The sequence below is a fragment of the Malaclemys terrapin genome, chromosome 6 (genome assembly GCF_027887155.1).
Source record: "Malaclemys terrapin pileata isolate rMalTer1 chromosome 6, rMalTer1.hap1, whole genome shotgun sequence".
Taxonomy (NCBI): domain Eukaryota; kingdom Metazoa; phylum Chordata; order Testudines; family Emydidae; genus Malaclemys; species Malaclemys terrapin.
This window is the reverse complement of record NC_071510.1, coordinates 55,365,187-55,415,769: the sequence shown is the minus strand read 5'-3', so window position 1 is coordinate 55,415,769 and position 50,583 is coordinate 55,365,187. Positions and strand designations below refer to the sequence as shown.

At 42.4% G+C, this 50,583-nt stretch overlaps 1 protein-coding gene and 1 long non-coding RNA gene across 2 annotated transcripts; one reads left to right on the top strand and one right to left on the bottom strand.

Annotated features, from left to right (window-relative positions):
* Positions 1 to 15,320: 15,320 nt before the first annotated feature.
* Positions 15,321 to 40,764, bottom strand: ALDH7A1 (aldehyde dehydrogenase 7 family member A1). The gene is made up of 18 exons (XM_054032987.1): positions 40,508 to 40,764; positions 39,826 to 39,879; positions 38,168 to 38,233; positions 35,937 to 36,017; positions 32,773 to 32,896; positions 31,544 to 31,676; positions 30,852 to 30,896; positions 29,287 to 29,364; positions 27,918 to 28,015; positions 26,463 to 26,504; positions 24,107 to 24,201; positions 22,427 to 22,511; positions 22,058 to 22,164; positions 20,682 to 20,798; positions 20,043 to 20,140; positions 19,793 to 19,866; positions 17,007 to 17,082; positions 15,321 to 15,842 (listed from the first exon to the last, which is right to left on the bottom strand). Exons 1-18 carry the CDS (start codon positions 40,697 to 40,699, stop codon positions 15,788 to 15,790), a joined length of 1,620 nt encoding a protein of 539 aa, XP_053888962.1. The 5' UTR covers positions 40,700 to 40,764; the 3' UTR covers positions 15,321 to 15,787.
* LOC128839743 (uncharacterized) lies at positions 37,025 to 41,254 on the top strand. Its single transcript, XR_008445516.1, has 2 exons — positions 37,025 to 37,743; positions 40,929 to 41,254. It is a non-coding gene; the product is annotated as an uncharacterized LOC128839743 (long non-coding RNA).
* The last annotated feature ends 9,329 nt before the right edge of the window (positions 41,255 to 50,583 follow it).

Genomic DNA, 50,583 nt, shown 5'->3' with positions numbered 1-50,583 from the left:
GGCAAGGTTACAGATTGTGACACGAAGGGTTGAATTGTCACTGTAGCCTCTGGGTTGATGAGTTTGGGGTCCACTAGGGATTGGTGGATAGTTGACACTTGAGCCCCAGTGTCCCTCCAAGCGGTAACCTTCTTTCCGCCCACTCTCAAGGTTTCCCTTCGCTCCGAGGGTATGAGAGAGGCATCTGGGTTTGGGGATCTTTGGTGTGATTGGGGTGTAATGAACTGTAATCGGTTGGGGTTCTTGGGGCAGTGAGCCTTTATATGTCCCAGTTCATTACATTTAAAACATCGCCCTGCTAAGGTATCACTGGGACAAGGTTGGTTGGTGGAGACTGGTGTGGTGGGGTGAGAAGGCGTCTGGGGTTTCCCTTGGGATGTGGGTGGGGCCTTGGGTTGTCCCCGGTGGTAAGGTTTTGTTTCGGCTTGCCCCTTCTGATATTCGCTCCAACTGCTACTAGTTTTTTTCTTTTCTGCCACCTCCACCCATTGGGCTCCAATCTCCCCCGCCTCAGTTACAGTTTTGGGCTTCCTATCTAGGATGTACCTTTCTATTTCCTCAGGAACACCCTCTAAAAACTGCTCCATTTTTACTAGGGAAAGCAGATCTTCCAGAGATTTAACATTTGCTCCTGATACCCAGGCATCACAATTTTTGTCAATGTGGTAGGCATGACGGGTAAATGACACATCCGGTTTCCACTTTAGGGCTCTGAACCGCCGACGGGCATGCTCGGGTGTTAGCCCCATTCTGAGTCTGGCCTTGTTTTTAAAAAGTTCATAACTGTTCATGTGTTCCTTAGGCATTTCAGCCGCCACCTCTGCTAAGGGTCCACTGAGCTGCGGCCTCAGCTCTACCATGTACTGGTCTGCAGTGATGCTGTATCCAAGGCAGGCCCTTTCAAAATTTTCTAAGAAGGCCTCAGTATCATCGCCTGCCTTGTAGATGGGGAATTTTCTGGGATGGGAAGTGGTACCTGGAGGGGGGTTGTTAGCATTGGCTGGTGCATCCTGCTTAGCCTTTGCTACTTCCAGTTCATGCTTCCTTTCTTTTTCTCTCTCCTCCATCTCTTTTTCTTTCAGCTCCATAGTTCTCTTGTGAGCCTCCTCTTTGGCTTTTTCCAGCTCCATCTCTCTTTCATGGGCCTCCTTTTTGGCTTTTTCTTCTCTTTCTTTTAGCTCCATCTCTCTCTTGTGGGCCTCCTCTTTGGCTTTCTCCTCTCGGTCTCTCAGCTCTATCTCTCTCTTGTGGGCCTCCTCTTTGGCTTTTTCTTCTTTGGTAGTCATTTTCCTGTTTTCTTGTGCTGGGTCACCCCCTTTGCCGTTGACAAACTGGGAAGCTCTCAGCTCTGGCTGCTGCAGAGTTAACAGTAACTTTCTAACTAGCTACTCCCGAGGATGTAAAAAGAAAAAAAAAAAACAATTCAGCTTGTAAATACCTTTTACCAGTCATTTGCTAATTGAACCCTTCTCTTAACAAAGGACCTGTAAAAAAAACTTAACACCTCTGCCTTCAGGCAAGGAGAGATAAGATATGCATCTATCTACTTCCAGCTCGGCTTTCCAAGCAGCTAGAAGGAAAAAAAAATCTCACTGGCTTTTGGGTTTAAAATGATCCCACCGCTGCCACCATGTCAGGACTGAGATCCCCACTTTGAACTTTAGGGTACAAATGTAGGGGCCTGCGTGAAAAACTTCTAAGCTTAACTACCAGCTTAGCTCTGGTTCGGCTGCCACCATCAATGGATTCCCTCCCTGGGAAGCCTTGAAAAACCCTCACCAAATCCCTGGTGAAAACAAATCCAAAACCCCTTGGATCTTAAAACAAGGAGAAATTAACCATTCCCCTCCTTCCTCCCACCAACTCCTGGTGAATCAGTTCCAACCCCCCCCCTGGGATCTACAACAGGGAGAAATTAACCATCCCCCCTCCTTCCTCCCACCAACTCCTGGTGAATCAAGATCCAAAACCCCTTTGGATCTAAAACAAGGAAAAATCAATCAGGTTCTTAAAAAGAAGGTTTTTAATTAAAGAAAAAGGTAAAAATCATCTCTGTAAAATCAGTATGGAAATTAACCTTACAGGGTAATCAAACTTAAAGAGCTCAGAGGACTCCCCTCTAGTCTCAGGTTCAAAGTACAGCAAACAAAGATAAACACTCTAGTAAAAGGTACATTTACAAGTTGAGAAAAACAAAGGAAAACTAACACGCCTTGCCTGGCTATTTACTTACAAGTTTGAAATAGGAGAGGCTTGTTTAGAAAGATGTGGAGAACCTGGATTGATGTCTGGTCCCTCTCATTCCCGGAGAACGAACACACTCCCAAACAAAGAACACAAACAAAAGCCTTCCCCCCCCAAGATTTGAAAGTATCTTGCCCCCTTATTGGTCCTTTAGGTCAGATGCCAGCCAGGTTACCTGAGCTTCTTAACCCTTTACAGGGAAAAGGATTTTGGAGTCTCTGGCCAGGAGGGATTTATAGTACTGTACATAGGACAGCTATTACCCTTCCCTTTATAGTTATGACAACTTCTTTTCCCATTTGCAATCCCATAACATCTCTTTGGAACTATAGGATGGTTATGTTAGCTAAAAACACATTCAATGCATTCTGATCTTTTAATGTCATGCAATAAATGAAAACAAGACATTCAGCATAATTTGGCCAGCCACTTTTTACAGACCTCTTATAGTAACTGCTGTATTAGACTGTTCTCGCCTATCCTCTGTTATTTGTATTAACTGTGGAACTATTCAAACACAGCCTCTAGCAAGTGGAAACTATTCGGAAAGTTTTGGCACAGCAAATTTAAAAAAAACACTGCTCCAATTATTCTTTTTTGTTCCCTATTAATTATATAACTTCATTCCATGTAGAAAAAATGGAGATATTTAATCATTTCAGACTGATTTCTGGTAGTACTGAGCTCTAAAATCATGCTGCCGACACAACTCTGCTCATTACTCTTCTATTGTTCATAGTCCAGGAATCAGACCCTCATAATATGTCATACTGAGGATCACACCGAATAATGTTTTTGTTTTTGTTTTTCCACAAGAGGGAAGACCTTGCGTTATTGCCTCTTACCAACAGAAACCAGATTAAAACACTGACCACAGCCCTTTAATATCTAAATCTGAAGAATGTCTGCCATAACAAGTATAATATTAGCATCGTTTTATGAATATGTGAGGTTAAGAACAGTATTGTGTTCTTCCATATGAAACCATGATCACATTCTCAACACTCCCTAGTTGATGGCTTTGGCCAATGTGAGTGACTAGTGATTAATTTGTCCATTTAACACTAAGCAGAGTACATCAATCATTCTCTCATCTTTGACTGACTGACTCTATTTACCTGTTGTCTCTTTTTTTTTTTTTTTTTTTTTTTCTCCCCTTCAGTTTTTCATCACTCAGTTCCTATTTCTTGAATTAGCTATTAGCATATCCTGAATTTTCTTTGGTGAGGAGGAGAGATTTGCTTCTGGGTTCCTTGGTATAATTTTTTTGTTTTGTTTTTGTTAGCAGTAGAGGAGTTTTGTTTCCATCCCCCAAATGTACTTTTAAAACGTATCTTGAACGTAAAAAGGTTAAAACACAGAATATAAAGTTCACTACTATAAAAACAGACTTCCGTCAGCTCCCTCTATAATAAAACAACTTAAATATACATTACACTCTTTTCACTTTATATGGATTTTGTTGTGGTTCATACCTGTGCCTGCTTGACTTTGCATGTGGACAGACACATGGAGGGTGTGAAATGTGCATGTTATTCTGCAGATTCAGTTGCACTGCTTATGCCCCAGGACTAGCTCACTATTAGGTGTTTCTCTTTGGGCTTCCACAGCCACAAGTGCAAACTACATGAGAACAAGAGGGACCTGTCTGTCTTTCACTCATTTGAACTTAAAGCCTAACAACTTCAGTTCCTTTTTAAGGAATAAACTTGTACACAAGTTAACAACCATGCTGGAGTTACATGTCATTAGGCTAATGTTCTGTTTAACTATGGTTATCAATCATACTGTGATTAAAACCCTTTTGTGCTTAGTAAAGCATGTGAGGCAAAAGCATTGGCATATTTTAAAATGTGCTCTTTGGGAGTGGAGGGGGGGAGAAGAAGAGGGAAAAGAAAATGGATCTTGGTAAATTACTAACAGAACCACTGTGTTTGTCCACTGCAGCCACAGCTGTGATCAGTCCAGTCCAAACATCAAATCTGATCCACAAAACAATTAGAAAGCTCACTATGGGGGGGGGGGAGAAGTGATAGTGTAACTGTGACAAGTCCTTGCCCACCCCTCTTCCTGGGGCCCACTGGCTGCCCCAACAAAGCTCAGAGAGGCTTCTAGTTATGCAACACCCATGACTTTATTTACACATCGTTCTCCCACCACCAGTGTTATGTATAGAGTTTGCAAGCCTGATAATCTCCTCTCCTAAACAGAACAGGAGTACTTGTGGCACCTTAGAGACTAACAAATTTATTAGAGCATAAGCTTTCGTGGACTACAGCCCACTTCTTCACCTCATCTCCATCTTGTCTTCAATCCTGCTTCTTACCTCTGGAGGAACTTTGCTACAAACTCTCCTAAACAGAGTCTGCCCTCAGCCTGGAGACTAACCTTCCCTTGGCTATTTCCCCCCTCTGCTGGCTGCCAGACAGCTTTTATAGCCCTTGAATCCTCAGGCCCGCAGGTGCAGCCAATTCTAAAGGCCAGGCACCAGGCTTCTCCCAGGCCCAATCTATTTCCCTGATTGGGGCTGGCTGAGCAGGGGCTAATTAGGTGTCTTTGCACCAGCACCCTGCTACAGTAACACAGACAGACCCCGCTCATCGACGGGCAGGATCAAACAGGGGACCTCTGGAGCTTAGTGCATGAGCCTCTACCGCATGAGCTAAAAACCAGCTGGCTGTTAGCTAAGGCTGTAGAGCAAACTCATTAATCTCTCACTCTAAGTGGTGTTGGTGCCACTACATGGGACAGAATACCACACCCAGGAGGTGTGTGGATTACAATAACAAGCTGGATTCACTAACCAATCTATGACCTGGATGTAGTCAGCTAGACCAGACTTCCTGTACTGTGATGGAGGAAAAGAAAGCCTCTTCACTTCATGCCTGCTATAGGACAAAATGTGTGCAAAGTATTGTTAAAAATACACAACAAGACAAAAGACCCTACTGTGCCAAAGGTCTCCAACTGCATAAAGCCTGATACCCCACTACCTGGTGCCCAGGGCCATAACTAGGGCAGAGCGGGGCAAGGGAGGCAGCTGCCCAGGGCACAGAGGCAGCAGGGGCAGGGGGTGCAAAACTGGGACTGTGCAGGATCTGGCCCAGTAGCATGGGGCCAGAGACCATGGGCGTAGTTTTGAGGGCATTGGCCCCCTGCCCCCGAACAGAGACCCTGGCCAGGACTGGAGGGGCTGGTCCAGAGCTGCTTCTCAATGCCTCTGCAGCTGGACACCGCCTCCTGGGTCCTAGTGCCGCTCGTCTTCCCCTTCTACATGTGTTGAGCACCCTATATGGTCTACGTCCTGTTTTCTGTACAAAGGTGAGTGTCGGGGAGGAGGGGGACAGAGCAAGGGGGAAGGGAGGTGATGTGGGAGGAAGAGGAAGTAGGGAAAGAAGGGGGATGGGATAGGGCAAGGGAAGACAAGGGGATAGGGGAATGGGGCAGGGGCATGTGGGAGTGGAGGGAGCAGAGAATAGTGGGGAGAGGAAAGGGGGTGGGGAGAGGGAAGGGATGGGGCAGGGCGAAAGGGGAATGGGATGGGGAAGTACCCCCCAAATTCCCCCTCCAGCTCCCTCTCCCCCTGGCAGTGTCCTCTATTTGGGAACTTAAATATAGTAACCCTAGGGATCTCTCAATTCTCATGGCCTTGGTTTCCAGAACAAGTCCTGGGCTGGGCACTGTGCTGGTGTGGCTGAGGTCAGAGCTTGGGCTCTGTGTGACTGCGAGCCCGGCAGCCATGGGGTGGGGCAGGGCAGCCAACAGGAGCAAGGGCGATTCCGCTCTGCATACAGCAAGTGTGGGGAGAGTGACCCAGCTGCAATGGCAGGTCCCCAGGAGGCGAGGGGGTCTGACCAGGCTGCTGAGAGGCAGGTGGGATGAGTACTGCATGGAGCACCTTTAGGAGCATCCCATGGCAGCCACGGATAGGGGACGGCTCCCAGGGGCATCACTGGCCAGCACTGAGCTCCTTCGGGGCACAGACAAGAGTGTGTCAGGGGCACAGCTTGGAGCTATGCCACATGCCATGCCTGGGGAGCATCCGGCTGTGCAGAGGTGGCCTGGCTTGGGAAGCAGGGCAGGGAGGGCTGCCAGGCAGGCAGCCAGCCAGCACCCCGGCTTCCACAGCGTGGAAAGCCAGGGGCCCCAGCAGACCAGGTGGCTCCCACCAGCTTCCAGTCTGCCAGCTCCTGGCAGATGACTATTTTCAAACTGTGGGGTGCAGCCCACTAGGAAGGCGCACCCCACACTTTGAAAACCTCTGTGCTAAATGGAAAGCAGAAATCACATCGCTTCTAGTGGTGTAAATACGATAGCTCACCTTAGGCATTAAAATGCTTAGTTGCAGCTCTGGCTGTGCCGCAAAATCACATACACCTGGGCAAAGTGGGTATAAAATGCTATTATGAGTTGATGTGAGTGGAGAATTCTGGCTCAGGAACATATACCCTTTGCAATTGTTTAAGTGACTGCACGAGATAAGGCATAGTGAGAAAATCCGGCACACTGCACATGGCGATTCCTTGGGAAAAATGAAATTAATACTTTTGCAGCCAAATTCTACAAGGGTCATTGATGGAAAGGTTAAATGCTGCTGGGCACTAAGGTTCCTAATGCTATCAGCAAGGAAGAAATTCATTCATGATTGTGAAGGTGATTTCAGAGGAAAAAGAACAAGAGCATTTCATTTTGCACAACAGTCTGAACAACACTGGGCAATTCAAGGGCTAGTAAATTAGAACAGAGTGGCTGATCCAGGAATTTAGTAGGAATAAGACATACCAAGTAGTATATTTATTGGGGATCATTGCACTTTTCAGATGGCTAAAGCCACTTGCCTGTGTCTTATAACACCACCTAAACTGAGCAATACTTGCCTGGAAACCAGACATGTTAATATCTATTATTGCTTCACTGTCCTAAGTGTCCATGGCTTCTGGTGTTTGGCTGCTCTCTGTGTATGGGTTGCATAGCCAGGCCATAGGCCCCTAAGTAAGTAGCTGAGACAGATCCATTTGTTGGTCCCTTGGTAAAGGATGTGAGGCTCTAATCCTTGGAGCTTCGATCAATTCCACTCTTTGAAGTCTCTGAATGCCTAGTCACTCCCTGGTACTGAGCTGAACTGAGCTGAGCTAAGCATGGTATAAAAGTTATTTGCTAGGCAAACTAGAGAGTTGTGAACAGAGGCAGCTAACAGGAGAGTTTCAGAGGGAGTGAGAGAGGATCTCCTAGGCTCAGCTGTATGGGTGATTTCAAGATGGCCAGCAATGGAACAATCAAGAAGAATTGGAATTGTTCATTTGTGTGCATAAATTTGCTCTAGTTGGTATTTCTGAAACCTGGTGGGATGAGTCCCATGACTGGAATGTTAAAATAAATGGCTATATAACCTATTTAAGAAGGCTGGAGTGGGCAAAAGGGGAGGTGAAGTGGTACTGTGTGTCAAAAATGGCATTACCTGTTTCAAAGTCACAGCTAACTCAGAAGAAAATGAACTTGAAAGTTTATGGATCAGTGTCCTAACAGATAAAGCACACAATGGTGTAGTGTTCTGGGGTGCAGTCCAGACTAGTGAGAGGCTGTGTCACCACCCGCCCTATAACCCTGGGTGCCTTAAATGCTCTGCTGCTGTGGCTCACAGCCTGGATACCAACAGTCAGCAGACAAGCATGAAAGCCCCTGAGTGTGTGCTGTGCAGCCCGGGTTCAGCACTCTGACCCCAGTAACCTGCCTACAATACAAACAGTCCCACTCTAGTCTCTATCACCCACTTATTTTATGCAAGGTGACCCCAAACACACTCCCCATCCTGAATGTCCCCGAAACTATCTGCCTGGAAGTGTTCTGCCCTCTCCTGGTACACCTACAGAAGTTATTAAGTTTGCTGTTCCCTTTTAAGAAACAATACATAAGCAACTTACCACTTTACTGGAGTGAACAAACACTCTGTTCTAATCACAAACATTTGATAATGGGCACTTCAGTCTAGCAGAGCAAGGTATAAACACAGTCTAATGATTGGAAGTTGAAGCTAGACAAATTCAGACCGGAAAGAAGGTATAAACTTTTAAAAGTAAGAGTAATTAACTTTTTAGGAAAGGTCATGGTAGATTCTCCATCACTGACAATTTTTAAATCAAGATTGGATGTTTTTCTAAAAGAGGTGCTCGAAGAATCATTTTGGGGGAATTGCATGGTCAGCATTATACAGGAGGTCAGACTAGATGATCAAAATGGTCCCTTCTGGTGCCTTGGATTCTATGAGCGTTTAAAACAAAGGTAGGTATAACAGTCGCTGTCAACAAGGTATTTCAGTCTATAGGACTTCTGAAAAATGTGCTGATGGAATTGAGGCCTGGTCCTATGTAAGGACTTGTCTACTGGGTGTGCTAGTGTGCACTAGTTGGGGCACAAATTATAATGTGCACAAGCATATTGTGCACTAACTGTACACATAGACCCTGCTGGTGTAACGCCGACAGACCCTGGTTGTCGGTGGGCAGGATCAAACCTGGGGCCTTTGGAGCTTAGTGCATGAATCTCTACCACATGAGCTAAAAGCCAACCGGCAGACTCATTTTATCTCTCTCTCTCTCTCTAAGTGGTCTCAGTGCCACTAGATGGGACAGAACACCCACAGCCCAGAGGTATGTGGGTTACACTGGCACACACTAGAAGCTCCCCAGTAAGCACTGATATAATGCAGTTTTATAATGAGACTATGTCAAGGTGTGCTAGGGAACTTTTAGTATGCGCCAGCTGGGTGCAAATCACCCAGTGCCTGCCCAGTGTGTTGCACACTAACGCACGCATGGTGTAGACAAGGCCTGAATCTACACCAGAATTCCCCTTAACTATAGTAGAAGCTGCCTCAGGTCCGTTGTCGTCAGGGATAAAAAGGAGTACTGTGACTTCCTGGTGGTTTAACCTGACATTCTGATGAAGCAGTTGCTTCTCTAGTGGTTAAATCATACAGCTTGAAGGCAGGAAATGTATGTTCTATTTCCTGTTCAACTCATACTTTAAGGGCAAGTTGCTTAAGATTTGCAAAATTATTAGGGCCCCACTTGCCAATTTCATAACCCAGCTACAAAAAATGGAGAAATAAGTTAATGTTCAGGTGTAAGCATGAATCTTTCACCATAGGTAACAGATAATTGTGCAATTTAAAAAAGAAGAGACTTTTGCAAAACAAATACACGTAACTCATGTACCAGTCCTTTTGTTGGAACAGTCCATATCGAATAGACAGAGCTAAGCCCTCAGTTTAATCTATTTGTTTTTCTTTAAGGAGCTGGTGATGAGCAACTGGAATAGCAAATAACATAATCAGCATGCAAACTGAAGTATTTTAGGCAAATATTGGCTAGTATAAGGTTAGCAAATGTACAGCTGTAGCCAGGTTTGAAATACATGGATTATTACATCAGAGTTGACAAAAAACACAGAGCAAACTTGCACAAGCCATGGGCTAAGAGATATTGCAGTCATTTTTCTTGTAAAGGTCAGAACACATCTCAAAAAAGGAATGATTCACTCTGTCCCAAGTCCTCCCATTCTTTCACCATCACAGTAAATAGTTCCACAATCTTGCCCACTCCCCAGAGTTGCAACCTACTTGTCATGCTTGATGTCTGTCTTGTACCATCATTTTCAAGCATTTGCTAAATCTTGTCATTTCTTCCTTTTCAACAGACCCAAAATCCATCCCATCCTTTCCCTTCCTGCTGCCATGTCCACATCTTGATAATCTCCCACCTGCCCTACTGTAACCTCCTCCACTGTAGCCTTCCTAACATAACCTTCGATTTATCTAAAATACTGCTGCCAAACTCATCTTTCTCGTATACCACTATGACCACATCCTCCCTTTATCATTTCCTCCCTATCAGTTTCAGTTTTCTCATCCTCACTTTCAAGGCTCTGCCCTTGCCTGTATCTCTTCACTCTTGTGTTTGGACCCCAAACTTTACCAATCCACCTCCTTTCATGTCACCTTTTCCGCTTCTCCCGTAATTCGCTCCTGCCTTCTTTTATGCTGCTTCCTGTGCTGGAATGGCCTCCCTGATCGTGTATGCCATGCACCTTCCTTCTTCACATAACCTTAATCTACATATTTCTTCCTCTATCCTACTGCCTGTTATCTGCCTTAGAGCCCTCACATGTTGTGATCACTTTCAGAGGAGGGATCATGAGTTTACTCATTCAGAGTTGGCATTGTGAACCCTTTTTTCACGCTAGCAACAGAGCTGGCTCTAGCGTTTTTGCCACCCCAAGCGCACACACACACACACACACAAGCCGCGATCGGTGGCAATTCAGCAGCAGGTCCTTCGCTCCCAGAGGGAGTGACGGCCCCACCGCCAAATTGCTGCTGAACGGCCGGACATGCCGCCCTCCTCTTCATTGGCCGCCCCAGGCACCTGCTTGCTACGCTGGTGCCTGGAGCTGGCCCTGGCTAGCGAGTACTTCCATGAGTAGTCCCACAGGGTCCAATGAAATTATTTGAGTAAGCAAGGGGTTCACAATCTGGGCCTATGTTAACTGCTATGCACACTTATGGCACTACATATAAATATTGTTTAATAATAAAAGATAGTGCTGGGAACCTGGAAGTGTTCACTCTTTGGAAGCAAGATTGCAATATTTAATCAATGGTCCATGAAAAATAAGTGTTGCAGCAGTAAGGAGGAAGCCTGCTCTAAATTAGAACTAAAGTTCAAGACAATGCAATGCAATGATATCCTCAGACACTTTCAATTTACATTTGACACCTATTGTGCTCAGAACATTGTATCATTATAGCCTAGTCTAAATCACATGTTGACAATAGGTCTATTAGCGGCTTGGGGGTTTTGTTTTTTAAACCTCAAGGTGAAAACCTGAAAACTCAAGAATGGTTTGGGAATTAAACATAGGCCATAGAGGCAAGAGAGCTTTATTCTTGACTCTCTGAGTGTGATCTTGGCAAGTTACTTAACCTTTTTGCCTTCATTTCACCATCTGTAAAACTGGGATAATAATGCTTCCCTACCTCAATTAAATGGCAAAGCTAAATTCATTACAGTTCACAAAGGAATTTGAGATCCCTGGATAGATGATATTATGGGAGTGTAAATTATTATTACCAACTTACAGAGGTGGTATAAAACTTGCATTCCTGGAAAAGTATTCCTTCCTTTATGGTACAGGAGTGGAACTTTCTCAGTTTCCATTCCACACAGAAGAGCGCTCAACCCAATTTGGGGAATTCTTGCACTGAAAAAGGGACAAAAAAACCCCCAAATAAATAGAAGTCAAGCATTGAATAAGGTATTTAATTTGGTTTGCCCTTTTCCATGGAAGATGGGTGCTTGAGTGCAATTAAACTGAAACAGTATTTTCATCTTTGACTTTTTTTTTTTTTGAGCTAATGTTTTATATAAGAATGGTATTAATCAACTGAGGCTTAAGCAGAGTGAAGTAGCTGTAATTATCAACTAAAGAAGTAATGTTCCCAGCTGTGCAGAATGTAAAAGGCACTCATAAAAGTAGAGGCTGGTGTTTTTACCCATCTGCCTAATGAATGCAAAGGCTGTTCCACAGTGTGACCTCATGAGTCAGAAGGAGAACTTAAAAACCAAATGCACTCTGCTGCTATTTAGCAGGTCTTGTTCTGACCAACAGTGCCACCTAGAGGACAATGAAGTGAAGATTAAGTCCACACAGCTCACTGTACAAGTGTTTTTCCCCTTACTCCAAAAGATTGGAAATTGTCCATGTTACATGGTGGGGGGGCGAGTTCACTCTCTTCCTCCCACTACCACCTCGACCCCCCCAAAATATTTAATGTAAAAATTATGTTATGGACAACTCAGTGTAAATTGTTTATATGGGTATCCATTACTGATCACTTCCAAATTGAGGCCAGATGCCCAACACTGGAAAAAATATATTAGCAGCAGCTGGGAGTGGCAAACTAACTCAATTATTCAAAGATTGCATGCACCTGGAAGTTGAAAAAACTAAGTTCAGCACAATTTTGCTGGTCAATACAGAAACGTAGTCTCCTTTTCACTTCAAAAAATAATTTGCACGTTCACAGCTTCATTTATGCAAGATTTCATTGATACATGAATACTAGCCAAGCAGACCTCACTAGACTTCGAGAACTATGTAAAGGATACTGCAAAAGTACTTGCAACCCATCTGCCTTATGTAGAAATAACCTCTTGAACAACATCCTTTCCAACATATACATCTTTAATAATTCATATCTCCCTTCTACCCCTTCCCTGGCACCCAGTCTATTTTTGACATTAGCAGTACACATTTATGTAGTGTGTATCTAGTGAGCTACATTATGCAGGAGGAATGTGACATATGTTTCACAAGACAAGCTGGGCAAAGAGCTTTTGAGCATGACCATCAATTTAGGGATAGCTTCCATTGAAACTAATGCAAAGACTTCCACTGATTTCAATACAAGTTGATTGGTTTCTCATACAGTAGAGACAGTGGCATCAAATTAGAGTTCTGGTAACCACAAGGTTTTGAATCCCTATGATGTTCAGCAGCAAACACACAGATTTGCAAGAGGGAGATCACAGAAAGAGCAGCATGATGTCATAATATATGCAGTAGGCAATTCTGAATTTGCTGTTGTATTAGTACTAGACGATGACTGCGAAGACTTTCAAGGTTGTTAATTTAGCATCGCAGGGCAGCTATTTGCAAAAATCTAACCTGAGACTCACTGTAAGCTAGTAGCATCCACTAGTTATTGAGCCTGAAAGCAATTCCGATGCCATCAGGCTGATAGTTTACTCTCTTATTACAAACTGTGCTAGGATACAATGGAACATAATAGGAACAGCAATTCTTTCCCATGGATTTGTAGGTGATTTTTCATGATTAGTTAGTGACAGAAGCCACTGCTACACTGCTTATAAAAGAAAAGGCACTAGTAGAATGTATGTGTTTCATTGGCTACAAATAAAAATGCCCCCCCCCACAAGGAAGGCGTTTGCAAGTGTCTTCTCTTCAAGGTCATTTCATAGTAAATGATACTGTACTAAGAAATTAATTATTGACCACGTAACATTTGCAATTAACTGATGTTTCACATTCAATAGTAAAGTTTATGAACCAGCAGAAGCCACCAAGAGCAGTTGCATTATATGCCAAACTGCATTATGTAGCTCACTAGCAGCTCTAGAACATATATTTCATAAATATTCAAACAATCAAATGACAGTTAATACAGTTTAGTCTGAACTTATCTGACTTTTATTAATTCACCATATAGATTCATAGATTCCAGGACTGGAAGGGACCTCGAGAGGTCATAGAGTCCAGTCCCCTGCCCGCATGGCAGGACCAAATACTGTCTAGACCATCCCTGATAGACATTTATCTAACCTACTCTTAAATATCTCCAGAGATGGAGATTCCACAACCTCCCTAGGCAATATATACTGCTGCTATAGGCATCTAATCTATGGTACAAGTATCCATGCCAAAAACTTCCCCACCATCATTTACACCCTCCCCAGACCAGCTTCAATGAAAACCACTCTGGTGACCAAATCAGAGATGTCTAGTTACCCATTTTTACAGAGCTGCTAGAATCACCGAAGGGTAGCAGGAGTAGTCTAAGAATCTGATGAATGTGTTAAAATACAACCAGTCACACGGTGAAGGATTGAACTGTAATTCCAGATCAAATTTTAGCGACTACACTAACAACATAAGCTTTGATCTCATGATTTGTGAGATGAGCAAACCTCTAGATGGAATTATAGTCCCAATAATATGCAGGTGCTTGTTACTTATTCTCTATAAAGTAGATAAATGATGGCAATAGTCAGCAGTAAACAAGGGTAGCCGCAGAGGTGCTTGAAACGGAGAATTTCCCTGAAGTCTCTGCAAGAACTGAGGAGCATCAAGAAGGGGAAACAGTTTAATCATGTAATGACTAGTGATCCATCTGCTGCTGGGGGACTGGGTGTTCTAGTTTTGAATGTCTCAAGCGATGCACTTCTGTGTCTCTACGAAGACCATGTCCTATTTGAAATACCAGTCAGTTTACAATCAAAGGCTGGGACATTCAAAAATGTTCAGCATTGGCCTAGGTCTGCTAAAATTCCCATTGACTTCTCTTGTAGCAGAGTCAGGTCAGCTTCCAGCTCTTTAGAAAGTGCCACCCAAAATTCCATGCTATGGAATTATCAAGTATTTTAAGTTAATAATCTATCATTTGTTTTACATAAAAAATTATTACATGCTATGAAGAGACTGAGCTAGTGCTGCAAAAAGCAGGATTGTGACATTTGTTGCCAATCTCATGTGATAGCGCATGATTTATAGAGCTATGTTGTGGCCCTGGGTTAAAGCCCAAACTGAATACATCAGCATGTTCTGCAATTATGGAATCCTCGGCATGGAGGTTTGGGGAGAAAACTAGCTTTCAGCACAGCTGTATATATTATAACACTGACCAGATTACCACCAACCCAGTGCCTGCTTGGCCCACGATCTGCTCGGCACAGGATTGGGAAAAGGGGACCATCTTAAAGCCACCTTTGCACCTCTTTGATTCTAGGTGTAGCTTCCAGCTGACCCACTCAGGGTTGCTGTAATTTACCAGTGGCCATTGTGGCTGTTGAGCATATCTGGAGTGCAATAGCACTGTGGCCACCCTGTTTCTCACCAACAAACCCGTCTTCCCTGGGGACTCCTCCTTTCCTAAGGATATTCCCCAGCACCAGGTCTACGGCTTCTTTATGCTGATGGAGTGGCCCAAAAGGAACATAACACGAAGGACAATCTGGCCCCAAGACTCAATCCCCAGTTGCTAACTGGAGTAGCCCAGAGTACAGGAGCAGGAACCATTTCCCATGATCTTATCTTTTATGTCCCAGTACAAGGGATGGGGTCCTCCTTGCTGACTGATAGCCAAGGAACATCAAATGGTCCATCCAGCCCCAGGGCACTTCTGATACTGAACTATCAGCAGGGAGAAAATGGGGCCAGTAAGTCGAAGAGTCCTAACCCTAAGTCAGTCATGGGGAAAAAAAAGTCAGAAGCATCATGAGTCTCTGAAATGTGCTTTTATTTATACATTTAAGAGAGGATCAGCAGCCCCTGTACTACAGTCCCTGATATGGGACAAGGTATTGGTTAAACACTGAACATGCATTTCTGAAGCGTGGATCTAACAACCACACCCACAGCAAGGTCAGTGTTTGGACAAGGGCACAGAAATTCTGCTGACACTGCAGCACATAGAAAAGGCATTGTAAAATCCAGCAGGCCACTTTAATGCAATGCAAAACCCTTCCTTCAAACATCATGTAATTTACTTTTCAGAACCGAAATAAGAATTTGATACATTATTGAAATTGATGCAAAATATAACAATTGGCTTTCTGACACAGAAGTATTGTAGCTGATGCGTTTATTTTGGTGCAGTCTAGTTTCAGATCATTATCTCAGTCAAGATTAGAAAGTGCATGGCTCTGAAATGTCAGGAGTTTTCAGGATACCCCCTCTCACAAGGTTGTTATTGAAACTTGATTCCTTGAGCCAAAGGCAAATCCTTGCTGTAGTTGATTGTACTGAAAGAGAAACAAGAAGAATTTAGGAAATAGACTTGATCATTGAAATCAATTACAAGAACTGTTTCATGTATACAAGCCTTCCTTAACGCATTTGCCAGTTTGTTTTAAATTAAAAAGCATGGCGAAAAGTCATTTTTACCAATCTCTATACTGTAGAAATTGGGCATCACAGGAGGATTGCATCCCCTTCCTAACTACCTCCTCTTCACCAGACTGAAGAGAAGATATAATCCTCCATGTGTCTCCAACCAAGAGTGTTGTGGCAGACTGACGTCTTTCAAATTACTTCTACTACTGAAAGCAACTTCTGCTTCCTAGTCTATACTATGTGTAGGGTAACCAGCAACTGTGAAAAAACGGGATGGGGGTGGGGAGTAATAGGCTCCTATATAAGAAAAAGTCCCCAAAAATGGGACTGTCCCTTTAAAAACAGGACATCTGGTCACCCTAACTATGTGACCCTCTGCATACAGAAACAAGGATGTTAGTTATTGGCATACATATGGTTCAGGACAGGTGTTTGCTGCTGTGTGTCAATAGTCGCCCAGTAAACATGGACATTTATAGAAATTAAGTATTTACCTATATACTTGCCACTGTCAATAGCGGTCTGCCTTACTCTCTGTAGAGGCAACCTCACAGATTTCCTTACAAATCAGAGCAATTATATTTTACTCAGTCAAGTTCAAGATCAAGAAGACTGAAACAAATATATTTAAAAAGATAATTCCTTTGATAGATGTCAGGACTTTCCCCTCTTTTCCAAAAAGGATGGGTATCTAGATTTTTGGCCTTGTATTGGATGTTTTTAGTACCCTACTTCCTTCTTGGATGAATATATCTCCTTCTTGTTCTTAAAAAAAGGGCAGATTATATCTGTAATTGGTTATCTCCTGGCTCTGTAATAATGAACTATTTGTTACAAAAATCTGTTGGTCTCTGTAGTTCTTTGGGCAGTCTAGCCAACAGACCACTGACCAATCTCTGAGACTGCTACTAACTAGGAAGTTCCAGTAGTGTCCACACTACTGCTAAGGGACTATTACTGCTGCTGAGGGAAGTTAGCTTGTAAATCTTCAGTTGCAAGAGATCAACTTTAGCAAGTTTACCTGTGCATTTTTACATTGATTTGTATATAAATTATGTAAGCCTAGCTCTTACCAAGTGGACCTTCTCATGTACAGTTTCCATGAATCGCTGCCAGATTCTCTTCCACCGCCAGTGTGCTTTTCACCACCTTACCAAAAAAAAAAAAAAATTATTTACACCACTGAGGGCTAGAAGCTCCTTTGTGGTTATTTTATGCTCCCACACTTCAACCAAAGTTATATTTGTACTGCGAGGAGGATGAGAGGTTTTTTTTTTTAACAAGTTCAATTAAAACTCTCAGAAATAAAAAAGCTTTTCTCCTTCCTCCACTTTACAAGAAAAACAGAGACCCACCTCCACATACTCAGGCTGAAAATGCTGGCCTTCACCCACTTTGTCTCTCTGCCTTCCTGTTGACAACTGTATTATGCGAATGGTTGGTTTTAACTGGAGAAAATAACTATGTAGTGTGAGAGCAATGCTATGGCAGTTTTATTTTGTTTTGTTTCAGGGTGGGGAGGTTTAGGAGACAGAAGTGCCAAAGGTGAATATATGTTTTACAGATCCCCTTAGGAAGAAGTTCAGTAGCTGGCACGATGTGGAATCAAGTTTCAATAACAACATGCATAGCGGTTCTCTAAAAGCCATTTTTCTTATGCATGCAGCAATTGGAATTTTGGTTTTAATAGTTTGTGCTCTCAGCCCAGATAGAGGTTGTTACCCATCATCAAGGTATTTTGGGTTACCTTTCCTTCATAGCAATAAATGTTCCATATGCTATCCTTTTATTAAATAAAGATTTTTTTTTAATGGAACGGAAAATTTGCCACTGGCCAAATTCTAGTCTCTGCTACACTAGCATAAATGCAGAGCAATAACATTGATTTCCATAGATTTACAGTGAGGAAATTGGGCAGATTTTGGCCTTAAAAATCAAGTGGTCAGAAGACCTGAAATAAGCTATTCTTAAAGTGGCAATGCTGTGACTAGTCTTTACCAGAAGCTATGCAAGAAGAAAATAATGTTCAAAAGGGAAAAAAACAAAAAACATGTTTGTTTGTTTTTTAAATTGAACCTCAAGTTTATACCATAGGCCCCATTGCTGTAGGATATGATCATCTAAAAGCATTATAAGAACATAAGAATGGCCACAATGATTCAGACCAATGGTCTATCTAGCCCAGAATCCTGTCTTCTGACAGTGGCCAGTACCAGATGCTTCAGATGGAATGAACAGAACAGGGCAATTATTGAATGATCCATGCTCTATAGTCCAGTTCCAGCTTCTGACAGTTGGAGGTTTACGGGGACACAGAGCATGAAGTTGTGTCCCTGATCATCTAGAGTAATAGCCACTAATGGACCAATCCTCCATGAACTTATCTAGTTCTTTTTTGAACCCAGTTATACTTTTGGCCTTCACAACATCTCCTGGCAATGAGTTCCACAGGTTGACTGTGTGTTGGATGAAGAAGCACTTCCTTATGTTTGTTCTAAACCTGCTGCCTATTAATTTCATGGGGTGACCTCTGGTTCTTGTGTTATGTGAAGGAGCAAATAACACTTCCTTATTCACTTTCTCCACACCATTCATGATTTTATAGACCTCTATCACATTCCTCCCCTCCCAAACATCTCTCTTCTAAGTTGAGCAGTCCCAATCTTTTTAATCTCTCCTTATATGGATGCTGTTCCATAACTCTGATCATTTTTGTTGCCCTTCACTGTATCTTTTCCAATTCTAATATCTTTTTTGAGATGGAGCGACCAGAATGGCACACAGTATTCAAGATGTCAGCATACCATGGATTTATGGAGTGGCATGATGATATTTTCTCTTTCATTATCAATCCCTTTCCTAATAGTTCCTAACATTGTTAACTTTTTTAACAACTGCTGCACATTGACTGGATGTTTTCAGAGAACTATCCACAATGACTCTAAGATCTTTCTTGTGTGGTAACAGCAAATTTAAACCCCATCATTTTGTATGTATAGTTGAGATAGTGTATTTTCCAGTGTGCTTTATTTTGCATTTATCAGCAGTGAATTTTATCTGCCATTTTGTTGCCCAGTCACTCAGTTTTGAGAGATCCCTTTGTAACTACTAGTAAAGTCCAAAGCTGACTGCCATTTTGAGTAATTTTGTATTGACTGTGAACTTTGCAACCTCATTGTTCACCCCTTTTTCAAATCATTTATGAATATGTTGAACAGCACTGGTCCTTGGAGGATCCTATTTACTTCTGTCCCCTGTGAGAACTGACCATTTATTTCTACTATTTTTCCTATCTTTTAACCAGTTACTGATCCATGAGCGGGACCTTCCCTCTTATCCCATGACTGCTTACTTTGCTTAAGAGCCTTTGGTGAGAGACCTTGTCAAAGGCATTCTGAAAGTCCAACTACACTATATCAACTGGATCACCCTTGTCCACACGCTTGTTGACTCCCTCAGAAAATTCTTATAGATTGGTGAGGCATGATTTCTCTTTACAAAAGCCATATTGACTCTTCCCCAACAAATCGTGTTCATCTATGTGTCTGATAATTCTTTTCTTTACTATAGTTTTAACCAACTTTCCCTGATACTGAAGTCAGGCTTACTGACCTGTAATTGACAGAATTGCCTCTGGAGCCTTTTTTTAAAAATCAGCGTCGCATTAGCTGTCCTCCAGTCATCGTACGGAGGCTTATTTACAAGATAGTTAACATACCAGAGTTAGTAATTCTGCAATTTCATATTTGAGTTCCTTTAGAACCCTTGGGTGAATACCATCTGGTCCTGGTCCAACTTACTACTGTTAAATCTATCAATTTGTTCCAAAACATCAAGGTAGGAAATGTAATTAACATACCAAAAGCACCTCCAATTTCAGCCCCACTGGTTGGAATGTTGACATTTACAACACCACAGTCTGATCCCTTAGGCCTAAGAGCAAAGACAAGATAGACAAACGATGTGAACTTCTGTAGTCACATGGTAAGGAAAAGAGCCAGGTGTCTTCTCTAAAAGAGGCTTTAATGTTGAAGAAGTAATGTTTGACTAAGTGTTTGCAAATTAGACAATCCTGTGTTTTAGAAAGAGGAAAAATATAAGAGTTATACCCAAGCCAGCGGAAAATCCTGCCCAAATCCTTGGTGAAAATGCTGCTAGAGAGACCTTGTTTTACTTCATTATTCCAAGCAAAGACCTCTTCTTCTGTCTGGAAGGAAGTACATAAGTAGTTATGCCAGGACTTCTGAAGATAAGCAGTGAACACCACAAAAAGGTACCATGAAAAACAGAATGCTAACTTAAACTAGTGCCATGTTGCATCATGTTAATCACATGGCAAATAGCTGTATACCTAGTCATATATTAGCATGCCTGCACACACTGGTTGTACAGAAAGGCAATGACAAAGAGTTTCCCCCCCCCACTCCAATCTATGCAATAATCATCTACAGTCCCGTATAGACTACCATCTTTAAGCCTGGGTGCTTTTTAAATAAGATATATAAACATAACCAAGTCCTAAGCTATGCAGTTATGCCAGATACCCCTACAGTTGAGAACCATAATAATTGGCCAATAATACACCTAATTAGGACAGTTTCATGAACATGACACACACTTGGGAATACTTCTCTCATTCTCCCTCTCCCCCCTTGCATGCTTCAATTTAACATACAGGCCATATGCACTATTGAAATAACACTGGACCAAAGCTCAATTAACTCCTCCTTCTGTTTGTTTTTTTTTACCTTGAATTTCAGCACATAAAGAATGGGGGCAAATGTCTCAGTGTGCACGATGGATGCATTATGGGGAAGGGCAGTCACAATTGTTGGTTCAACATAGTTACCAGGGCGATTTAGAACCTTCAAAACACACACAAAAAGTGATAGCCGAGTTATTACTTCAGACAAATCAGTATTTGGCTTAGGAACTAGGTACACTTAGTGCATCCCATTCAGAGTTTGGATGCAGTAACTATATCTTGCAATGAGAAACAGAAAACCTTCCATAAGTAGCTAAACTGAACACACTGAACCAAGTTCTACTTTGTAACACATCCAGAAAATAGATGAGCAAAATGTACAGCATTACACATACAATTATACACACAAAATCAAATTGCAAAGTGACCCTACAGACAGTAAGCTTCCCTCTTCTCATCTGTGTGCAAGCAGGGAAGGTCACTTGAGTGGCTATGTTCTGAATGCACTGAAAGTGGAGACAAAAACCTCAAAGACTTTTAGGCCAGAAAGGATGATCATGATCATCTAGTCAGATCTCCTGCACACAGGTCACAGGACCTCACCCACCCACTCCTGTAATGGGACCCTAACCTCTGGCTGAGTTACTGAAGTCCTCAAATCACAAATTAAAAACGTCAAGTTACAGAGAATCCACCATCTACACTAGTTAAAACCAGCAAGTGACCCGTGCCCCATGCTGCAGAGGAAGGCAAATTCCCTCCACCCCCAGGGTTTCTGCCAATCTGAACTAAGAAAAAATTCCTTCTCTACCCCAAATATGGTGATCAGTTAGACCCTGAGCATGTGGGCAAGACCCACCAGCCAGAAACCTGGGAAAGATATGGGTGTCAGGGAGGAGATTGCAATAATCCAAATTGAAGGCCTGGATAAGAGCTTATTATCCTGCTCCACAGGGATGCCTACATGACTCAGGATGTCGTTCAGAGCCCTAGCTCCAGTGTTTCATTGAGAATGGGAGGCCAGGGTTTGGAGGGGAGGGGAGCTGCTTTTCTTTGTGTGAAAATGTGAACTGCAATTAAACAACACAGGAATAAGGAAAGCAGAATTCTCTTTCCACAGATTGGGGAAAGTGCAAGAGACTTGTCCAGGGCCAGACACTGAGTTAGTGGCACAGCTGACATTGAACTCAGGATTTCATTTTCCCAGACTCACCTCAATTCTCTAAAACATGTTGCCTCAGATGTCAGATGGAGCCATCCTCACCCACCATGTGTCGGATTTGATAGACTTACATATTTGAAGCTCCTTACAGCTTCATACAACCAGTCGGAATATGATCTGGGTTCTCCGTGACCCACCAATCTGTGGTCATTTTTCTGATGCTCTATTTTAACAGCCCGGATAGTAAAAACAATCACCTTCCCACCATACACCACAGAGCCACCCTGCTGTTCGGCTTGTTCCACTGCATCAAGGAACATCATCACTGCTTGTTTAGTGTGGAGAGGCCCATACAGAGTGGTGGCTGAAAAGTAAAAACATATTACATATGGCGTAAAGATCAAAGACATTATTTTAGGACAACTGTATACATTTCTAACATGCCTATCACCATGATAGCTGGGAAAATAGCCATTTAATGTGTCCAAGATAAACAAAACAATTAGGATTAATTAGATTCCTCCTCCCTATTTCACAGCTTCTATTCTAACTAAAGCTAACTCAATCATTTTGTAATAGTCTTTTCCCTCTATAAGTAGGAGCAAATAAAATAAAACCCTACTTACAGTCCCATGGGTCGCCGATGCGAACCTGTGCATAGGCCTTAGCAAGTTTCTCCACCACCTCATCATGGATGCTTTCATGCAAGAACTAAAGAGAGTCACAAGAGTTTTATGAAACAATTAGTAATATGTCACAGCTGTTGAAATTTGCAAAACTTTGTGTGTTGAGCTTTGGGCATCCCTGAAGAATAGGAGCTGTATAATCAACCTCAAGCATTCAAAAAAAGCCTAAATAAGGCCTCAAAAATCATAAGACTGGCTTAAAAACTATTCTCTTTTTTTAAAAGGGAGTCTTAATTTGCCTTCTGATTTCTGGGTCTTCAGGGGACACCCAGAACACATTTTCAAAGCTTTTCTCCACAAGATCTAAAAAGCATATTTTTGCTAATGAAAAGTTGAGATTACACACATACACATAAAATGCTATAACCTGGGGATTTTTAGGGGAAAAAACCTTCCAAATATCATAAGACTCATGATAATATTGAGAGAGTTAGCAACAAAATGCCTGTTTAATCAGTCCCCTGTAATACAAAGAGAAGATAAATAGATTTAAAATCTAGTTAGCAACTCTGAAATATTTTCTCTCACCCCATCCTACCCCACTCACTGGACTGAAAATTAAAGACATGCAGCCTCTCTCACTACAAAAGTACTGAAATTTATAGTAGAGCCTTGCTAATCTTCACACTTCAGTCAATTTAAAAAAAAAAAAAAAGTACTGTTCCCCATCTCAAGTGAACTTTGATATCAAGTTACTGCTGTGAAGTCTCATGCTAAGATTCAAGCTATCAATTTAAAACTAAATACAAGTCAAAATAAATGGTGAAAACACACTGATATATTATTCTTGCTTTGTTTGCTTATGGTTAATTTGCAACATTCATTTACAGTGGATCTCCCTCATTCATTATAAATGTCTTTCTAAAGCTTATACTGAGTTTGAGAAGTTGTTCCTCATACCAAAATTGCACTTGAACTTTTTATGGTGGCTAAACAACTGACATCTGTAATACTGCTGCAAGACAGACTAGTTTTTATTTTTAATTTGGCTTTGAAGTCTGAAGTGTAATAATTAGACAAAATATTTGAGCACTAAACACATTAGTTTTAGAATCCTAGACCGGGCAAACTAGTTGAAGTTTTCCTGCTCAAATTATGGTTTTGTTCAGTAACTATTCATCTAAAAAAGGGACATCAGTTAAATTAGTCTCCAATATTTAGCCTTTGTTAAAATAAGCTTTCACAAAATAATAATGATATCAACAGAGATAGTCAAAACAATTTTAATATGATGGAAATTACTTTTTTAAAAACCAAAGAAAATCCCGATATGCTATAATCCAAACACTGTACTACTTGCTAGCAGAAACTGCAGTATATTTCAAATAAATGAAGATGACTGCCTTGGCAATGAAAGCAAAGTGAAATTCAATGAGTATAAAGGATGAGAAATGTTAGATTTTATATTTTAGTTTTAGTGTCATTGTGTATTTTTAAATAAACACATGTAAGGAAAAAGTTCTGGAACTTAAAATCATGACCTGCAGGTTAAACAGTCATTTTTCCTGTTGCACTGGCTTTAGATGCATTTGAAGTATGTTTTAAGAATACTCCTGACTGTTCTCCTCCTTCATACTGGATAATTTAACTATCCCAACTGTACAATACATATGTACTCACCAGCCTTCTGGCACTTGTGCATCTCTGGCCTGCTGTCCCCACAGCAGCAAATAGAGCAGAGGGGATGACTAGGTTAAGATCTGCATCTTCAAACACTTAAAGAGGAATTGAACATCAAGGTGTAAGTTATTGGCTTCTGGTTCCAAGCTCCTCTAAATTCAGTGGACATAAATTAGTCAACATAGTAAACTCTATTAGGCCTTTCGGGTAGCACTAGGAAAGAGATGAATGAATAGTGTAGGTTAAGAACACTTTAAAATTAGTTTCCTGTATGTATTTGGAATTAAGCACAAAGGTTTGGTTCTCCAGGCCACTTTGAACAAAGTTCCCCAAGCAACACAACTTGATTGTGAATCAAGAAACTGCAACCCGCTTCCTGTATCCCTCCCCTCTCTATTCTGCTTGACAGGAATCCAGATTGCCTGAAGAAACAACACCAAAGGAAGGTCAGATAGCATGGAAGATCAATGCCAAAGGGCACAAGTGACTAATTCAGTAGACCCAGGGCAGCAAAAGAAAATAAAAAATCATGAAGCAGAAAAAGAAGTGGTAAGTTTAAAAACTAATATAGCCCAAACTGGTGTCATACTGGGATTTGACTGTTCAAAAAGACTTCAGACAGATTAGCCAGCAGGAACTTTGTAGGTTTACAAGATTATTAAATAAAAGGCAAAAATGATCAGGCAACTTTTACCCTGTCACCTAAACAAGACTATGACCACAAAAGGCAGTATGTTTAAAACAACAGGAAGATAATCTATGCTACTTCCTGCCACAAGACATAGAAATAAAACTTAACACAAGTTTCAGAGGGATTTGATATCTAATTAGCAAGGTTGGAAATTCAACAATCTAAGAAGGCTAAAAGTGTGCAACAGAGGGGGGGAAAGTGTACCAGGACATCAAGTGTTAACTAGCATGCATTTCTCCTGCCCCCATTAAGGTTGTATCTACATAGCAGCAAGGAGGTACAATTCCCAGCTCAGGTAGTCATACATGTGCTAGCGTGAGCTAGTATGTTAATACTGGTGTGGCTGCAGTGGCACAAGCTGCAGCTCGGGTTAGCTGCTCAAGTACAATCTCGCCTGACCTGCTGGGTACAAACTGGAGTACCTACCCTGAGCTGCAGCCCATGCTGCCATGGCCACACTGATCTTGTAGCACATTAGCTCAAGCAGAGGTAGCCCGTGTATAGATACCCGAGCTGCTCCCCACAGCTCCCCAAGACCTTGATCCAACTCCCTGGAAGTCAATGGAAAGACTCACATCAACTTTAATGGGCACTAAATCAGGCTTTAAGATACTTAAATCTGAACTATGCTACTGGACAACAAAGAGGGAAGTAGATATTTTTCTTAAGAATGTTTTCCCAAAATTATATGCCTATTGGCTGGCCCTTAAGTATAAATATATTCTAGAACACTAAAAACACAACTACCCCCCAATTAAAGCCATCCTTAAACATAGTTCTCAAGTGATATAGTTTATATCCCATAATTTGAATATATCAGAAAAATAAATAAAACCACGCACACCCCCAGGCCCAATACATAGACACATTTTTCTTAACCTTTCACTTGTATTTTCCTAAATTAGTTTGTCCCTTACAATACTGCAAATCCAGAACAGCAGTGCGCTAGTACACAACAACCAGGATGGAAAAATGACCATTCTAGACTTATCGCCCAAGCAGAGTGCAATGCAAAAATAAATAAAGCAAAGTTGGGAAAAGCAACAACTGCGAAAAATAAATTCAGATATTACAGTTTTCAGTTAATAGAGAACAGAGGTAGTAGCTTTACTATTTTTAGCTTGAGAAACCCTATAAAATAGAAGTCTTATGATCCAGTGTTTATGTTCAGAACAACCATGTGAGACACCTGGGTGCAATTTATAATGCCCATCTCTCAATGCCAAGATCAGAGGCTGCCTGTTCAGCTTTTTAAGGGTGTTTTGTTCAACAGTGATCCCTCTGGCCAGTTAAGGAGAGGCACTGACAGACAAAAGGGATTTCCATCTAGTCCTTGACTAGAAGATGGTGACTAGGATGTAGCGCCTTGAGAGCTGGGAGGTAGAAGACTGCTCATGAGAAGGGAGGTGTGTGTGGAGGGGGAGGGATCATTAGTCACATATTATTTAGTCCTGATTCAGCAGGGTATTTCATGTGTTTCAAGTCAGGTACTTGCCCAAGGAACTTATTAAATCTGGGCCTTCAGCTGTGATAGCATTCACTATATGCTAGGTACTTTCCAACACATAAGACGACAATCCCTGATAAAAAGATTAGTCTACTATGAACACAATATTAACATTAGAAGTAACTTGTATGAGAAGAGATTATTATATTGTGTATTACCAACAATGGCGTTGTTTCCACCAAGCTCTAACAGACTCCGTCCTGTTAAAATAAGTAAATAATAACGTGAGTTAAGAAGCTAGTTGTGAGTAACAATCATAGACTGTCCCTGTGCAGTGACTAATACCTTATTCCATGAATGCTCCCACTGAAACCAATGGTACTACTCAAGGACTAAGGGTAACACAGTCTATCCTACAGTGAAAGTTTTTGGTTTAAAAATTTTTTTTAAAAAACACTAAAGTAGTGCAGCGTGTGAAAGACATGGACAATGAGAGAGATGATAATGAAATCAAAGGGGATCAGCAAGAAAAATTAGCACTTGTGCTTATTTTCCTGGCAAGCAGGGCCAGCTCCAGGCACCAGCTAAAGAAGCAGGTGCTTGGGGCGGCCAATACCAAGTGGTGGCACGTCCGGGTCTTCGGCGGCAATTCGGCGGCGGGTCCCTCAGTCCCTCTCGGAGCGAAGGACCTGCCACCAAATTGCCGCCGAAGAGTGGAGTGGCGCAATCGCGCTGCCGCGGCTCTTTTTTTTTTTTTTTGCGCCACTTGGGGCGGCAGAAAGCCAGGAGCCGGCCCTGCTGGCAAGTGTCCTAAATCTCTAAATTTGGAGGAAGGTATGGCCTTCCATTCTTTGATGAGTCTTGATAGCGAAAGCTGCTCTGAATTATATAGTTCAAATCAGGGAGTGACTGAAGAAAGTGAAAAATGCAACCCAAAATCCTCAAATGGAGGGATAGTGGCCCACGGCTTTTGGTTTATGCGGAGAATAGTCCATTGAAAATATCTAGATGTTGACAACCGGGCATGGATCCAGGATTCAGCAACACTTCTGCAGCAGAGGCAATTTGTGATATCCTGATGATAACACACCCTCCCCCTTTCTTAAAAAAAAAGGAAAAGATGGGGCAGTTACGCATGGATAATTTTGTTGACCCCTCCCAGAAATCAGTGCTGACCACAGTGGCATCATCAGGAGGAGGGATAGCTCAGTGGTTTGAGCATTGGCCTGCTAAACCCAGGGTTGTGAGTTCAATCCTTGAGGGGGCCACTTAGGGATCTGGGGCAAAATCAGTACTTGGTCCTGCTAGTGAAGGCAGGGGGCTGGACTCCATGACCTTTCAAGGTCCCTTCCAATTCTAGGAGATAGGATATCTCCATTATATTAAATTAAATCACACACTAGACAAGAATCAGGTAGATTCAGAGAGGCCATCAAAAAACAATTTGCAGGCCCACTGAGTACAGCAGAGGCCAGATTTCAGGAGACTCTAAAAAAGTCCTGGATTAGGCTAGAATTAGCAGAAATGCAGCTTCGCTGCTGCACTTGTAACACAAGTTTAAAATAAATAAATAAAAGGCAACTGAGAAGTTCTATTTGTCAGAGTTCCCTCAGCCCCATTTCCTAAACAAATAAAACACTTAAAGGGGAAAAAGCAAAAATCTACATACTTACCAAATCTCTCTTGAACCATAAGTGCCACCTGCTTGCCCACCTTAGTGCTGCCAGTGAAAGACAGCAGGTCCACTCTCTCATCTCTTGCCATTGCTGTGCTACATAAGAGAACACAACTATCCTCAAAAGTGTGTACAATTGGAGAAAGTTGACATGAGAAGTGTGTTTCTTAATTATAACTAGGGCTATGATTTTGTCACAGAGGTCTCTGGAAGTCATGGATTCCGTGACTTCCATGACTTGAGCCTGCAGCGCCTGGGAGCTGCAGGGTCTCCCCATCAACCATGGTAGCTGGGAACTGTGGGGCCCAGAGCTCCCAGCCATCGCGGGCCGTGGGGGGACCCTGCAGCTCCCAGGCACTGCGGGCTCAAATCACGGAGGTCACGGGCGATGGAGGGACCCCACAGCTTCCAGAAGAGCCCCCAGGGATGGTGTGGGGACTCCGCAACTCCCCATTTTGTCATGCATAAGAAGCCCATGACCTTTCTTTATTGCCCATGATCTGTTTGTGATTTTTACTAAAAATATGCATGACAAAATCTTAGCCTTAATTATAACAAAAGGTTACATTTATGCTTTTGAAAGCCAGGAATACAAAACAGATTTAAAAGAATCAAGTCAGTGCCTAACTGGAATGCAACTCAAAGAATCCTAAGTGCCGGAATAAGTGCCATATTTCCATGTCAGATTCTAGTACCGTGACATCTGCACTAACTCTGAAGTCTAACCCTGCCTACAGGAACAAAGCTGTTTAAGCACTTGTTTGCTGTTTGTACAGCACCACTGGCATGGCAACTAACCTAATGCTATCAGACCCATGCTATCAACTACAACTTGGGGTGTAGGCCTGCCAAGGCTTTAGGCACTTTGTGGGCTCACATGCACCTCTATGGGAGTGAACATCCCCAACTGGCATGCCCATGAAGGTTGTTGGGGGGAAGGGATATAGCAGGGACTATACCCAGGTTGTATTCTTTATGGCTGTTCAGAGAGTTTGTTAGATGTGGCTACAAAGTAGGGGGAGAGGGGAAGAGTTAAAAATGGGGACAAATACCCTCACCAAACTGGAAGCTAGTAATATGGTTGTTCCAGCAATGGTCCATGAAATTATTAGTTACATATTTACAGTAGTGCCAGCAATGTGCTGGATGCCTTCCAGACAATCAAGATAGGATGTTTCCTGCGCTAAAGAGTCTCTGGATAGACAGGCATGTCCAAGTTAGAGGCAAATAAAACAAGGTAGATTCAATTAGTTTCTAAGTGGTAGTACAAGGCTCAGAGAGCGCAAAGCTATTTTCAAACTAGACTATTTCCATAAGCCTCCCTTCCGCCATTCCCTTCCCCACAAAATGCAAGAAGTTTTGCCTACCCGATATCTGCTCCACCACATATCAGGGAGCAGATTGCACCAGGCACTTTGTTATCCTCCAAAACTTTGGCTACTATCCTAGAAAAAAAGAGAAATTTCTTGAGAGGCTGGGATTTGAGAGATCTCAGTCACATGCATGTGATAAAAAAAATCAGCAGTTACTATTTTCACCTTGTCGCAAAAAAAAAAAAAAAATTAAGAGTCTATCATCTGTATCAGGTGCACTGTTTATATAGAAATATATTCTCCTCTCTGAAAAGATCTTTGTCCAGTGTAATAGTAAGGCTTATAACAAAATCCACATATTTAAAATATAGTGCATCTTCCAGGATGTAACTGGCAAAGGGAAGAGAGATGAGCATATAAAATCCCAATTATAGCATAATTCATAGTGTTTCCTTTGGAAAGGAAAGGAAATTATTCGCAGAAGTAGAATCTAGCATTTGGTGGGGGGACAGGAGCATACTCTCAGGAATGAATAGTATTATAAATTCATAGATTCTAGGACTCGAAAGGACCTCGAGAGGTCACCGAGTCCAGTCCCCTGCCCTCATGGCAGGACCAAATACTGTCTAGACCATCCCTGATAGACATTTATCTAACCTACTCTTAAATATCTCCAGAGATGGAGATTCCACAACCTCCCTAGGCAATTTATTCCAGTGTTTAACCACCCTGACAGTTAGGAACTTTTTCCTAATGTCCAACCTAAACCTCCCTTGCTGCAGTTTAAGCCCATTGCTTCTTGTTCTATCCTTAGAGGCTAAAGGTGAACAAGTTTTCTCCCTCCTCCTTATGACACCCTTTTAAATACCTGAAAACTGCTATCATGTCTTCTCTTTTCCAAACTAAACAAACTCAATTCTTTCAGCCTTCCTTCATAGGTCATGTTCTCAAGTACTGTAAATATTGTAGTACTTTCATTACTTAAAACAGGTTAAAGTGCATACAAGCCATCTCCTCAATGTATTGATAGTGTCATCACAGGTGTCACCAAGTGGCACTATTACAGTTGTCCAATTTTTTTTCCCTTTGCATGTGAGCAAGTTTTGATTCTTGGGAAGACATGCTGGCTTGTTAGTTTTGGATTAGGCCAGGTTCTGTTTTGAGGCAACTTCAGGAGAGAGAGAGAGAGAGAGAGAGCTGTGCAAGCATCAGGAGAGTTTGCCTCAAGAACTAACACTTATCAGAGCCTGAAGTTGCTTCCTTAAATCTAGGCATTGGTGTTGGGCTGAGGTTCCTGGAAGCCGGAAGCGTCAGCATGCTGTTTCACAGTCTCACTCAGAATTGGTATGTGCACAAACAAAACATGTTACACTTAGAGCATCACGCAGACTCTCCATCATTGATTTCTCCTCCAATGAGAATCTGAACTGCAAGACCCCAGACATCTGCTACTGCTCAGCAGAGGACTCAAAAAAGGGGCAACCAAGGGAACAAATTTATTCAATATACGTTGTTGTTTGTATGGCAGGGGAAGGAGACAAAGCCACTCTCGTCCCAGCCACAAGCTCTCAGAGACAAAGTGCAAAAGCAATTATATGTACATATATTCAAAAACTTACTTTGTAACAGCTACGCTAATGAGGGACGTTGTAGGAGCACCTTTCCTTTAAGAAAAAAGGAATGCAAAATCATTTTCATTCTCAAAAATAGAAAATACCTTATGCAACTCTTGTAATATGCAAGGAATCAAAGTTAGAGGTAAGGCACAGTAAGCTTAGCCAGACATTTTCAGATTTGAGTGTCTAAATATTGAGCGACTTCCATCTAAGTATCTAGCATTAGAGGTGTTACGGATCCAGAACTTCTAGTGAAGTGAAGCTGAGCTACAGGTACCCAGAACCTTTGAAAATAAAACAACTTATTTGAATGCCTAGCTCTATGTACCCAATTTTTAAATGTCAACCATATTCTCTATTATTTGTATGACAGTAAAGCCTAGAGGGCTCAATACCTAATTGGGCTATCTGTTACAGTCATTGTGCTAGATGCAGTATAGACATGAATTCCAAGACATCCCTGCTTCAAAGAGCATACAGTAATATAAGGTAAATAGAACTTTTAAGCAGGACTTGAAGCCAACCTAGAGATATCACAAGTGAAGAGTTTGTAAATGTGGGAATGAATACAAATACAGTATTCCTTACATGCCTGAGAGTAGCCTTACAAACATACCTCTGCTGTGATGAGCAAAGACTACCACTATCAGCATTTTAGTTTAAAGTATTTGTTGCAAAGTATTTGAGCATCTTACCAGAGGCAAGCATTCCCACAGATCATTGCAATTGCATTATTCCAACCATACACTGCTACGGGGAAGTTAAACGCAGTGATAATTCCTACCAATCCCACAGGATTCCACTGTTCTATAAGGGCATGGCCAGGTCCTGAAAACAAAGACACAAATTAGAGCAATTTGATTGTGTGTGCGTGCCTGACTGTTTTGCTCAATAAATGAAAAAAGAAAAGGCATGGACTGCAACAGATCTTCAGGATCTGAGACAAAGCCAAAGTTTGTTGACTTTTGGGACGCATCTATTTTGTTTATCAGAAGTAGGTGGATAGTTTATCTTATCTTATTTGCAGTGACATGGGCAGCACTCAATTTATTACCTTTGTATTGGCAATTGTAGGACATTTTTTAACACAACATAAGTTACTTGCTGATAAATGCACCAGAATTCATTCAATAGTTGCATAGTTATCAGAACAAAAACATAGCATAAGCTCTACTGCATAACAGAGAGTATTTTTCTAATAACCGTTAGGACAGACAAAAATGTCAATGCAGATAGCCTGCTAGGGAACAAAAAGAGAGAGGTCAGTTTCAGCAAAATTGAATTAGAGTTGTCTTGGTGCATAGCAGTATCTTAATACATAGAAAGGGTGTTTACATTCCAGCTAGATGATCTGCTGAAACTTATTTCAATAATCCACAAGCCAGATATTTCCATCAAACAGCATCATCTCATTTTTCAGCAGAACTTTAATAGCTTTAATGAAGTCTATTTGTAGGACTTAATTACTCATACAATATATGCTGTGTTACAGTTGTACTCTACAGCATGCTGGTAAACTAGTTGTAAGGAATAATCATGTCAGTTGGATAATGAGGGAAACAAAAGTACAAGCATGTTTCTTGCTGACTCATCAATCTGCAAAGTTTAATTGTCAACAGGTTTCCCATGTCTTAGTGCAAACTAGCTAGATTTTGCTGTACTCATTCTATACTTTGATTTAGCGACTTTGTTAATGGAGAAGAACTCAGTTCTCTGTTACTGTATGTATGCAGTTTCTAATTGAGACAAGAATGGATGCACTCTGTAGTACCAAAACAGATCATCACATAGATCAAACAAGTCACAACAGCAGATACAGTAAACTGGTAACTTGCATAAATATATAATCTACAGTGCAGTAATGTAGAACGAGCTCCATTATATCCAGAACTTTATAAATACAAATTTTAATACACGTGCTTACTTTCTGAAGGCAAGACAGGTCCACCAATTATTCGGGACAAGCCAACAGCATAGTCACAGACATCAACATATTCCTGAACTTCGCCAACACCCTCGACAAAAATCTTTCCCATCTCTAGTGAGACCTGACAACATTAAGAACACACAGGATCATTTTTTAGACTCACATACTTTAAGGCCAGACAGGACCATCATGATCATTTAGTCTGAACTCCTACACATTGCAGGCCACAGAACCTCACCCACCCACTCCTGTAACAGACCCATAACTTCTGGCTGAAGTCTTCAAGTCATGATTTAAAGACTTCAAGTTACGGAGAATCCACTATTTACACTAGTTTTAATCTGCAAGTGACCCATGCTCCATGCTGCAGAGAAAGGCAAAAAAAAAAAAAAACCAGGGTCGCTGCCAATCTGACCTGGAGGAAAATTTCTTCCCGACCCCAAATATGCCACTCAGTTAGACCCTGAGCATGTGGGCAAGACCCTCCAGCCAAACACCTGGGAAAGAATTCTCTGTAGTAACTCAGAGCCTTTCCATCTAGTGTCTCATCACCAGCTGTTGGAGATACTTGGTGGCAGCAGTCACAGACCAGCTACATGCCATAAATTTATCAAGCTCAATCTTGAAGTCAGTTAGGTTTTTTGCCTCCACTGCTCCCCTTGGAAGCCTGTTCCAGAAATTCACTCTTCTGATGTTCGAAACGTTCTTCTTTTTTCCAAGTCTAAACTTGTTGATGGCCAGTTTATATATTTTTGCTATAAGCTGGGGACTTACCAGTTGGAAGCAACAGAGAAGACACAGATGTATTGATTGATGGTAGGATGACTATGAGCCGCCAACGTGATGGGCACCTAAAAAGACTACTCAGTGCTATTCACCTTTCAATTCTCATATTAATCCCCATCTTCTCCAATTTAACTAATAATTTCCCATGTGGAACTGTATCAAATGAGACAGGGCAGGGTGCAGAACATGGCACCTGCTACTGCTGCAGAGACACAACAGGCTAGGAGTCTGAGTTCTGGGTTCAAAGGGCAACTTATCTTTATGGCCACTATGAGTCTGCACCACACTGCATTCAAGATCAGCCAAACAAGGGGAAAGAGGTGCCCTCCTCTGTGACTAAGGGATGGATGTTGGAGGGGCACTTTAATTTTTTTTTTTTTTAATCCACCAACATTCATCTGTATCTGTAAAGGTGCTGGAGTGTTTTCTGGGTGAATTTCTGCCTCCCAAAAGGCTGATAGAGGGTTCACCCAAGGCAAGGAGTGGGAGTTTGAAACTATTAGAGAGGGGCGTCCCTATCTCATTAGGAGGAGTCATAGACCCAAAGATACCATTATGATCATCTCCTGTATAACAGCAGCCATATATTTCAAGCAGGGTTCTAGTATTTTTTTTTCCCTTATCAGATTGAGAACCATGTAATAACTTCATGCTTTAGCAACTCGGAGCTGCATCACATGCTGTCTCTAGCACATTTTTCAGACCTCTGTCTGTCCACACTAGGCAGGAAAACAGTACTCTGAGTAAACACAGAGGTACCTAGAACACTAATTCCGTCCTGGAAACTATCTAATGGTCCAACAGCAGCAATCCTCCGACTTTTTATATCCTGCACCAGCACTTACTGAGATCCTTTCACAGACCATCTCACCTCCTAAATCACTCGTTCTCCACATAGACTCATAGATTTTAAGGTCAGAAGGGACCATTATGATCATCTAGCCTGACCTCCTGCACAACGCAGGCCACAGAATCTCACCCACCCACTCCCCTAACCTAAGCCTGAGTTACTGAAGTCCTCAAATCGTGATTTAAAGACCTCAAGATGCAGAGAATCCTCCAGCAAGTGACCTGTGCCCCACACTGCAGAGGAAGGCGAAAAACCTCCAGGGCCTCTGCCAATCTGCCCTGGAGGAAAATTCCTTCACGACCCCAAATATGGCGATCAATTAAACCCTGAGCATGTGGGCAAGACTCACCAGCCAGCACCCAGGAAAGAATTATCTGTAGTAACTCAGATCCCACCCCATCTAACATCCCATCATAACCATTGGGCATATTTACCTGCTAATAATCAAAGATCAATTAATTGCCAAATTAGGCTATCCCATCATATCATCCCATCCATAAACTTATCAAGCTTAGTCTTAGTTCTCACAATTTTTCAAATCACCAGAAAGAACTTATGTTGAAAAGCTCTGTATGAGAGGAAGTCTTCTTTCAGGACCATTCTAGTATCAATGCCCTGTCTCACAGAAAGGTGGGAAAGCAGCTTGGTGACAGTTGAGCACAGTAAAGGTCTTTGTTTGGAAAGAGGACAGTTTCAGAATCATTTACATTTTTTCCTGTTTTGACAGGTGTGTTGAGGACAATGCTCTTAGGGGAAGGGGAGAAACTGGAGATGACAGCGTAACCAGGAGCCTAGTATAGTTTTAAGACCATTTGTGAAGTAGAGGTATGATTTTTTTAAAGTGCTAGCTCCCAACTCCATTTAAGTCACTAAGAATGTGATGACTGGCTCCAATGGGAGCCAGCAGAGTTAGACTCATTCTGAACACCTTTGAAAACCCCATCCTCGGTTTATTAATTCATAAATATTTGTGGCCCACTTCCTGTAAACAAACTGTCTTTTAAAAAACTGAAGCAGTGCTTCCCACACAAGACACAAGTTACAACAAATACAGCTTTGTGAACTGGTACAAGAAGGAAGGGAGAAGGGGTAGTGGATGAAAAAGAAAAATATTGATCGAATTCTGATTGGATGACCAGAGGTCCCGATTTTATAGGGACAATCCTGATTTTGGGGGCTTTTTCTTATATAGGCACCTATTACCCCCCAACCCCATCCCGATTTTTTACACTTGCTATCTGGTCACCCTAAATTCTGAACCTGAGAATTGTGACGGCATCACTTTAAAACTCTAAACTGAAGTGGCATTATTTTTAAAATAGGGCACCAAAAATGCAGACTTACATTTAGTTTCCTTTGAAAAAAAAAAATCAAATCTTATTTGTTACCACAGATCATTAGTGGAAACCAAAAAGTATTTAGAAGTTATTAATTTCTCACTTAATTACACAGAGCTACATTAAAACTAGAGTCAAACATAATTTTGACTTTTTCAAATGTGTACACGTTTCTCTGGACACCTTACCAAGCTTCCCAGATCTTTGATTTTCTTTCTCAAGGCATCGCCAATCTGCCTCACTATTTCTCCACGTTTAGGTGCAGGAACCTAGACAAAAAAAAAATTTTTTTTTTTAAAGAAACTGATTCAGAGACTAAATTGCACCTTCTGCTACAGGCACTTGCAGCCAGGCCACTATTTACATTAAGGGAAGACCAACCAGGTACTGTACCTTTGTCTTCTCTCCTCCCACTGACTACAGTGGGTTACTCATGTTTAATGTTAGGCTGAATTCTTGCTGAATCAGGGCCTCAAATAGAACATCTCATGGGAATGAGGGTTTGCGGGTTCTGCATCATTGGCTGAATGCAGACTTCAAATTACTGTTCTCCTTATCCTATTCCAGTATACATGTGGATCATTTTCAAACAGATACGAGCTTTAGGGACCTGTCAGAAAGTAAATTCCTTACATACCATGCTCAATATGCATTTTTACTGCCCTCCTTTTTAGTCCAGCCAGTCCTGATTTCAGATAGTGAATTGTGAATATCTTGCTAGAGCCCAGTGTATAATGTACTTACATGACAGAGGAGTTGGCAACATAATTCCCTATTTTAAGAGATGTCTTACGTTGCTAGGCTACAGAAGCCAAACTGTCTATTAGTCTCAAAGGTGCCACAGGACCCTCTGTTGCTTTTCACAGATTCAGACTAACACGGCTACCCCTCTGATACTTGACAACCTTCAGGATGTGAGCTTTATGTAATCACTCCAGTAATATCTACCAGAGTCTGCAGGCAGGCTGAAACTATAGTACTGTTGATATTAATGGGAACAATTAATACTCAGCTGCTTATCGATTCTGAAGCCTACTACGAATATTTTAAATGTTAACCTTGTTAACTATATTTCACTGCTGATAATTTCAGCAGAAAGAAAGCTGATGAGCCAAATTCTCAACTAGCATAAATATGCTGATGTACACTAGCCAAGAATTTGGCCTGATATATGTATCCATCATTGTTGGATTTATTATTATTGGGATAAGAGCAGCTATCTTCACTAAAAGTTTCTGGGGTGAGAAAAATAATGAATTGCAATATCCATCTTTCCCAAAATTAAAAAGTTACCCAAGGGGAAAGGAGATTAGTGCCTTCCCCATTACCACAATGATCAACTGCCCTCCTAGATACTAAAACCTCCTCCATGGGCAGCTTCAGGGTGGCGGGAGAGGACAAACCAACCAAACAAGAAACATCTCTCTGACAGACACACACACCTTTTTCTTACTTAGTTTTAAAGACTTCTAGCTTCCTTCCACTCTCTACAACAGTTTCTATAGTACAAAAACACATTACAATACAAATGTCTGTGGCACACTGAAAGTTTGGAAACACATTTAAATGGTTTACATTTTATATCAAATGAACACATTGGACCTGGAGGGCAGTGAGGGCTTGGAAAAGGTGCTGTGTGATTATGAGGTCCTTGCTGCGCAATTTAGGTTTAAGGTATCTTTTAGGACAGAGGTGGGAAAACTACAGCCGGCGGGCCACATCCAGCCCATGGGACCCTCCTGCCCGGCCCCTGAGCTCCTGGCCCAGGAGGCTACCACCGGCCCCTCCCCTGCTGTTCCCCCGCCCCCGCAGCCTCACCTCGCTCCACTGCCGGCGCAATGCTCTGGGTGGCGGGTCTGCGAGCTTCTAGGGCAGCGCAGCTGCAGAGCCCAGCCTGACCCAGTGCTCTGTGCTGTGCGGTGGTGACAGCGTGGCTGGCTCCAGCCAGGCAGTGCGGCTGTAGAGCCGCCTGCCACTGGTGCTCCAGGCAGTGCGGTAAGGGGGCAGGGAGTGGGGGGAGGCAGGGTTCCCAGGGGAGGCAGTCAGGAAGGAGAGTGGGGGGTGGATGGGCCGGCGGGGGGCAGTCAGGGACAGGGGTTCCTGGGGAAGTCAGGGGACAAGGAGAAGGGGTGGTTGGATGGGGCAGGGGTCCTGGGGGGGGCCGCCAGGAATGAGAGGAGGGGTTGGATGGGGCAGATAGGGGGGTAGGGGCCGGGCCACGACCCCTTCCTCTAATGGCCCTCCATATAATTTTCGAAACCCGATGCAGCCCTCAGGCCAAAAAGTTTGCCCGCCCTTGGTATAGGACATGGGGGTCTTGATTATGTCTCTAACAGAAAAGGGTAATTTAGTGGTTTCAGGGGTCCTTATCTGCTGTAGAGACACTTTCAAAAATATGAATAATCGTTTGTCAACTTACATCTGCCCATATTTTCCATGCCTCTTTAGCTTTCTTTATTGTTTCTTCATAGTCCTCCAAGCTGGCCTAAATGAACAAGGATTGGGTGGGGGCGGGGGGAGGAGAGGAGAGGGGAGGGGGAACACAAAACACAGAAGTCACTTTGCTACTGGTTGCCTGAAGCTGAAATTCAGAAGAGGCAGTGAGCATGACTCAAGCAGAATGGATTTTCTGTGGACGGTGCTGAATTGGGAGGTATCATTCTTTAGGAAAGTTATATTCTAAGCTACTGTGTTCACAGTGTGACATGCTGGTTTCTAACTGTGCTGACAAGACAGTTGCTAGAAATGAAAATTAAATTGGAAAATTAATATCATAAACAAAGATGTCTGGGGAACATATCTACTCTCCTAGCCAAAGTCTACAGTTTAAATAAAGTTTTCCTTCAGCTGTATTCCCCTTGGGAAAAAAATCATGGGAATACACATGGCCCATTTAGTGACATTTTGCTTTATTATTGTAAATCCCACTATTAATACAAAATAAAAATAGTAATAATAATAAAAAGTACTGCAGAGTATCTACCCTCCCAGCTTCACTCCTTTGCACCCAGCCCATCGGGATCTATGAAGCCTGAAACCCTTGGAGGGTGGGTGAATAAAGAGAATAGGTTAACAAGCCCTCTCTCCCCCATGCTATATCTCCTCCATCTGGATCTACTGGTTTGTGCTCGCCTCACCTATGGGAACGTAAGGGCAGCATTTGAGCTTAAAGGTATGTCTACACTGAAAGAAAAAAAAGAGGGGGGAGGGTCGTCTTATCTAGGGTTAGATAACCCATGTTAGCTAACTCAGGTTAAAACAGTAGCGGAAACAAGGCAACTCTGCTTTTTAACTTGGGTTAACAAAAGTTACAGCCTAGGGGAAACTTGGGTTGAACTCGAGCTGTGAACCTGAGTTAGCTAAGCTGCTGTCTTCACGGATATTTTAACCAGAGCTAACCTATGTTAAGAATACCCTTTTTTTCTTTTCCCCACAGTACAGACATACATTTTTTAATGTTGTTTTTGTAATAAGGAGGGTAGAAATTTAGTTAAGCACCACAGCACAGAAGTTGTCCAACTATATTATGCACAGGTTGACCAGTGAAATTGTGAAGACTCTTGTTCCATGTCATTGTTGCTATGCAGTGAAACCATGAAGAAAAATATCAGTTTCAGATACTTGGATGAGAAAGTTATGAACAGAAGCAAGAGGCACTAGAGCTAGTCACAAAATAGGAGCTTCCCTTACACCCCCCAACTCCTTAAAAAAGATTATGGGAAGGGAGAGTAGCAGAATCTCCTCCTTTTCTGCAGCACCTCCAAGACTAGAGAGAGACTGAATAGCAAAATTGTCCCCTTCCCTCCAAAACACAGGCAGGAGCTTCACATTTACCAGCCACCCAAGAGCTTCACATTTACCAGCCACCTGATTGCCAGAGACTAACATGGGTAGAAGACTCAGAGACAGCAACTTGATCAGAATTTCATCTCCCTCTCCTTCCTAGCAGCTGGGGTGGAGGACTGGTCTTCTCATCAGGGTTTTGGACTTTATTTTCCAAATTAGCCTTTGGCTACCATGTGCCTTTTTTGAGCCCTTGCTCTAAGTAGGCACCAGAAAAAGAAAAGACAAACTTACCTGTCGCACACTTGCTATTGGCTCATCATTAGCTGGGCAATATGTTGTCACAAGCTAAAGAGAGAATATTTTACAGTCAGGTTAGGAATATTCATAACCAGGGGGAAATGTTGGTGTGTATTGGATGGAGAGGGTATGATACCTAGGGTATTAAGACACAGTGACTTTTTTTATGCAAAAAGGAATATAAGCAATAATGCAAACACATACAAAAATATACTAAACACAAAGTGTGTCAGAAAAAACTACACCAACCAAGGAGATGTTCCAGGTGGGAGAGAGACCAGACTATATGCAACAAGATAACATCGCCCTACAAAGGAGGCAAGCCAAATAATGCATACCAAAAGCTGGAGCCTGAAGAAATTGCCACATACAAACTTGTAGTTATTCAATCCTAGTGATTATTAACTTCAGAGGGCCTATAACGGGGGATGGGACAGACAAACATCTCTACTTTGCTCTCCCACTGAGACATTTTTTGTCACAGAAACAATAACTTTATAGGGTTTCAAAGCTGTCCGACTGCAACATAGTTAACAAGTTTTTTTCCTTTTTTCGGCAGCACATTGATTTCAGGAGCCTCCACCTTTTGGCAGCTGCTCGCTTTTCCTAATCCAGAAAGTCAGCCACTCTTTAAATCAGTGCCACTGGTTCAGGGTTCCTCGTGCTACAAACCTACCTCTCCTCTTCCTCCCCAGATCCCATTATACACGCCTTCATTTTCTTCTTTCAGTCCCAGGTCTTTCAACCACGCGTACTGGGGCTGATTGATCAGCAAAGTAGACATGAATGCAGCAGGCCTCTTACAAGATGCTAAAATTCTCTTCCTCAGTAAAACGTGCCTGGAGAGAGCAAAGCTTAGCTGCAGCATAGCGAACAAAAGCTGTAATACAAGCAGTCAAACCTACTGGAGGCAGCCAGCAATACGTAGCCCTGACCCGCCCCCAAACTCTGGGAGACATGATTGGTGAATTCAGGGGTCTGCCCACATTCTTGATCCGGGGAGGTTATTCCGCAGGATTGTCAAGACAAGCTGTTCCTCCAACCATCGATACATGAGAGAGTTTATTCTTACAGGAAATAACATATCGTTTTTACAGACCGGCTAGTGAAAGAGGGAGCGAATGAATTAGTTACTGCCATCTAGTGTATGAAGAAATCAATGCTACAGGCACCAAGCTGGGGGGGATGCAAGGAACGCCTTGTGTGCAAGGAGCGTGTTTGCTTCACTGTGCCTACAACATCCAAGAATATTCTTCAGATAAACCAAATAGAACCCATTCCTGCAGCCACTGAAGTCAACAGCACATTTTGTTGTGGAACTGAATATGTAGCATTTTGTTTGTTTTTGGAAGGGTGTTTTCTGGAATCGTCAATAGAATGCACTTTGAATTTGGCTGCCTTTTAATAAAATGGTTGATTACTTTTCCTTTGCGATTCTCTTTTATTGCATCCAGGCAGAATTTTTCATTGCATATGATCACTGTCATGGAATAATAAATAATAAGAATACTACTACTTAATTCTTATATAGCATTTTTCTTTGATAGATCTCAAAGCGCTTACAAAAGTGGTCGTATCAGTTGCATTTTACAGATGGAGAAACTGAGGCAAAGAGTGATGTAATAACTTACCCAGAGCAATAGAAGAAAGGTTTCTGTTTTGGGGTATTGTTTATTGTTTTGTAGAATTCCACGGGAGGGTTTATGGGCCTGAGTTCCAAACTCTTAGAGTCAGTCACTGATTCACTGTTTTACTGATTCATGGAAGGAAGTGATCCATTTTACTCTGAAGGGAAATATAAGAAAATTTTGAATAAATACCACTTTAAAGTAAAATCAATGGTTCTGAAAGGTACCTAATTTTCCTCACTAGAAGATGAAGTCTTTTATCTATCCACACAACAAGCACAGCACACAAAACAGTAGTTCGAGCTTCCTCACCCCTTCCTGACAGAGTGCCTTCACAACTATGACCTGGAGGTCTCTATAGATTATAAAATAGTTCAGTCTCCATGACTATTCAATCACTGTCCACTCTGCTAAAACTACCAAGAAGGATGCCCGCTGGTACTAGAATTATACCATCAATTCCTTTCACACAGGTCACCACAAGACCTGTTAGATAACAAGTTTCAATCACTATTGACCTGGGCTGGGTTTGAACTAGTGACCCAGAGGTAAAAAGCACTGTAGCCCATAACTTCTTGAGTCATTCAGTCTCCCTGTAGTTGTAACTCTTAATGCAAACCTTATTCCTAAGGTTAATTTAATACCTAAGATCAAGCAGGTTCCAGTTGGTTGAAAGTTATGCAGCTTCTGATGCAGTTGGAACTTCAGCAGCTCCAGAGGTGGATCAGGCAAGGGCATGCTTTTAGAACAGTACCTGATTCACTTAATTAAGAGGGCTTTGTGGCCATAACTGCTGTGGCCTACCATTCCCTGACACAATGAACCCCCAGAAAGAAAAGGATCCCAGGCATCTGTGTTTGAAATTGACGAGAAGCCTCACAGAGATTATGAACTCAGATGACCCTTCTGAAACTTCAGAGAGTTCATGTTCAGAAGTTCTGACTCTGACACCTCTCAAAGGGACAATAAAAAGACACTAGAGAGGTACACTAGAAAGACACAGGTTTTCTCTCAATATTGAACACTGAAGTTCTAAACCTAGTACATAAAGACTGTATGACAGATCCAGCATGAAGAATTTTGAAAGGGGATATTTACTAATGCATTTTGAAAATCTTGCCCAGACCTTGTCTTTTCAGAAATATGCCCTCATTTGTATGTTTCACAGTGACCTTAAATCCACAGTATCTATAAGGTTTCTTTGCATTTTGGCTTTGGAGTGCTTCTGAGAGAGAGGCGGGATTGTCCAGTGGTTTGGACACTAGCCTAAGAGTTAAAAAACCTGGGTTTAAGTCCCTCATCTGGCCCAGATATCCTGTATAGGCAAGTTACTTAGCCTCTCTGTGCTTCAGTTCATCTGCATATGAGGATAATAGTACTTCCCTATCTCACAGGGGTGTGAGGATAAATATATTAAAGATTGTGAAGTACTCAGATACTCTGGTAATGGGGGGGCACACTTAATAAGTATATAAGATAGTCTTATTGTGTCCCACATTTGAGAACTGAAAGACTCCACCCTCTGAATGTCTTCCTTTTCCATATTCCTTGTTTTTCCATCTGCTCCTTAGAACTATGTTAAAAGTTTACTGTTAGAGTTCTTTATATCTTGAAGTGAATTTAAGTGTGAAATGTGCTAGATTTACAGAGTTGGGGCTTGAAATCATCTACCCATGGAACAGATATAGCACATGTAGCACACAACTTGTCCACACTAGCCTGCCAATCTGTATCAATCCTGATTTGCAGGGCTGGCCCACAACATTTTGGCACCTGAGGTGGTGAGCTCAAATGATGCCCCCATTCCTCTTCGCTTGGGCCAAAATTTTAAAAGGCCTCAGTTCTGCCTTCTTCCTGTTCTACTCCTCTCATGGTACTGCTCTGCTACCTACCCCAGTAAAGGAGAACTAACAACTTAAAATGCCTTGTTCAAAAATTTTAAGTAACATTTAACTTTCAAACGCCTGAACAGCAAATGTAACTTTTCTTGTATGAATAGTAAACACTGGCATTTTTATCTCTTTGAATAATCAAAGTGGTGCTTTCCGTGCCTTCTTGGTTGCAAAGATTTGAACTGCTTCCTGAAGGTCCACAGTCTGGGCCAGCTCATGCTCTATTGAGATGGCTGCAAGGCCAACCAGCCTCTCCTGTGTCATTGTGGAGCGTAGATGTGTTTTTATTAACTTCAGCTTGGAGAAGCTGCATTCTCCACTGGCAGCTATTACAGGAAGTGTTAGAAGTATGCGCAGAGCAACAAAAGCATTTGGAAAGAGGGTGGTCATCTTATTTGTGCACATATATTCCAGAACAGCCTTTGGAGTTGATCCTGCTGAAATGTATCTTGAAAGGGCTTTCAGTTCATCACCTAAATCACTTGCATCAATATCGTGCATGTCATCATATGTCAACACTGTCCCTAGTGCCCTGCATTGCTGGTGTAGGTCTTCTTCAGGTATAGTGAGGAGTTTTGGAATATCATACAACATCCCAAATATACTGCTGTGTTCCTTGAGCTGCATGAAACGTTCTTCAACTGACTGTATTGCACAATCTAGCACCTGGTTAAAGAATTCAACTTTGAATTATTGTTTGGGGTCTTTTATGGGATTATCCCATGCCTCGTAATCAAAATGTTGTCTTCTTTGGTGACTCTTGTATTCTTGAATGGGTGGGAAAATAGCTTCAGTGTGAAGTTCCTTTGCCAACATCTGTGCACTCTTCAGAACGTTTTGAAATCCCTCATCTGACCGGTAAGACTGTAGGTATGACTTTGCTTTGTCCAGTTGTTCCATTGCTCCAGATATATCAAGGTCAACACCTTGGAGTCTCTTGCTTACAACATTTATTTCAAACAGTATGTCATGCCACAACACTAAGCCACACAGAAATTTGAAGTTATGTATGTTTCTGGTGATTCCATTTCCCTTTGCCACTGTTCTCCCACAAACAGTTCCTGTCATAGCATTATCCTCCATAAGGGCAACTATGGCAACATCTATCTTCCCAATTTGGTATTTGATAGGCTTTATCGCCTCCACTCGACTTTCCCATCATGTGGCACTTAGTGGTTTCAGAGTCAGAGAGGATATTCCCAGATGTTGCTTCAAAAATTGCCATCGATGAGTTGATGCAGAGAAAAATACATAGATGCTTTGAATTACATTAAAAAATTCAGCAGCCTCACTAGAAGCTGATGCTGCATCACAGACCACCAAGTTCAATGCATGAGAGAATTGCATCGGACAAAAAAAGATTGAGGGTTTAACTCTCGGATCCATGTCTGCACTCCTCTGTTTTTTCCTGTCATGTTGGCACCATTATCGTAGCCCTGACCTCTCATGTCAGCTATCGCAATTCCCGTATCTTCCAGCTTTTTAAGAAGCACATTTGTCATACCAGCTCCTGTAGTATCATCAATGTCAATAAATTCTAGAAAATGCTCTCTGACAGTCACCATTGCAGGGACATTTTCACTAGGCTCTGTTGTTGTTATAAAACACACCATTAAAGTCATTTGTTCCGTATGGCTGATATCAGGTTTGCAGTCGAGAATACCAGAGTAATATCTTGCTGACTTCAGATCTACCACAATCTTCTGTTTGACTTTTGTTGCCAGTAACTGTATGATCTCATTTTGAATGGTTTTTCCAAGGTAGTGGTGTGTTTACATTTCTTGGGTGGTGACTCTTCTTAGATGCTCCTAGAGTACAGCATCAAACTCAGTCATCAGCTCTACAATTTGAAGGAAGTTTCCATTGGTTAGCGCATACAGTTGATCTGAAGTGCCACGCAGTGCTAGGTTTTGGGTAGCAAGCATTCTCACAATGGCAATGAACCTTTTCAGAACATTTTGCTAGTAAAGAGACTCTGAACCAATCTTCTCTTGATGTTGATCATCTATGCTGGTCTTTAACCTTAGTCTCATCTTAAGCTCTTTCCACCTATGGAATGTTCTCTGGTGATTTGCTGCCTTCTCATGGCATGCCAGATTTCTAGCCAGATTTTTCCAGTCCTTTGTTCCTGTAGAACCCAGTGTGGCTGGAACATTAGACTGGAAGAGTTTGCAACAAAAACAGTATGCAGCATTCTGGGTTTTTGAGTACATAAGCCATGGCCTCTCCACTTTGTCACCATTGGGGATTTCACGGCAGTAATGTGTTGGATGGAAACTTCTATTTTCACTGTCTTTGGGGAACATGAAGTTTTTCACTTGCTGTGGCCCATGCAGTACAAGGAAGTCCCTCAGGCTACTGCTCAAGTGGGTCCACAGTCCTGGATCATCTAGACTTAAGGAACTAAACTCTGTTTCTTGCACCTCCACCACAGTCTTCTCTGATCTACACTTTTCATCAGGAATGTGCATGGTTACATCCATTTGAGATGGAGATATGGATGCTGCAGTAGCTGCCAGGTCACCTGCACTCTGACTAACTGGAAGATCAGGCATCTCCTCACCACTCACATCCTCACTGGGCCGGAAGGCTGACCGTGAACATTTGTGTCTGTGTATCTCAGGAGAGCTCCTTCCTGCTTAGATAGAAAAGCTTCCTTTGCTTTCTTTCTTTTTCTAAATGCTGCCCCACAGAGGCATTTTCTTCTTTCACTCATGACTGCTGTTCTGTGCCAGCTATAGTGGCTCTCAACACTCCGTTGAAGGGGACAAATAAGCAGGCTGGTCGCAGGGCCTGAGTGAAGGAAGATATCAGCCTAAGGGCCTAACTGGCTCCTACTACTTCAGTTTCAGAGTAACAGCCGTGTTAGTCTGTATCCGCAAAAAGAAGAACAGGAGTACTTGTGGCACCTTAGAGACTAACAAATTTATTAGAGCATAAGCTTTCGTGGACTACAGCCCACTTCTTCGGATGCATATAGAATGGAACATATAATGAGGAGATATATATACACACATACAGAGAGCATAAACAGGTGGGAGTTGTCTTACCAACTCTGAGAGGCCAATTAATTAAGAGAAAAAAAAAAAAAAAACTTTTGAAGTGATAATCAAGCTAGCCGAGTACAGACAGTGTGATAAGAAGTGTGAGAGTACTTACAAGGGGAGATAGTCAACGTTTGTAATGGCTCAGCCATTCCCAGTCCTTATTCAAACCGGAGTTGATTGTGTCTAGTTTGCATATCAATTCTAGCTCTGCAGTCTCTCTTTGGAGTCTGTTTTTGAAGTTTTTCTGTTGTAATATAGCCACCCGCAGGTCTGTCACTGAATGACCAGACAGGTTAAAGTGTTCCCAGTGGGAGAACACTTTAACCTGTCTGGTCATTCAGTGACAGACCTGCGGGTGGCTATATTACAACAGAAAAACTTCAAAAACAGACTCCAAAGAGAGACTGCAGAGCTAGAATTGATATGCAAACTAGACACAATCAACTCCGGTTTGAATAAGGACTGGGAATGGCTGAGCCATTACAAACGTTGACTATCTCCCCTTGTAAGTACTCTCACACTTCTTATCACACTGTCTGTACTCGGCTAGCTTGATTATCACTTCAAAAGTTTTTTTTTTTTTTTTTTCTCTTAATTAATTGGCCTCTCAGAGTTGGTAAGACAACTCCCACCTGTTTATGCTCTCTGTATGTGTGTATATATATCTCCTCATTATATGTTCCATTCTATATGCATCCGAAGAAGTGGGCTGTAGTCCACGAAAGCTTATGCTCTAATAAATTTGTTAGTCTCTAAGGTGCCACAAGTACTCCTGTTCTTCTTTTTACTACTTCAGTTGACTGCCTGTTCTCCTCAAGTGGGTTCAGGGAAGCAGCAGGAAACAGGAAGCTCACTGAGAAGCTGGTGTTAATCAGTCCAGGCTCCTGGGGGTGCTAGAGAGGTACATAAGAGGCTTCTCCTCCTCTCTCTCCCTGCAGCTCCTGCTGCTTTCTGTTATTCCCTCTCACCTTTTCTCTTGCCTGCCTGTTATGTCTCTTGTGCCCTCCTTTCTCCAGCACAGCACTCCACCATCTTTGTGCATATAGAGCAGAGAGAATACATATGCACAAGCAGCAGACACAATTTTCTACACTCTGGGTCCTAGTGGAGGCCGCCTCAGTTCGTCTCACTGTAAGGCCAGCCCTGCTGATTTGGAGGAACTATAGTATATAGTTAATACCACATACCAGGTTGTTTAACATCCACCTTTGGCTACTCTTTTGATATTGCCAATAAGAGGACAATTAGGATTTTCTTATACTAGAAGTATAAGAATTAGATAAGTTCATGGAGGATAGGTCCATCGATGGCTATTACCCAAGATGGTCAAGGATGCTCTGGGTGTGCCTAAGGCTCTGACTGCCAGAAGCTGGGACTGGACCATAGGGGATGGATTACGCAATAATTGCCCTGTTCTGTTCTTTCTCTCTGAAACATCTGGCACCGGCCACTGTCAGAACACAGGATACTGGGTTGATGGACTATTGGTCTGATCCAGTATGGCCATTCTTATGACAGTCTCTCTCTTACCCTAAAGTTTAAACAGGAGAAATTGAGAGACACCCACACATCAAAATATTCCTGTAGTGGGGGGAGCACTCTTCTGATAGGTGTGGGAGACCACTGTTCAAATCCTTTCTCCACCTTTAGGCAGAGAGTGGAACTAACATGGGTCTCCCTGATAAGTGCTCTAACCAGTGGCACCCTTCGACCCCTTGCTTAGACTCTGAATAGGGCCAAATCCATGAGGTGTGCTCAGACCATGCATTCCAGATCAGGCCCTGCAAAGAAGATATGGGAGGAATGCCTATTTTCTCCCAGTTTGTGGATTGTGCTGGGCTTAGGAGGGAGATAGAACAATGTGCATACCCAGAGGCAGAATCTTAGGCACCAAGGGAATGTTTACCTTGAAAATTTAGGAGCCAAGCGAGTTTAGGCACGTACAGGGAGTGGAAGTTTTGTGAATCTCAGTGAAGCCTAAAACTGAGACATAGGCACATAAATCTGTGGTTTAGGTATCTAATTACCTTTGTGGATCTGAGCCTAAGGCTCCTATTCTGCAACGAGCACCATACAAACACAGGGTTCTGCCCTTATTGCAGGGCCAGAACCTAAGTAAAAGCTGAACTAGAACTTCAGGATTTGGAACTTAAGTATTGCAGCCCATAGAGCTAGTTTTAGTATTGATTTTATTTAGCAGTAATGCAAGGAACCTATAGGCCTGTATCCTGTAAGATATTGGCTTTAGCAGTAAGCATAAGGCTTGAGGCCAAATTGTCATCCCTAAGTTTTGGGGAACTGGGAATAGAGTGTTTAAGGGAGAAGTCTGTACAGAATGACACCAGGCAACCACAAGAATATGAACAAAAAACAGTTTTTGGATATTTTAGGATAGGAACATCTGCAGATGTCTGACCACAAGACTACCATGGCAACAAAGTGACAGATATGATGATAAGTTGAGATTATTAAAATATTAACCTATAGAAGAAGGGCACCTCAACATTAGTAGGGTGAGGAAATAAAAATAAGGAAGAGGGAAGAAACCTCTACTAAATATGATTAGGCATACTATCATAACTAAAAGTTGTATCCCAGCCTGTGTACAAGAGGAGAGAGAGATGTAGCCCTTGGGAGGTGCCAGGATTATGGACAATGGTGATGATGAGGAAGGTGATGAGGAAGATAATGGTTAACATTTCAAGTTTTTCTGCAAGGCATAGTGAGTATATGGCTGTTCAGATGTACATTCTTTATTATTTCTCTCTACCATGCTGGGTTAGAGTTTTTGTGACTTTGCTAAATGTATTAATAAACTATTACAAATACAGAAGGGTTCCTAAAATGTGAGTGTTGCAACTGTGCACATTGTGATTTCTAACTGAACAGTAAGTTTAATAGCACTGGGCCTGATCTTGGGACAAGAATCTGTCAAACTTCAGAATGATAACTAGGAATTCTTAAGTAATCAATATAATTAATACACAATCCATAGATCAGGCTACAGTATAAAAACCCTTTTACACTGTTTTACTGTGAGTTAACCTGGGAAATTGGGGTATATAATGAGTCACATTTTATCCTGGCTGCATGTAACACGGGGCTAGGCCATACTTGCATGGAGGCCCACAGTAACTTACTCTGTAAAATTGGAATAATCATGTATAACTATCTAATAGCAGTTTTCTAATGTTTCATTAATATTTGTAAAGTCCATTACAGGCTAGGAAGGAAGGTGTTATATAACTGCACAATATAATTATATAAATAAAAATAGGGACTGTAATTGGCCCTGAAGATTGACAAAAGATAGCAACACAATCATACAGTATGGCTATCTGTTGAGATAATGTGTCAACACTGCAACACTATGCCATCAGGAAGTGGCAATCTGGTGACACCTTGCTGATGTGCTACCACATGGTATGCTCAGAGACAGGGCCGCCCAGAGGAGGGGGCAAATAGGGCAATTTACCCCAGGCCGGGGGCCCTACAGGGGCCCCCAGCCCCGCCTCCACCTTCCCCCATCCCCTGGCGCCTCAGCGCGCCGCGTCAGGAGTGGCCCTGGACAGCGCTGCAGTGGCGTGGCTCCGGCAGGGCCTGAGCTCCTCCCATTGAATTAGAGCCGCGTGGTAAGGGGGCGGGGCTGCGAGCTCTGGTCCCGCCGGAACCACACCGCTGCAGTGCTGTCCAGGGGCCAGGGCAGCTCCTGGACGCGGCGTGCTGAGGCTCCGAGAAAGGGGAGAGGCGGCGTTAACCCAGGAGTGGCCCTGGACAGTGCTGCTGGGGGCGCGGTCAGGGGACGGGGAACGGGGAGTTGGACCATGGGCATTCCGGGGATCTGTCAGGACTTGGCGGGGGGGTAGATGGGGTTGGGGCAGCCAGGGGACGGGGAGGGTTGGTGGGGGGTGGGGTCCCGGGGTGGTGGTTGGGAGGGGCGGTGAGACGACATGGAGCAGGATGGGTCAGAGATTATGAGGGAGCTAGTCAGGGGGCAGGAAGTGGGTGGGGGTCAGAGAGGGGGCAGGGCCAGGCTGTTTGGGGAGGCACAGCCTTCCCTACCCTAAAACTCATTCAGCAGTTTGAGGCTTGCAGACAGCTATTTAACACAATGAGCCAAGCTGTTATCTTTTCCCTTAGGGCTACCATCCCTTTCACTTCTCAAATGCCAAATTATAGTCTACA

Bases quoted from the DNA above. Each gene is read 5' to 3' on its own strand.
- ALDH7A1 (XM_054032987.1), bottom strand. From the start codon at position 40,699: ATGCTGCAGCTAAGCTTTGCTCTCTCCAGGCACGTTTTACTGAGGAAG. The intron at 32,897-35,936 runs GTAAGGTGTCCA...TAATGTTGTCAG, and splicing joins TCAAAGATCTGGGAAGCTTG to GTCTCACTAGAGATGGGAAA. The intron at 29,365-30,851 runs GTAAGTTTTTGA...CTTTTTTTCTAG, and splicing joins ATTAGCGTAGCTGTTACAAA to GATAGTAGCCAAAGTTTTGG.